Consider the following 60901-nt stretch of genomic DNA (forward strand, 5'->3'; position numbering starts at 1 on the left):
TGATAAGATGAACACCAGCCTTGTTATACTTTCAATTTAAAAAAAAAAAAATTGTTATATATGAAATTTCATCACTTTCGTGATAATGACAAGTGTCTTATACATTGACAAAAAAATTGTTATATTCCACAATCTTCCCACGTACACACAGCAGCCCAAGTGGGGTTTCGTTTACTCCACCATTGCTAACCACTTCGTGACAAAGATATCTAGTTTAGATTAAAATATACATATATATATATATAGTATAAGCGTGCAATTTTAATATAATATTATTTAATAGTGGTTAACTAATTAAAAATTACTATGGAATCAACTTTCAAAGATTTTTCATGTAATTTACCTATCTCAATATATATATTTAGGATATAGGTAATATGGAAAAATTTATTGGTCTTTATATTCTTGAAATGGCTTTCTTTGAAAAAAAATACTATGTTAATTAAATGTTCGGATTCTTTGGAAATTAAAAATACAGTTTTTAGTTTGGTAATAGTGTTTTTAGTCCGGACAATTTTGGTGATGTTTTCTTTCAATCTTGTTGGGATATTATTGGGACGAATGTTTGTAAAGTTGTTCAACAGTTTTTTAAACAAAACTGAGTTCTTCCTAGAATGAATAGTAATGTGGTATCTCTTATTCCTAAGTTTCAGTATACTAATTCCATTAAAGATTACAGGTCAATTGTTGTCACTAATTTCAATTTTAAGATTATTTCCAAAATACTAGCGGATAGGCTTGCAATTGTGGCTGCTATTAACATGCTTTCTAAAAAATAGGGGAGGTTTTTATTGTTAGTTTTGACATGTTTTGGTTTTCATCCCTCATTTGTTGGTTGGATTAGTACAATCTTTCGTTCAGTTATGCTTTCTATCAGGATAAATGGTAGTTTGGTGAGATTTTTTCCTTGTAGTAGAGGCGTCAGACAAGGTGATCCATTATCTCCTTTACTTTTCTGTCATGCAGAGGAAGTTCTAAGTAGAGGTATCTCTAAGCTTATGAATGATAAGAAGTTTCTACATATGGCTAGCCCGCAAGGTTATCTCACTCCCTTTCATATTTTATATGTTGATGACATTTGTTTTCTGTAGGACTAATAATAAGTCTTTTACAAATTTGAGTATTTTTGTTAAAACATATGGTGATTTTTCGGGTCAATATCTTAATAATTCTAAGAGTAGTTTTTTCACCATGGATAATTTTTCAAGATTTGTTACCAAAATTCAACGTCTTCTTTCTTGTAGTCATGGTTGTTTACCTTTTAATTACTTAGGGGTGCCTATCGTTGTTGGTGTTCCAAAGTGTTGATTTCTTCAACCTTTGGCAGATAAAGACAAATTGAAGCTAGCATATTGGAAAAGTAAATCTCTTAACATGATGGGTCGAATTCAATTGGTTAATACGGTGATTATTGATTTTCTAGCTTATAGCTTTCATATGTATAAATGGTATGTTTCGATTCTTAAGCAAGTTGAGCAGTGGTGTAGAAATTTTATTTGGACTGGTGATATTCTGAAAAAAAGGCATAGTCACAGTTAATTGGGCTACGATTTGTTCTCCTCTTGAGAATGGAGGTTTGAAGATTATTAACCTTCATCATAAAAATAATGTGTATCTTCTTAAGCCGGCTTGGAATTTTGCTTATAGCAACAAACCTTGGTTTTTTTTTTTTGCAAGCCAGAGTTCTTAAATCAAAATACAAGCTTAGAATTGTTTATAGATCGTCATCTATTTGGCCTGGAATTAAGCACTTTTATGACACTATTCTTGAATTTACTTATTGGATTGTTGGTACAGGTAATTTCATTAGTTTCTGGAATGATAAATGGTGTTCTACTACTTCTTTAGCAAATATTGTTAGGTTATTTGATGGTGCTAGCATTTTGGATACAATTTCCCAATTTTGGACTAGTTGTGATTGGAATATTCCTTTGTCTTTACAGCAAAGGCCTCACTGTTTTAAACATATCATGGTTAGGTAGGAACAGGATATTCCTAATTGGATTCTAGATGAGTCTGGTCGGTTCACTCTTAAATCGACTAGGAATTGTTTCTTGGATAAAAAAGTTCCCTATGGTTGGGGTAAATTCATGTGGTCTTCATATATTTCGCCTTCCAAAACTCTAGTACTCTAGAAAGCTTTTCATGAGCGGCTTCCTACATATCAGCATATTCAACATAGAGGCTTGCATATATGTTCTATGTGTACGCTTTATGAAAGGCAGAAAGAATCTATTTAACACTTATTTTTTGGGTGTTCTAATGTTTTACGTATTTGGGGTTGAGTTCAGCAGAGTTTTCTTACTTCTCATTTCTCTAAGAAATATGATCTTCTTGCTTTTATTAAGAGTGATGGTAGTCCTTCATTATCTTTATCAGATGACATTAGGGATTAGGATCGACCAAAATTTCAAAAATCCACTATTTGCTATTATTTTTTTTTATTTTTAAGTATTATTTAGGTATTTTAAGGTTTTAGTTCCCATACTTTCACTTGAAAGAAAATTCTGAAATTTTGCATCGTGTTTCTTAGTATAAATTAGATATTTATCAAATCATTATGATTATATTACATTTAAAAAATTATTACTCGTACATTACATTACATAATGTTATGTGTTCTAACATGAAATTTTATTATTCCAGTGTTTGTTTAGTGGGAGTGCAAATGTAAAACAAACTCACTTTGATGCACCTTAAGGTATTTAAAGTATATTTGTTCACTCATTTTAATGTGTCTAATTCATTCATTTAATAGAGGTTGGTTTACTATAAGTACGATTACTATACGCAATGGAATTCATAGAGTTTGGGATCAGGTAATACCTCAATAAAAAAATACTTTAAAATTTAGGATTTAGAATTGCATAAAACTTTTTCATATATTTGTAGAACTTTTTGTGTACTAATTTATTATATGTAGACATTCATATTTAAATTATGATATTACATGCATTATTGTTCTGAAAATTTGATATTTTATGCAAGATTAGAGTATTTTATGTAATAATATATATATATATATATTAAATATAGTTATAACAATAATTTCAATCTAAAACCGTCGTTATAAATATAATATGTATATTTTCATTTATTTAGCACAATAACGACAATTTTTTCATGTGTCATTAATATAGTTTTATAATGACAGCTCTAGAATTATCATTATAAACAACTGATTTATAACGACACCTATAATAACAACGGTTCGATAACCGTCTTTATATGACTTTTTAACGTTGTTAATAAATTGTTCTATACTAGTGATAAATTCAAATTGTAATTTGTAAAAAAATAAAATGTAAAAATATAAAAGAGGGTAGATAAATTTAAAGAAGAAGTCATATACTAATTACAATTTCGATAAACATAAATAAAATAATTATAAATTATAATTTCAAAACATTATTTTATATTTATTACTCTAAAATGTATTTAAATAGTAAATTTTTATTTTAAAGTTGTGTTTTCAAAAAACAACTTATTTATTTTTTTAATTTTTAAATATTACTTTTATTTTTTACACCATTTTGATAAAATAAATAAAAACAGCATACTAACAATCCTAAGAACTTGTGAGTATAAATTGCTGCTTTTATGAACTTTAATGAAACGTTTGACAAGGAAAAGCTGAATAAGAAAAACTTGCAGCTTTGAAAGTCTAAAAGTTTAAATTATTCTAAAAGCAAGGTCTATATGGAAGATGTTCTCCTGCTTCTATAAAAAAATTGCTGCAAAAGCTACAGAATCAGAAGCTTCTGAAAAAGACAAAAATGGTTGGAATTTAAAAGTTCTAAAACTTTCCAACTGTGGCATAAAAACTTCATCTGCTGACTATTTAATTGCATGTAACAATATTTGGTTTGGTTGGTAACACACAAACACAGATAGTGTTAAGTCGACTTATTCATATTATTGAATAGATATTTTAGTATTCTTGTAATATCTACTTTCTCTGCCATTACTTTTTTTAATATTATTCATTTTTATTTTTAAATACAAGTAAAAAATAACTCACTAGGGATGTGTTTGATAAAGAAGAAAGAAACACAGACTTAAAAAGTACTGGTATCATGGAGTAGAAAAACCAAAGAACAGAAAGTGAAGCAGTGGCAGAGACAGACTTCATCAGTTTTCTAAGCTAAGAGACGTATATAACAAGATCTGGTGATATGATAGAAATAAGTTGTTTTAAATCTCCAGTTCCTAAAGTAAACATCTATAAAAATAATTAATATTATTATAATACTATCAAATCATAACCACCACGTCTACCAAATCAACAGAGAATCACTAATTATCAACATTTTATTATTGAAATCAAACACAAATTAATCATAAAAAACAAAACAGTAATAATCATCAACTAAAAAAATAATATAAAAAATAAAAACAAAGTAAAAATAAAAACAAGAACAAATTGAAGCATGCGTTAGAACAATAACTTATGAAAGAGCGAAAAAATCTTACTTCCGTCTGAATGAGAGAATGAGACAACGCACATACTAGTAATAATGTGAGATAACACACGTAATAGTAGTCGTTTGATCGAGTAAACGTAGATGAAGCACGAAAAAAAGAATGAAATATGAGAAAAAGGAACGACAAACGAAACAACGAGAGAAATCTGAGGAAGAAGAACGACAAGCGGAACAACGAGAGTGAAAGCGGAACATAGAGTGAGGGATTGACTTCGAAAAATAAAATTGAAATTGAGAAAGGAAAGTTTGAGACTGTGAATTGAAATTGAAAAAATATTTTTTCTAAATTTAAGTTATGTATAATATTTAAGAATTTTGTTAAGTTAAAGAATATACTAGTTTAAATTTATAAATTATAATATTTATTTAAAAAGTGTTACTGTTTATTTTGTCTACAGTGGCATTTATATAAAAAAAAATTTGCTATAACAATTAAAATTTATGTTTATTTTATTTATAGTAATATTTATGTAAAAAGGTTTATTTACTAATAGTAATTAAAATTGATATATTGTAACATTTTAAATAAATGTAACTATAAAAAATATCACTGTAGATAGAAAATTGTGTAGTGTGAGATGGTGATGTTTTATCATGGAAATGTGTGCATCGTTACAACCCTAATATATAAAGAATAAAATTTAATCAAATTTATAGTTTCGATATTAGTAAGGTTGATAAAATATTTGATATTTTATTAAAGTATAAGCAAACAAAGTTAAGTAATTATGATTACTTACCTACTTTTTAATAGAAAAAGGCTAAAAGAATATTATAAGTATGATCATGTATATAAGTATTGGGGTAAGAATTGTATTTGATTCAAGAATGTTATCGAAGAAGTAATAGTACATAAACGCGCTATACGACGAACGGTGAGTCATTGCATCCAAGCAGCCATGTAAACGCTAAAGTTTAAATAGTTGACTTTATCAAAGAAGAACAACATATTTGACCTCTCATGAGCATACTTTTTTCTTCTTTTACTTTAAATTAGAGTAATTTTTATTAGAAATGAAATTATTATTATTACTAATTAATTAATTTTTCTACTAAATTTAGAAACTAAATAATTGGTAGTTAAAACCTTGCTAATTAGATACCAATTTAGAAACTATTTAACAATAATATAAACTAATTTACAAACCAATTTTTTTTTAGTTTCTAAAATGGTTTTAATCTAGTTACTATTGCAACTAATTATTTTGGTCCCTAAAAATTAGTTTTTATTTCATGATTTTCTTATAGTGTTTTCAAATAGAGACATATTCATTTTTACTATAAAAATATCTTATTATGTATATTTTAATAGGATTTAGCCATCAATTTTGATGGAACAATTGAGAAAAATGTTTCTTTTAACTTGTTTTATCACATTCTAAAATTTGGTGATGTTTGGATAACATGATTTAGGTTCTTAGATTTTGGAGTGGTTTCCGTGCTCAAACTGAAATTTACGCGGAAATAAAGAATTTCAAGTAGGGAAAACTATTTGTGTTTGAATAGAATCTTATGATAGCTGATTTAGATTATAAGTTAACCTGGAAATTGTATTATGCATGTTTAACAATATAGTTAGTTAAATTGAAGTTTCTTGTAAGGTAAGAAAGAATCTAGGATAGGTTTCTTATAGAGTTCTTGGAAGAACTTAAGGAGATGTTGGAGAAGCTAGATGTTTAAGGCTGGTGGGATTACTACAAGAAATTTTAGAATTATCAACGGAAAATTATCAGTAGATACTATTTGTCAATAATTTGATTTTATCCACGAATGTGTACAACCAAAAATTCGTCTGTAATATCCATTGACCATTGAACATCAACCAAAATTCATCGAAAATATTTGTTAGTAACTATCCATAATAATAATATAATCATAACAATCACAATAATTTTCGTAATTTTAATAATTTTTTTATAATTATAATACTAATAATTCTATTTTATATGGATACTTTATAAAATGAAAATATTAATTTAATAATTGCATGTAATAATAATATTAAAAATAATTATAATAATAATTAGAACAATAATATTAGTAATTTTTTTATTAATAATAGTTTAATACAATAATAATACTAATAATTTTTTTATATTAATATATATTAAAATATAAATTTTGATAATAGTAATATTAATAATCTTATTTTATATTAATAATGAAAATATGAATTTAATTCGATGTAACATAATGAAGATAATAATAATAATAATTTCATTTTATATTAATATGTATTAAAATAAAAATATTAATTAAATGATTTAATTAATAGTATTAATAACACTAATATTATTATTTATTATTATTAATAATATTAATAATATTATTAAAATTATTATTAACATTAATAATAATAATAATATTATTATAAATATTATTATTATTAATAAAATTCATATTAATATTATTTGAATAGTTTTAAAAACACTAGACACTTCATTTTCTGGTTCTCATCATTGGAAAAGTTTCAAAATCATTCTAAATATTTGAGAAAAGATTTATAATTGAGAAAAATATTGAGAAATGATAACAAATTTATATTGTAATTTTTAATTATAATATTGTGTAATTTGTTTTTAAGTATGAGTGAAAGTTAAAATTATGAATATAAAATAATAAATAAGAAATGTTTTTGTATTTGTCAGTTTTTTTATTATAAAATATCCAAGTTTTGTTGTAAAAATATATATTTTACAATTTTTTTTAAATATGTTTAATTATAATGGCAAAACTCGTAAAAACTAATCCAAATCCAAGTGTAAAATATCAGGTGAATTGATTCATATGTTATATTAAATTTAAACTGAAGCGAACAGATTTATATTTTGATTTTTTATGTTTGGTTTGAGTGACTATTTAATTAAAAACCAAACTAAATTGTTAACATCCTTACTCTTGTATATAAATAATTGAATTGAAGTTTATTTTTAAACATATGAAAAAGACTAAAGAACATTCTCTTGGAACTTATACATAATTAAACTCATTTCTTGTCAAAGTTATCTTTGATTCAAAAGGAATGCCACATCCAATTAGAAAAATCTTTCAAAATTTACTTCACCTTCCTTTTGAATTTAGTCTTTCATTTGGTCAGATTGTTTTAAATTTTTTATAACTCTAAAAGTTAATTTATCATTATAATTAAATATAATTTTGTTCTTAAAACTCGTAGTCTTATACAAGATTCAATCCTAATTTAAAAACTTACATAAATGTTTATAAAATGAAAGTCTTAAATTTAAAACCCGCGAAAAAAAAAATACTCTTACGAGACGCCTACAAAATGAATATTCATTGGCTAAATTCATATGTACAAAGATTTATTTTCCTCACTTAAAAAAAAATTAATTTAGGAAAACAAAACCAAGAAAATGTTATAAAAAAAGTACATAGTCAATTATATATAATTGGGTCAATTATTTAGTCATCAGAAGCTTCAATGGTTTAGGGTTTAGGGTATATATATATATATATATATATATATATATATATATATATATATATATATATATATATATATATATATATATATATATATATATATAACAATAATGTCGTTTCACCAAAAAAGAAAATTAGTAATATGCAATGTACAATGAACAAGATATGTCATACCATACATATTCCAAACCTTATTTAAAAGTCTGAATTATATAATGCTGGGAATCAAATCCAATAAAAAAAAAACTGTAGTACACTAGTATCGCATACGTATATTTGTATTTTGATACAAAATTAGAGGAAAGTAGTTAGGCCATTAGTTATGCGCGTGGTAGCAACACGGTCAAGTATTAACGCCTCTTCATCGTGTAGAAGAGTATTCAAAAATGATAGGGACACCGTGGACCGTGGTTAGTTAACTCCTCATCACCACTGCATTAACTCATCATCAGGTCTTTAACCTAATTATTAACGCCATGTGGAACCCAGAGAAGTGTCCGACAAAACCTCCTAGTAAAGATCAACGGTTCCAGTTTCACATCGCTACCTAAAATCACTTAACCATGGTTAAGATGGTCAATTACGAAAAAGCCTCCGAAGGAAAAGTTAATGACGAGCGTGAACCACGCGCTAAGGACTATAAGAGAAGCCTCCGAGAGTCGCTGGGTTTGCCGAACCAACTCCTCAAAGGGGACTTGCGAGAAGAAGAAGAGTACGAAAAGTCTCTTTTGCCCTTTCTTTTTCTCTGTCTTTTCTTTCATTGTTTTCTTGTGTTGTTTCTGAATGGCGAGTTCTTCGAGAACAAAATCTAGTGGACCAGTGCTTCGTTCTTCTCTCTCACCTTCTACCAAATTCTGTTCTTATTCGACGTCGAACGCACCGTTTCACTCGCGTTCATCGAGCTTCTTCAACGATCCTCACTCGCACGTGCCGCACCGTTCCACTTCCCCGACGCGTGTCAACGTAATCCGCACGGCGCCATCTCCCTCCGTCCGCTTCGCCCTCGACCGCTCCATCTCCCCGAGCCGGTCCGTGTCGAGCCACGTCATCGTGAAGAAGCACCACCGCCACGTCACGGTTCAGAAGAAAACGTGCATGTGTTCCCCTACCAACCATCCCGGTTCGTTCCGGTGCAGCCTCCACAAGAACAATCACCACCACGCATCGGCCGGTTCGTTCCCCTCAAATCGACTCAACATGCGCCGATCCGCGATGAAGAACTCGCTCGTCAGAATCGGCGGCGTCGAAGGCGAGTGGGTGAAACGCGCTCTCACCGCGCTGATTCGTCCTTCTTCGCATCAACAGAGGAGAAGATCCGCGTTCGAACCGAGACCGAGTCGTCTCTCGATCATGTCCAATTCCGAAGAGGATCTGTGAATTTCTTTTTTCTCTCTCATTACAGGTTTTGAATCGCCGCCGCGCTGGGAAGGATCCTCCTGTTGCGTCGCCGGAAGATTTTTGCGTAGATCTCGAAGAATTGGTTATTGTACATAACATTTGCTATGGAAGGAGAATATTGGACAATTTTGTTTTCAATTAAAACTCAACAAAACAAAAAAACCTAAAAAGAAAAATCAAAGGTTAATAACCTAAATTCACATACTCTGATTTGCAAACTTTCGATTTTCAGAATTCGAATTAAAAAATGGAATTGACGAGTTTGTTATGCTTGCCGATGCCGTTAACGTTCCGTCACTAGTTCTTCACGTTGTGTGGTGGCTTTGTCGCCGCGGTTGCCGTTGACTCTCCGTTATCTTTCGTCCAGTTGCTTTGCGTTTGGTGTAAGGTATTTTCTTTATTTTTAATTTTTAATTTTTTATTATTTATTTAATTGCAAGTTTGGTTGTGCAGCTGTTTGGTGCAGGGGCTTTCATCGTGGAGCCACATTCGTCTTTTTAAAAATATTTAAGAGAAAAGTAGATATTTAAAGAAGACTTTAACAAGAATCTGAAAAGTGGAAAAAAGAAAAAGAAAACCCTAACTATTTTACTAAGCTGAAATTAACCAATAAACATATACTGATTGAATGATACAATAATTTTTTGGAGACAGACAAAGCTAGCTAAGTTGAATATTATTATTATTAAATTATCTTTTTATGAGAAAAAAATAGCTAAGCTGAAAATTCTTTAAGTATGTTCAATTGATGATTTCATGATTTTATTGAATAAATACTTGTTACTTTTTGCAGGATGTTTGTTGAGTTCACATGAAAAGGTACGACGTTATTGAATGGTAGGAAAAAATAACGTGACAGTTCACATGAAAATGCTGCAATATTATTGGATTCTAGAAAACAAAAAAATGATGTGATAGAAAGAGAAGATGACATTTTACCTGCAATTTGCAAAACAGATAGTAGATTAGTTGGAGTAAGATATGAAAGATGGTACTTATGAACACGAAGGACTAAAATGACCTAATTGAGTAAAAGAATTACCAAATTGGGTAAAAAATAATAGTCACCTAATAAGTTGAAATATTTTTTTCCCTAAAAAAAACCTTTTTTAAAAGTTTGTGAAAATCAAATCATTGCTAAAAATAATTACAAAATCTGATCTTTTTTCTTTTCGGCTCAAAATTCGATTATCCGAAAATCAAATGTGGACCTTTTATCATGATACTCCTCGTCTTAAAAATTGTTCGAAATTCGACCTCTCACGTCCAATTTTCACATAAATTTTCTTTACAAAAATATTTTTAAAAGCATATTGATATGAAATTAGTAAATTTAAATGTTAATTAATGATTCAAATTTTAAGAATAAAATGGTAATATCAATCATCAATCAAGAACAAAATATTGTAAATAAATATCACCTCAATACATAAGAGTTTAACATATTACTCCAAATCCCAAAAGAAAAACTTCACCATTTATAGTGACCATTATAAGCATGGAAAACAAGAAAAGAAGATTCAGGATGTTTCTCCTTGACAGTTGTCTTCTATAGAGTTTTTTTTATCTCTAATTATCCTCCTTCTGATGTCTAGGGTTATACCTAACGCTTTCTATTTAACCTAATTAGGCATGAGTTAAGTGACATCTCACTCAAGCGAAATATTGCTTGCTTAAGCGAATTTCATGAGATAAAGCCCAACTTCACTGGAGTGAACTCGGTTAAGCGAGCCTTGGGTGAGTTCTCAATGCTCAAACTTTGTCTTTTCATCTTGCCTTTAACTTGTCCATTCTCCTTTATCCCTTTTATCTGCATCTAACCCTAGATTTCTGAAATTAGCACAAACTTGAGAATAAATCGTTTTTATTCATCTTATAATCCCAAAATATGTAAAAAGGTTCAAATTCCTAAATTAGAGGTTGAATTATAACTTTATTAACAATTAAAGTCCGTAAGTGTCTATCTTTTTGCATGAAATATTATTGAATTATGACACTTATCAATATCTTGTGTCATTCCTTTGAATGTTGTAGTTTTTTGTGTTGATAATGGTGATATATCATTGTACATAAACATGCAAGATGTCTTTGAAATCATCCAGGATAATCAGATGCTAAATATTATAGTCATTCAACTATGGATGATGTAAGTACAATTTAAAATCTTTACATGTTATTTATTGAACTAATGTTTCATGAGATCAACCATTATCATTGATATTTATATTAACAATGTAGGTAGATAAATCAATTAATCATCAACATGAGAAATGTTGATATTTATGGTTTTCTTGAGTCACAATCTATATAAAAGTTTGGGAATAAAAAAATGGAATGTCAAAATTACATTCAACGATGGTTTCATGAATCCCGAAAGAAGATTTACATGACCTAAAGTAAAATTGATTACATTTATATGTTAATTAATTCAAATAACATGACTATAATCAATTGGTTATGTTAGGTCTTATTATTAATTTATGCTTATTTGTCCCATAGATAAGACTGTTGTATGATTTTGTTCATTGCATAAAAAATCAAGTGCAAATATAAAGATTTTGGTACATGGTATGTTTTAATTAAGAAATAATGTTATTATAGTTTATATAATGTATTAATTGTGTATTTCTAATGACATTTCTTTTTAGTTTAATTAATGTATGTAGTGTCAGGGATGGCAATGCGAGTTTGGTTGGTCCGTCTAGCATAGAATATGCAGATTGAATTTACTAGCCCGTCCCGCATAAGGGTTGACCTACATAAGAAATATATTTTTAGAAGACTAATAAAAAATATTTTTTTAAATATAAATTTTGAATAAATTTAATTTTTTTTATTTAGATGTATTAGATAAATGATCTCACAATATTATTCTCACGACACATGCACAATAAGATGTGAGTAAAAATTATGGAATGTGAAATATGAGGTTGCATGAAGAAAATATGGGGTTGCAGAAAAAAAAATTAGATTTTAAGTCACGTAGGTTATGCAGGCCAGCCTGCCCCGCCCCACAGTTGGCCCGTGCAGACTGCGGGTTATGCAGGACAGGCCAACAGGTTGAAATAGGTAGCTTGCCACGGACGATCCATCCCGCTTTGTCATTCCTATGCAGTGTGTTAGATGATCGATCTACTTCATCATCACATAATCTATATCGGGTTTATCCTAAGATACTTAATTCTTGATTGAAACTATTAAATTATAGTTTTTTAGTTTTTCAATAAATTAACTTCGTTCAATTTTATATATTATAGTGCAATAAACAACCAGAAAGTTTTGAACGTGGCTAATATGTCATTCATTGAATGTAAACCATAATTCATTATTGTTGATTGTTGGGAGGAGATATTAGAAGACTTAAAGTATTCCAAAAAAGTTCATTAGAGGTTTCATATGCCATTACGAAGACTAATATTTATTTCTTATTTCAACTTTTTATATATAGCGAGTCATTGGGCACAAACAAAATTGAAGAAATCCATCATAAATGGACAAAATATTTATTTTATATGCATTAGAAGTTAGAACTTGTTATGATTTAGAATTGCATAGTACATAGACATTGCCTTTTCATATTGTTATTTTAACTTTTAGTTTAGTTTTAATTATGTTATGTTTGACTTTATTTTCCTAAGTTTTATTATTACTAAGTTTGAATAAATTTTGTTTGATTATTTTCCGACAAACTAGTCTATATAGGTTTGTTTATAACTGCAGTTTACAATTACAAGTTTGAAAATTAATAAATTGACCAAAAACTCTTTTAAAAAAAATAACATATTACATCAGTTGTAATACTAACTCATGTAAATGTCATATATGTAGCATTAACCCATGTAAAATGTCACATTACATCGATTGCAACATTAACACATGTAAAATGTCTCATATTACATCAATTTCAAGAAAAAATCGATGTAATAGATTTTTTTTGCCTATTTAAAATACTATTTTATATCAATTAATATTTAAATTTGATGCAATATTTGTATTTGTATATTCTACATTAGTTGAGCAACGATGTAAAATGTAATCCACTTTCTATATTATTGACGTCTATTTTGATGAAAGAACCAATATAAAAAAAATCTTCTATAACTAATATAAAATATATCTTTTGTAATAGTGAAAATGTCGTCATTTAGATGATCTACCTGATCACCATCGATTATCCATGAGACAGAGTGTTATGATTTTTAAGTTATTATTCTTCTTGAAGTAAAATTTTATATTAAAGAAGTAACGGTTAAATTATTCATTAAAAAAAATCTTAATGTTATTCGTAAAGAAGTTTAAATATAAATTACTTTATTAAAAAACTTAATTAATAATATTTATATTTATAGTGAATCGAAACTAAAATAGAATATATACACATGTCAACATAATAGGAAAGATAAATAGGAAACAATATAAAAGAAGTGCACCAAGAAAAAAGAAACAGAAATTGAATACTTTGACTTAGTAATTTAATACCCGTTACCAAAACTAACTAAATCGAACATCTCTTTCTAATTTATTTCAATAGGTAACAAACTTAAACCCTAAGTCACTACAATTTTAGAAAACATACAGCAATTTGGTCCAATTTGAAAATCTTCGAAGTTAGAGTAATAGAAGATTCCGGGTGGATCCATTTCGGTTATTGGGCCAGGATTTCAGCCCAACAAGCGGGTAACATTAAATTACCAAACGTCACTTTTTTGTTCTCCGTGTCGGCACCTGGATTCCGCACCTAGTTTATCTGTCCCTTTATTACTTAACCGCGTCTGAGCCTTTCCAAATAAACAAACACGCCGTTACCATGTCTTCCTTTTCCGCCATCAGAACCCGATCCTCACCGTTCATCGCCCAAAGCTTCTCGATCCACCGCTTTCAGATCCGCCACTCCTCTACCTCTCCCTCCGCCTCCTCGATCCTCAACACCCCCGACCCCGACCCCGTCCCGACCGGGTTCGGTCGAACTGCACTTTCGACCGCTCTCGCCGGCTCCAGTGTCCTAGGGCTTCTTCTCTACGGCTTCTACTCTTTTTCGCCCACTAAAGATTTTGATTCAATCGCTTCCTTTGTTGACCGCTCAACGCCAAATTCCGAGGACCAAAACGAACCCCGCTCCTTCTTTCCGAAATTTTCACTCCCTGAAAGTTCCGGTAGCTTGCTACTTGGAGGCAAGTTTCTCTCGCTTTAAGGTTCTCAAAAAATTAAATTAATTAATTAGTTAATGTTTTGAAGCTGAATTGGTGGTTCTGGTTTTGTTAATAATAGTAAAAGTAACAAAATAACGTCGTTTGGTTTTTCGGTGATGCAGATGCGTTCAGGAGAAATGTTTTCTTCAACTATGAGAAGCGCATGAGGTTGCGAAGTCCTCCGGAAAAGGTGAATTTAATGACATTTATGACCTTGCTGTTCTTATTTAATCAAATAAATTTTAACATAATAATCTTTTTCTAAGCGCACTAACTTCTATTCATGTTTTTAATTGTGGTTGATTTTCTATTTTTTTTTTTACTTGAAAAACTTTGTAAATATTGTATGACGAATTTAACTTCTTTAGCTTAAAGTGGGAGAAATTATTACATGTTCCGGGCTACTGTGGTTTTGAGTCTAGATCAATCTCCATGTGATACATAATGGATTCTATTTTATTAAAACTGTCTTGTAAATTAAAAAGAATCTCAGTTGTGTTGTGTAGATATTGGTTGGGATCATAAATACGAGGTGACCCTAGATCACATAATAGTTTTTCCTTAAAAAGTGGCTCAAAAGAAAGGGAGGAGAGATATGGAAGATGTTATAAGTGATGTGATGGTAAAGGAAGATAAAAATTAAGAGAGAATGAGTGTGTATTTATATTTTTTATTTTTTGAAAGAACCTCTTTCACTAAACCTTTTTAAGAATGTAAATTTTTCATTTACTTTTAAAAATCCTGTGGATTATGGCCAAAACATAATCCCAACCAACATCAACTAAAAAATATTATGAACTGATTTTACTTAATTATTAAAATAATTTTTTATATTTGATGACGATTGAAATACTCTATCCAAATAGGAAATTAAAACTCAATTTTTTTTTATTCATCCAAAACATTTAAAAGATGAAATTATTTAACTTAATAGCAATTCAAATTCAGCATAATTGAATCTCTTGGAAATTGTAAAATTCTCTATCCAAACACATGGTTGATTTTTTATCTTTTAGGTAATTAGGAGGAATAATAATAAGATATATGATTACAAAGTTAATGTTACAATTTTTTTTTCAAATGATCACTGTATTGACAATGTCTACTATTATTTTGATTAAGGTTTTTGAGTACTTTGCATCTGATCGTAGTCCAAAAGGAGAAGTACTGATGAAACCAGCAGACCTAATGCGGGCAGTGGTTCCTGTTTTCCCTCCATCTGAATCCCACCTTGTTAGAGATGGATACTTGGGAGGAGAAAGGAGTCCGGGTCATTTACGCTGCCCTCCTTCTGAATTTTTTATGCTTTTTGATGTAAACAATGACGGACTTATATCTTTTAAAGAGTGAGTTGTCTCTCCTCTGTTAATGTTGTGTTCTTTGTTAAGTGTATTCCTTTTGTGATCGGGAAATAGGGTGTTTCTCAATTTATTGTATGCAAGCTGAGCATGTTTGGTTTCACACAAAGTATAATTTTCATGTGTTTTTGTGCAGAGTTTGAAAACATGAAACAAAGTAAAAATGAGGTGATGATTTGGTAATTGTTATTCAAAATATGAAATGAAAAGAGAAAATGTTTTGTCAAACTAAATATGTCCTTTGTTTTCTGCTCTTTCCTTTTTAGTTTACAAAGGTTGTCTAAGGCCTGTTATGCTGTTATGGGAAGGGGGATAGTGTAAAGTGGAAGCAAAGCAGCCTATGTATGAATTCAATTGAGGATGAATCAGTCCTCAAAGGGGCTTGCTGCCACTTTTACTAAGGTTATTTGTCTTATTCTTCTGGTGTTTACTCTCTTTTCATCTATCTGCTCATGCTCTATGTTTGTAAATGTGTCCAACTTCTGTTCTTTTTCTCTGGAGCAGGTATATCTTTTTTGTAACACTACTCAGCATCCCGGAATCAAGTTTTACGGTGGCATTTAAAATGTTTGATGTCAACAATAATGGGTGAGTTTTTATGCTACTCCTTTGACAGTGAATATATTGTGATTCGTTGGTTTACTGTATATTCTGCTCTTTACTCACTCCACCATTATATTAATCAGTCATTTTTTGAGAACATTTCTATTAGATTGTTGCAAACTTGCAATGACATCAATTTCAAGGCTAAACAAAATGTTGCATTATAACTGTAGCCATTTGAATTGGATTTGCAGCCTTGTGGATGCTTGCTTTTCCAGTATTACATCTCTCTTCTGATGACATTGGTTCGTTTTTCCCATTTACAACTTTACAGGGAGATAAATAAGGAAGAGTTCAAGAAGGTGATGTCATTGATGCGATCTCGTCATCGACAGGGTGTTCACCACAGGGATGGACTGCGAACTGGCCTAAAGGTGAATGATTCTGTGGAAGATGGAGGGCTGGTGGAATATTTTTTTGATAAAGATGGAAATGGAGGCCTCCAGCATGATAAATTTGTTAAATTTTTGAGAGACCTGCATGATGAGGTAAATGTCTAGTTGCTTCAGTCGTAGTGTCCTTGTGGGACTTGAAGGATAGCTATCATGATAAAAATGGTTGCTTTGTCAGTTCTGCTCCACTTATTTTTTGATTCCCACCATAAATTTAGTATGTATGTGAGATTATTCTTTTCCATTTTCTGTAAAAGTTTCATATGTGTAGAATCTTTTCTATGGTGACCTCAGAAATGACTATATATGAACGTTAGTTGCAATATTTTACGTAGATTCTGAGACTGGAGTTTGCTCATTATGACTACAAATCACAAGAAACCATATCAGCCAAGGACTTTGCACTCTCCATGGTTGCTTCTGCAGACATCAGTCATCTAAGCAAGTTGCTTAAACGGGTTGATGTATTGAATGATGATCCATGCCTCAAGGATGCACGTATCACATTTGAGGACTTCAAAAGCTTTGCTGAGCTACGAAAAAAATTAGTGCCATTTTCAATGGCTATTTTTAGTTTTGGAGAAGTAAATGGTCTGTTGACAAGAGACGATTTTCAGAGGGCAGCATCACAGGTATGCCATTTTATCTTTAATATTTTGCTCAACATAGTACTAATGCATTGATGGTTACGATGAGCAGACATTTTTGTACAGGATTCGATTCTTATATCCAATCAATGTTGCAATTTTCTTTCTGCTATTAACCTTTTGAGATATAAGATCCGGGTGTTTACTTTAGATTATCGAAGTTGGTGCTTTTCTAATTTTTTTTTCCTTAACCATTTTGTAGATTATATAGCTAGAGTAGCAAATTCTTATGTTGTTTGATTGTTTTAGGTATGCGGCATATCTCTCCCGGACAATGTGGTTGACATTGTTTTCCATGTGTTTGACACAAACCGGGACGGAAACCTAAATTTTGAGGAGTTTACGAGAGTGCTACACAAGCGAGAAAGGGACATGGCACAACCCGTGGGGACAGGAATCATGGGTTGGTTATCATGCTTCTGGAACTGTAGTAATAACAAATCTTCAGGGTTGTTTTCCTGATGTGGAAAAGTTATTCACAAACATTTCAAGTACAGACAAAACAGAATGGACTGGAACCGATGGGGGGAAGTAAATATTGAAAGAAAGTGGTTTTGGTCTGGGACTTGAAGTTTCCCGTAAAAGGCAAGTGTCAAATACAGGTCTTCCTGATATAATCTCACTTTGCAAGTACCCTCAAAGAAAAGGTGGTCACAGAAATATTATCCTTTTGATAGCTCAGACATATCCACCGACTATGCTGCAACTGCTAAATCTATGTGTGCCCTTTACCAAGGTGGTCAACCCCTTGACCCCTGGAACTATTTTGCCATGTATGTACCCCAGTTTTGTAATCTGCGCTCAGCATTCACTATGAATGTCTGAGGTAGTAAATTTACGAATGTCTACAACTGTTCTTATCTGCAGTATATGTTGATGTAACATGGTAATAATGCACGTTACAAAGTGCAGTCAGGTAGATCTTATAGCCTTAAGAAGAACGACAGAACAATTGTATTAAATATATACTACAATGTACTTCTTTCTTTCCACATCTATTGATGCAATGATTAATGCATGCATACCATATTATGAAATAATTAGCTGGTTCATGTTTGGACTAAAATATTTTTCCTACTTTTGTAACCATTCTACACGTCTAAATACGTGATGAAGTATTTGATAGGATGGTGTGGTTTATGCTTAGTGAACACTTTGAATAGCTATAAACAGGCATCCTTGTTTTCTATTTTATTTAATGCATTCTTCTACCATAATATTCTTGTATAATTGATACGTATGATACAGTGAATGAATTTTAAAACAAGTTACAATACATAAACAGTATTAAATTTGCATAAGAATCGTTTGAACTATTGGTAGGATTTAGAATTGGAAGAGAAAAACTAAATTTTAATACTCTATAAAAAATGTAGTCTATAAATGTTTGACTAGGAGATATTGTTGATAAGAAACTGAGTCATATAGTAGTTAATGCATTATATATAGATTCACATATGCTTTGGTTGAAGAATATTAACCTTAATTCGTTCATTTTTATATATGCACTCCTTATTAATAGATATTCATTAAAGAGTTTAAAATAATGTAAATCATACTGCTATTATTTATAACCATGTTATTGTTGCGAATTATTCCATGAACTAATTCATTATTGATAATTAATCTTTATGACCATATTCTAATTATATTTTTGCCTGACTATTTTTAATGAAATTTTCTCTCAATAACAATTTTTTTATCTGCCTAAAGATTCGAATCTGGTTCAAAATTAAGATTTGATAATTGATTTATTGAAATTGATTCATAAATCAAATGAGTTGACCTTGAGTTGAAAATTGAGTTTGTTCAATAAATCAGTTGAATTTAAGTAATTGATAGCTCAATTTATTTGAGCTATATAATTAAATTCACATGATAAAATTATCAATCAGGTTTATTTTTTTACACGAAAAAAATATAAACAGAATAAGTAAAAGTCAAAATTTTAGACCAAATCGAGAGAGTTGAATTAGGTTATATTTGTAAGCTTGAATTGAGTTAAATACAAACTAGAAAAGAGAACTTTTATTGAACTTGAGTTGAGTTATGTCCTTCAGTTTCAGTTCCAAGAGCAAAAGCTTTGTTATTCCCATCTTTTTAGAACCTGTATTTACCTTTTTTTCTTAAATTAAAGAGATGAGAAAAGTGATCGAAAAATGAGAAGTTAAAGTTTTGAGAAAAGTGCGATTAAGAAGTCGTCAAAGGCTGAAACGAGAAAGAAAAAAATTAGCAAGTAAAGGAGGGACCAAAATAAATTACAAATAATGCGAAGGAAAACCAAACACAAATTTTGTGAAGAAGGATGAAACGACGTCGCTTGACTCCTATTTTAGGTGCAAATTTTGAATCACGTCAACCCCACCTTGTCTCACTCCACATGCTTTTGTGCTGTGTGTTTTATTTATTTTCAAATAATAATAATTATAATAATAATAAAAAAGGTGGCACCTTTTGTTTCTTCCTTTCATCCACAAATCCCTCATTGAATCTCTTCTTCCTCCTCCCATCTTTGACTTGAGGCCAAAGAAACCCTAAGCCAAAAGGGGAAGGAAGGAATAAACATCTCCATAACCATAATCATAACCATAATCATAACCGTATAACACACGTAACGTAACATATCTCTTTCACTTCCTCTGTTTTTCAGATTCATTTTCATTTATTGTTATCGTTTGTATTAATTACGACTCATTAATTTAATTTAATTTTTTTTCACGACAATCGATGATTCAGTTACATGGGGAAGCCGGCGGGTAAAAAGAAGGATCTGGAGTTTCCCGCTCCCGCCACCAAGCCCAACGGTCACCACCCGTCAAAATCATGGGAGGAAAAACGCGGGGCGGTGGCGGCGGCGTCGGCTTCGTCGGCGTCGTCGAAGACGTTGGACGAGGACACGGCGATGTTCATAAACATGTCGCAGGAGCTTCGAGAGGAAGGGAACAGGTTGTTTCACAAGAAGGACAACGAGGGAGCGATGCTGAAGTACGAAAAGGCCCTCAAGCTTCTGCCGCGGAACCACATCGACGTGGCGCACCTCCACACCAGCATGGCCATGTGCTACATGCAGCTGGGGCTGGGTGAGTTTCCGCGCGCCATCAGCGAGTGCAACATGGCGCTGCAGGTGTCGCCGCGCTACACGAAGGCGCTGCTGAGGCGGGCCAAGTGCTACGAGGCGCTGAACCGCGTGGACCTGGCGATGCGCGACGTGCGCGTGGTGCTGAATTTGGAGCCCAATAACTCGACGGCGCTGGAGGTTTTGGATAGCCTGAGGGAGACGGTGGAGGAGAAGGGGATTGTGATTGACGAGACGGAGATAGCCCTCGCGGCGCTGCAGCAGCATCCGGAGCCGCCTTCTTCGCGGCTGAGGAAGGTGGTCAGGGAGAAGATCAAGAAGAATAAGAAGGAAATCAAGGGCGAGGATGAGGGAAAAGCGAAAAAGGTTATCGTTGAAGAGAAGGTTAAGGTTGATAATGTTAGAAAAAAGGAGAAAGAGAAATTGGGGAAAGTAGAGAAGGAGAAATTGGAGAAAGTGGAGAAGGGGAAATTGGAGAAAGTGGAGAAGGGGAAATTGGCGAAGGAAGATAAAGGGAAATTGGGGAGGGAAGAGAAAGGGAAATTGGGGAAAGAAGATAAAGGTGGTGTTACTAGGACTGTGAAGTTGATATATGGAGAGGATATTAGATGGGCACAATTGCCTGTGAATTGTGGAATGAGGTTGGTGAGGGATGTGATAAGGGACAGGTTTCCTGGGTTGAAGGGTGTTCTTGTGAAGTATAAGGATAGGGAGGGTGATTTGGTTACTATAACTAGTACTTCTGAATTGAGGCTGGCTGAGACTTGTCATGTTCTTGGGTCGATTCGGCTTTATGTGACGAAGGTTGAGCCGGAAGAGGAGCCATTTTATGATGATGGGGTTGTGGCGGAAGGTGGGAAAGTGGTTGAGAATGGGAATGGGGAAGTGGGGAAGGGGGGGAGTAGTACTGTGGGGAAGGGGGGGAGTAGTACTGTGGAGGATTGGCTTGTGCAGTTTGCTAGGCTGTTTAAGAATCATGTTGGGTTTGATTCTGATGCGTATTTGGATATTCATGGGATTGGGATGAAGTTGTATTCGGAGGCCATGGAGGATTCAGTGACAACCGAGGCTGCTCAGGAGCTGTTTGAGATTGCTGGGGATAGGTTTCAGGAGATGGCGGCTTTGGCTTTGTTCAATTGGGGGAGTGTGCATATGTCAAGGGCTAGGAAGAGGGTGAGTTTTCCGGAGGATGGATCAAGGGATTCTTCGTTTGAGTGTGTTCAAACAGCTTATGAATGGGCTCAGAAGGAGTACATGAAAGCAGAGAAGAGATTTGGAGAAGCTGTGAAGATCAAACCGGATTTTTATGAAGGGCTTCTTGCTTTGGGGCATCAGCAATTTGAGCAAGCAAGGCTGTGCTGGTGTTTATTGGCTGCGAACGAGAAGGATTTAGAAGTCAGACATTCGGATGAGGTTCTGGAGCTCTATAACAGGGCTGAGGACAACATGGAGAAAGGCATGATGATGTGGGAGGAGTTGGAGGAGCGGCGATTGAATGGACTGTCCAAATCGGATAAGTATAAAGAGCAGCTAGAGAAAATAGGGTTGCATGGTATTTTCAGGGATGTTTCTTCTGATGAAGCTGATGAACAGGCTGCAAGGATGAGGTTGCAAATATATCTTTTATGGGGCACTTTGTTGTATGAGCGTTCTGTTGTGGAGTATAAGCTAGGCCTGCCAACATGGGAAGAATGTGTAGAGGTTGCAGTTGAAAAATTTGAACTTGCTGGAGCTTCTACAACTGATATTGGGGTCATGATAAAGAACCATTGTTCTAATGAAACGGCAATGGAAGGTATGAAATGGGAAAATGTGGTCCATAGAGTGTATTTCTCAAATTTCCTTCAGTTTCAAATATTTCTGGGAACTGACAATCCTATTCTCTTAATGGCAGGGTTCAAAATTGATGAGATAGTGCAAGCTTGGAATGAGATGTATGATGGGTGGCAGTTTGATGTCCCATCATTTCGACTTGAGCCGTTGTTCCGTCGGCGTGTTCCAAAACTCCATTACATACTGGAGCAATTTTGAGTTTTCTTCTTGCGTTTGTTATTCTTTATAGGGGCAATATTATTGCTTCTATTTTCTTTATAAGTTTTGGAGGCCTTCTTCTTTCCATTCTAAGACAGGTATGTAAGACCATGCTTCTACTACAGTTTCGTTTGCATGTACCTGGGCTGGCTCGTGAATTATCTTTTCTGTTGTTAGGCTCTCAAAAGTTGAGAGCTTAAAATCTTGATTTCTGTGTTCAGAACACTAATAGGGAGATTGAAGTGCAGCCAAATGCACTAGGCTCCCACACCATGGGTCTAGAGAGGGTAGATTTCAGAAAACTTTTATTTGTAACAAGTTATAGGACTATAGGTGCATATGCCTGGCCTATATAGTAGAAATACTATAATTAATTTAGAAATGATATGTTCATGGAATCAACTAGATGCTCATGTCTTTAGTACTTTCTGAGATGGTTCTGTGACGTGTTTGACGCAACAAGTTATTGTAAGGCTATAGACTAGTGAGGTTGCTTATCATGTTAAATTTTGCATTGATTTTGTGGTGAGATTGAGTAATAGATAAGTCTTGTGTAAACATATTACAATTAAAAGCTTCTGGCCTCTGGGGATATGTAGCAGTCATCCCTACTCAATATTTTGGGGAATGAATGGCCTTTTGCTATGCTGTCCCCATGAGATAAAAATAGACTCTGTCAATAACATGCATAACGAATATACAAAAGAGGTAAAGAAAAAAAAAATAGACAACTGATTTATGTGACAAGGCTTTTGAATTTTTTATGGGGTTGATGAAATTAGATGATTTGAATTCCTAGTACTGGTATGATACATGGTGCTAATAGCATCTGGCTCTTCTGGATGCATGGCTTCTAGACCAGTTTATCCCCTCCCTGGAAGAAACTGTTGCCATTTTGCATTTGCGATATTGTGGGATTAATAGGATAAGTGGATAGACTAACTAGTGACTTTAGAGAACAAATTTGTACTTTATCTTTTCCTTTAGTATGATCAATATTTTCATCCTTAACTTCTAAATGGTCTATTTTTTTGTTCTAATTTTGAATAAAGTATTAAGTTTTTGTCAAATGATGACATCGATATGATTACCCTGACTGAATTATATTGCCCTTTGGTTGCAGGTATTCTTTCTTCACATTGTTAACTTATTGATTGGTGCTACGATTGGATTATTCTTTTGCATTGCAGTTTTGTACGAGGTTGAGATATTTAGGCTAGGAAAAGCCTAGTTATATGGTTTGTGATCTTTTAGAGGGGATGTGTGGTGTGTGTCATTCTTTACAGTTGTGATATATATCAATATATGATTGCTTTTGTTGGTGTGAGGTAGTGAGTGATTTGATTTGATTTGTTGGCTCTGGGGTTTGATGATTATTTTAGTTGTCAAAATGTCATTTGTAACAGTATACAGAGTGTTGTATAGTACATTATGCATTTTTTAATCACATTCTCCTGAGTGAGATATAAGCTGCTCATGCTTGAATCATCAGTCATTCAGATCTTGGTTCTCATGTTTTACATTTCTCTTTTCTTTTCTTGTTTATTTAAGTTTAATAATTTTATTTTATTCATTAAGATTTCATTGATTTAGTTTTACATTAACTTCCCAGGACGAATACAAAACACAAATAACCTAAAATAAAAGTCTTAAAACTTAAGCATATAAATAATCATTATAATCTACATATTTCATTATTTTAATTCTCATATTTTCTTACTTTTTTTTTAATTTTTGTAATATGATATTTTATTCTTTTGATTTTCATTATTAAATAATAATATGATAGAAAAAGTGTTAACACAACACATAACATCATGTATATCTCTGGTCGATGAGTGTGAAAGGAAAGTGAAACAACAGAATATACAATCAAATCAGCATACAATATCCTAACAGACGAAGAAAGGGGAAGGATGACCTATGTATGAGGGGTTTTGGAGGATAAAGACTCAACTATCAACTCACTTGACTGTATGGCGGGTGTTGGAAAACAAAATAAAACTAAGGTAAGTTTGGCGAAGAGAGGGATATCAGTGGAGAATAGCCTATGTAGTATGTGTGGGGAGGAAGAGGAAACAACGTCATATATTTTTTGTGCATGCATGGTAGCTTGGTTGGTATGGGCAAAATGCTATGAATGGGTGGGGTGACATCAATTGCTCATTATGAACCTAAAAGGCACTTCGTCCAATTTAGATTGACTAAGAAAAGTGAAGTCGTCAACAACATATGATTTTATGTATGGATAGCAGTAGTTGGAGAATTGTGGAAACAAAGGAACAAGAAGATTTTTAGGAACTATAGATCATAGTGAAATCTTCACGATGGTTCAGTTGAAGGTTTGGTCGTGAATAATTGCAAAGGTTAGACCAGTATGTGTTTTCTTATTTTGATTGGTGTCTCAAACCACTAGTTTGCACGAGGTCCGTTACTAAAAACTCAAGTTAGTTAAGTGTTTGTTGATGTTCTTGAGGATATGTGAGTGATTTGAGTTTTTGTACAAGGATTAAGGTATCCTTGAAATACCTCAATTATTTATTTTTTTACCGATAAAAAAAATTCATGTAGTCACATAAACGTTTAGCAAAATGATAGTATATGATAAACAATTATATGGATTAAAAAGTTATAGGCCAAAAGTTATAAATAGGGTAAGAAGTGGAAATAAAAAAATCAATAAAATAATAATGAATTAAAAACAATAATAAGGAAAGATAATACCAAATACATTAGTAAGAACAATAATAAAATAAAATAATGAGAGAAAATAATTATGTGATATATAATAATTGTATTTATATCTGCAATATATAATATATAATAGGATTATTCACATAACAAATTGTTTGGTCTACATAATTTTTTTTATAATTTTATCCATGAAAAAATAACACTTAGTTTAATAACTTCAATTTTCTATTTTATCTTTAAAAAAATAATATTTATCAATTTAATAACTTCTTCAAATGATCATTTATAATATTTTTAAAATAATCTATTCTAAGTTATTCCTATTCCTTTTTCTCTATGTTTTGATTAACATATGAACAATCTATTCTAAGTCTAAATTCAATTTTTCATGATTTTATTCAAAATTTTCCATCTTCTTTATATACATTATATTTTTTGTAAATAGGTTAAAAAATTATAGTATAAATTTATAATAATATTGAAAAAAATGTAAATACACATATTTATAATAAAATTAAAAAATACATATACAAAATAATAAGTGAAAGGAGAAAAAATGATTTATCTTATTAGTTCTCTCTATCTTAATTTTAAAATTTTGTTTTAACTAAAAAATATAACAAAACACGCTAAAAGGGTTTAATTTTAAAATTTTGTTATAACTAAAAAAAAACTACCAAATTTATTTTGGTCTCAAGTTTAAAATATGGTACATAATTTATCTCAAAAAAACTTGTTCTAGACTTGCATAGTCGTTGGAAAGAGAAAGAAGAATAAAAACAGCTTAGAACATTGCAATCAGACACTTTGTTGCACAACAAAGTTAAACTATTTGAAAAAGAAACGAATCGTGAAGCGTGTCACACTCACTCTCACTCAATCCTTCAGCCCCTTCCATTCAGTTCTAGGTTTTTTGTGTGTGTGTTTTTTTTTTCACTCAAATCCTCAATCATGGGCACCAAGGTCAGGAGACCCTCCCATGCTGGTTCTTGGTACACCGACAACCGTAAGTCCCTCAAATTATCATTAACGATTCACCAATTTTGAGTTCAATTTCACCTGATCAGGTTCAAATATCGTTTTTTTAATCTTTCAATCGCTGTTTCTCTCGATTCATGCATTTGGGTTGAAGTTTGTTAATAAATTAAACGGTTTGATTGTTTTGAACTACTTCAGGAACAGTTAAAGTTTTCAACTTTCTATTCTTTTGGTTGATTTTTCCTGTTATCAGTTACAGCCTTCTACTCACGTTTATAATTTTAAAATTTCAATTGTTATTGTTTTAAATTTTTCATTTCAGCTAAGCAGCTTTCTGAGGAACTTGATGGGTGGCTGCAATCGTGTGGTTTGGCCAAGTCTCCTGAAGTGCGGGGAGTGATAGCACCGTAAGTGGAAGTGCCCTTTTTTATTTTTTCATTTTGGTTTTTGAGATGAAGTAACAACTCCGATGTGTGCTTGTGGTGCAACTGGAATGTTGTGATGTTAGACATGCAGGTTATTCCTATTCAGGAAGAGCTGCTGCTTATGCCTTTGGAAACATTGATCCATCAAACATGTGGGTTTGTTTCTTGTTTGCTTTTCTTACTGTTCTCACATTCATATGTATCCTATTTCTTGTTTGTGGAAACAGGACTAGCTTCCTTGTTCTTTTGCTTGTGCTGCTATAGTTTCTGCTCACTTATGGATTGTTGTTGTTTTTTCTTTGTATTTTATGGTGGTGTCAGTACACGTGTGTTCCTTCTTGGTCCTTCTCACCACTATTACACTCCAAAGTGTGCACTTTCAACTGCAACTGTCTACAAGACTCCCATTGGTGACCTGCCTATTGATTTGGAAGGTACCTTTATAACTGTATGAAATCTTCAAGGATTTGAATGCGAGAATTTTCTTTTGTGAATGTAGTCTTCTTTGTGTAATATTGACGGGAGGTATTCTATGAATTGAGAAAATGGAAATAAGTAGATGGTAGATTATTTGAATTGATTTGCTGAGAACTGATTCATTTTGTTTGACTTTGATAATGGTCCTTTATTTCCTTGTTTCCCACATTTAACTTTTTGTTTTGCCAGTAACTGAGGAGCTTAAAGCTACAGGGAAATTTGAACTAATGGATATTCGTGTTGATGAAGCTGAGCATAGCATGGAAATGCACCTTCCATATCTTGCTAAAGTGTTTGAAGGGTAAGATTTGTTATATAGATCTTCCTGTTTTGAAACTGTGCAACAGGGACTAAATTCAAATATTTATGCAGGCACCAGGTGAAAATTGTACCCATTTTAGTTGGTGCTGTTAGTGCTGAAAATGAAGCTATGTATGGACAGATTCTTGCCAAATATGTAGATGATCCCAATAACTTCTTCTCTATTTCATCAGACTTTTGTCACTGGGGATCTCGGTATGTACTGTTACATGTTCAACTACCTCTATTTTTAAACATTCAACTACCCTCTTCCCAAAGGGAAAATTTCCATGCTTCATGATTGCTAAGAATCTAGGAATCACATATTTCGGGAATCATAAATATTCTTTGGAATCAATGATTTCCACAATTAGTTTTAATTGAATTTTCCCACTAACATTAATTATTTACCACATTAAATGATTTTACAGCATTAAAACTTTTGCCAATTTGCGACATCCTTCCATGAGAACAGTTTTGTTGGAACAGGTAAAAAATATCAGGGAACAAATTGTTTCCTGGGAATGCTATTTGTTAAATAATAAACCAAACATGGGAAACAAAATTTCTAGTTCTAATTCCTAAGGAACTAAAGACTTTCCTTCTATCAAATATTCCCTTACAGTTGTTTGAGATGTGTTAACAAGAGCACACAAAAACAAACATTAACACTCCAGTAATATTTTCCATGGTCATTTATTTGACAATACTTCTTAGATGATTTACATTGTTCAAATAATATGCTTTGAGTTGATGCCTAACATGAAAGTTTTTTATAAAAAATAAATAATATGCTTCGAGCTTACTACAATCCTACAAAACCAACTTATTTGTTGAAAATTACTCTTGCTTTATGAGAACTACCTAAGCCTTATCTCTAGTGGATGTGTGGGACTAAACACACCCTGCACAATGAAGGTGCTCCAAAGAGGCTGCTGTAATTAACGCAGGCAGGGTGTAACTCCAATGAATCTAGGATAGACTTCATACCATTGATTTTATGACCTAAATCAATTTCACAGAATTGGTTTGTAAGTGGGAATTATCCAAACTTTATAAGAACTACTTAAGCCTTATCCCTAGTTGATGTGGGACTAAAGTACTCAACACACCCCTCACATCCTGCACAATGAAGGTGCTCCATAGAGACCACAATTAAGGCAGGTTATGGGTGATTACAATTAAGGTGACTTTCCAACAAACAAATAGACTCCAGTGTTTTGAATGCTTTACAGTTTTGCTTATTGATCATGGTTATGTATGCTATGGATATCTCTAGTCTCATTAGTTTGAAGCAGATGTAGACTATTGTGCATTTAAAGATCTTTTGTCGTTGATATAACCTTCTGATTGACATTTTGTGTCAGATTCAATTACATGCACTATGACAAGAAGCATGGGCCTATATACAAATCTATTGAGGCCCTAGACAAGATGGGCATGGATATCATAGAAACAGGAGATCCGGATTCGTTCAAAGAATATCTGTTGGAGTATGACAATACAATATGTGGAAGACATCCAATTAGTGTTTTTCTTCATGTAAGTTCCTTATAAATTGTAACCATAATAATACTTCATGAAACTATCTCTTGCCTAAGTTGAGAACCTTGCTATAACTTGAAGTAAATAACAATAATAATATTGTGTCATTGTTGTTATTATAAATCATGTTTTCTTATCAGACCAATATGAAGTTGATTAATCAATTTGAGAACTTCACTCCTTTACCTTTCCAAACAAAAAAAGATGATAAAGATGCAAAAGATCACATGTACAATTGTACTTTGTTGGTTTCTTGAAATCTTGAATGCTCTGTAATACCCTGTACAAGTTTTCCTTAATTGTGTTTTGGTGCTTAAGCTTCTTTTAGTAATTCAATTACCAGTCGCTTGATAATAGATTTTAGCTGGTTGTTCAAAATTTTGGAGAAGTGAGACAAAAACATATAGGTTACATTTTTTTTAATAAAAATGAGAGTGCTAAAGCATCACCATGTTGTTTGTCATATGTTGGCACCACAAACAACATCATTTGTATGCAGCACCTCATAATGTCATATAAAAAAGTGGAAAATACAAAAAAAAAAATATTGGTGGGACCAAACCTGACCCTCTAATCCATAACCTTATAAAAGGACAAATCAAATTTATCCCTGAAAAACTTAGGACAAATGAAGCTAGGAACTTGTGAGGCCAACTAATATATCTAGCTTTCTAAAGTTTCACAATTTTTTTGTCACCAGCCTAAATGAACTATTTGAGTCCATCAATAGGTAAATGTTTGCAGTTAGTATTTTTATTATTGTTGATCTTGGGATTCGGTGAAGCATCACTTATGATTTCACTATTGTACTACTTGAGAATTTGAGAACTAGTTTGAGACATCTTTTGTGAAACTTGAAAGATAAGATTGCAACATCTAGTTTCACTTAACTGGCATTAACTAGTTTCTTCAGCTCCTAGTTTAAAAAAATTATCTGTGTAATGTTTACCAGCATTTCTTGCAACTTTTATAGGGGTACGTTGACATTCACTAAATGTTTGTAAAAAATTGTAGGATGTCTATATCTGGTCTCTTGATCCATATACTTTGTAATTTATAAAATGAAATGAGTTTTTCTGTTTGTTGCTGATCCTCTATTTACTATCAATCTTTTTGCAATTTTATCAGATGCTGAGGAACAGCTCAACAAAGATAAAAATCAAATTTCTTCGCTATGAGCAATCTAGCCAGTGCAAAAGTACCAGGGATAGTAGTGTTAGTTATGCATCTGCAGCAGCAAAAACTGATGAATCGAGCTCCAGTTGAAGGTCTTCATTTATGTGGCATCCAGCAATGTCATTTCATTTAAATCGACTATTATTATTATTTAAGCTTTGAACATTTGGATATTGTGTTCCATGTTTATAGATCATTCTCACTAACATATATGACTTGTCTTTAGCCGGGGAAGTTGTCAAATAATCAAATTCTTTTACACTTTTAGTTGGCGCCCCTCGTGAAGAACATGCTTAGAAAGTTGTTACTATGAACATTCAATTGATCATGTTTTGGTTGCAACTGTCAAATTATTAAATTGCACGGCCAAACATCAGCTTTGTTTTAATGTAGTCTTATCTGCGGTAGTGATGGTTAATACTAGTAGTGCTAGCAGTGGCATTGGATTTATGATGTGGTGTTAGGGGGAGAGCAACTAAACTGCATTTTGTGGTATCAAGTGTCTTTAACATCTTAATTTATATGTATTCATATTAGAAAACCTGAAAGTATTTCATTATGGGATGAGTTCATGGAGTGTGTAAGCCAAATAGTTATTTTGGGAGACAGTTAGAACTGTGTTGACTAGTGTTTAGTGGTAGTTGTTAGGTAATGCTTTGAGGTAAGAAGAACCATTTCTTAGTCGGAAGCACCGTTGTACAGGAATCAATTCCTAATTTTAAAATATTGTGTTTTAACACAGAATAAAGATCCGAGGTAACTAGGAAGATTCATTTTAGTTAAGTGGGTAGAATCATAACATGGCACTGGTTTAAGTGATAAACACTTAGTAAAGGAGTGATAATGAGTAATAAAGGTCTGATAAAAACTTACATTATCAATTAATTAAATATCCCTATTTTATGACTTTTAAAATAGTGATTCTAATCATCAACAAATTTAGCATATACAGGAGCATTTCGATCTGGGGTTCTTAAAGTTGAGGCACATTCTCCCTGCACCCAACACATTCTAACTGGCACCCAATCATTTAATAGTAAAAGACGAATATACCCTTAATGAAATCCTGAAAACTATAATTATGATATGCACCAATGACCTGCACCAACCCTATTCTTCTGTTCTTCCATTCCATTGTGCCTGCCGCAGCCACCGAGCCACCGTAAGCCACCGTGTTGTGCAGCCACCGTGAGCAAGCTTATTGTCCAACCACCGTGAGCGACGTTCTTCTCCATTCTTCTGCACCCACCGTGACCTCCATTATCGCAGGCAGAGCACCAGATTCGAAGGTACATCATGCTTCTAGATATTTTTATCCATAAGTGAGTGAGAGTTGCGGATATTTTTATCCGCAAGTGACTTTTGAGAGGTGCGGATATTTTTATCCGTAAGGGAGTTTGGGGTCCGGATAATTTTATCCGTAAGTTTGTTTTGACTTACGGATATTTTTATCCAGAATATAGTTGGGTCCGGATATTTTTATCCGTAGGCACAACTGTGGCTTTCGGATATTTTTATCCGTAAGTAACAATCAGTTCCGGATATTTTTATCCGTAAGCAACGAGCAGTTTTGGATATTTTTATCCGTAAATGAAGAAGACAAGGGCATTTTAGGATTTTTAAAAGTGTATCGGGTGCCAGTCACAATTGATCAGGTGCAAGAAGCAATTGCCTAAAGTTGATCCATATGTTAAAGGAGTGTTTCTTGTTCTTTAACGTTTTTACAGCTTCTAAGGTGGTAGTACTCTTAGTTTAGGGGTGTTCCTTCTACAAGGAACTTGCAGATGAATTTCTTAACAAAAAATGTTTTTTTGGGTCCAAAATTGATGAAGAAGAGGAAAATTTTGAGATCATCCAACAACCAAAACAAGAAGGGAAAAAAATGTTTTTCACACAAAAGGTTTTTGTGATTTTTGGATAGGTTGTAAGCAGTTTTGTTAAGTAATTGTTACCTGTTTGCTGAGTATCTTAATGTGGATAATTGAAGTGACACGACAATAGTTTATTTGAGATGAAATAACGAAGATTTAATTGTTTTAAGGTAAAATGTTTTTTTTTTCATGCAAAAATTCCAAAAGTTTTTTTAATACTAAAATTTGATTGTTTTAGTATATTACGTGTTCGTCCTATGTTAAAGTCTGTTAATTTTCTGAGATTTTTTTTAAAACATTTTTAGTAATTTTTTATTAAAATTAAAAAGAATTTCTAATAGCTAAAAACCACGACAAAATTTCTAGATATATATTGTACGACCAATTAGTTCATGATTTATTAATTTGATTGGAGATAACAATTATTGTGCGTATAAATCTAAATGAAATTACATTAATAAACAAGTTAAATATCTTTCCATTTGAATCATTTTTTTAAAACTCATTCTTAGTTTGAAAGGTTTTTCAAATGGACTATACGCTCAAAATTGTATATCATTATAAAATTAATTGATGTATTATTTATATAAATCAAAATATATGTAATACATATTTTTTAAAATATACTAAAATATAATCATTTGACCAGTATTATTGTTTAATTTTAGCAAACTTTAAGATAAATAATTATATAAAATTATAATTTAACAGTTGGAGGGACTAACATTCACTTTTTATATAAATTATTATAGTACAAATTACACTTTTATAATTGAATTGTTGACCACATTGAAAATTTTCCATGAAACAGGTCTATAAAAGTCAGATTTATAGCAATGAAATATTCATTGGCATATATAATTTCATCTTAAAGAGAAAAGAGATTTAAAACAGTAACATCCATTACTAGTAATGAAATTTGACTAAGAAGAAGAAGAAATCATAACTATATGAGGTGATTAGATCACAATTAGAAGCAACTACACAGTTTCTTTAAAGATAATCATTCCTATCATTTTCTACTGATACAACATACATAAATAAGTTAATCTTCTCTAACATTTTACCATCAATCAACAATGCATTAGTCTTAACTATTCAACTGAATGCATTTGAATCCCTTAGGTGCCTCAATGATTTTTGATCCAATCACCCCCTGGCTTCTGTGGCTCAAACACATAAACACTGCCATCTGTGAGCCCCACAACAAACTGGTTTGGTTTCTGAGGATGTGCTGCTATGGAAATTGGGTAGATGCTCAAACTGCAACAGATGAACAATATGTAATTTAAATTGAATGGCAATATTTTTAATACTTTGTTAACCTGGGTTTTCATGAATAGTAAAAGTTGTTAATTTTTGTAATGACTATTTAAAAACATATACTTAAGGTGATTTCTAATTAGTTTATAGTTAACTTTTGATTTGGATATATTTATTGTTAAGAAGAGAAAAAAATCCTAATAATTTATCATGTTTATCATTCAATCTACTAATAAAAAAAAAGGGAGAGAATTCAAATAGTTTTTTTTACTATGAAAATATAAGAAATTTAAACTCTAAAATTTAATACCTTGAAATTGGAGGAAGATAAGAAGAGGTACAAATCCTACAACGAATTTCAAAATTTGTAGCATCAAATACTGTCACTGTCCCATCAACAAAAATGGAATACACAATGTGACCATCTGATGAGAAGGTTGCTTGAGAGATAAGCTGTTGAACTTCTGGAACCCACTGTCATGAAGTAAACAACAAATTCAATAAGCTGAGAAAAGAAAATGAAAAAAAAATAAATCACTTTCATGACATGTGAAGGGAAGAAGAGAGAACCTCATTGACACATCTTAGTTCTGTTATTTCATATATTGCAAGATGACCAATATATGCAGCAAGGAATTTCATTTGATCTGGATGAAACTGAATTTGAGTTTCAGATTCTAGCATGTGGTTTTCTTGTATTTGCAACTTTATATCTTTCAGAATTTTCCACTCATTTGTATCCCATAGAATGATCTGTCAGAGAAATCAAAAGGATTGCAAAGCAATTTATATAAAGAAAGAACATAGGCAAAATATGTTTCTATCTCTCAACATATTTAGAAATTCAGTTTTAATCTCTATTAAAATGTAATACATTATTAGTTCCTAAAAACATATTCAACTGTTATAGGAACCAACATCAAACATTTCAAAAAGTTGAATTTTACCTGGGAAAATAATAATAGTTTATTTAGCAAACAAATCATATTACAATCTTACTGGCTAATATAACAATGGTGCTAATTTTCAGTAGTAGTTGTGTTGTGGTTGGCATGATTCATACAAAGAATATTAAATACTAACCTGACCATTTGCATCACCAGATATAAGAATGTTGGAAGTGCTTGAGAAGGCAAGAGTAGTAACTCTTTTGGAGTGACCCTCAAGCCTGTGTAAAACCTGACATAAATGTATGATATGGAAATAGAAACCAGCTTCAATATTCTTTGAAACATGTAATGGAACATATCTTTCTAGAAGAGAGAAAGAGATATACCTGATCATCACGAACATTATACATAATTAAGCTGGAGTCATCAAAGCCAATGCCAAATATATTGTTATCTTCAGGGTAGAAAGCAAGGCATGTTACCATAGGTGGTGGAGACATGATGGTTCTCAGAGTCTGAATTATGCAATGTATGCCATAAATTAAGTTAAATCAGAACAATAACAACATCGTTGTAAGTTACAAAATTGAAAATAATAGCATACAACATGGTACCTAAATGAAAACAAATTATTCTCATTCTAGAATGTGTAAAATGAACTCATGGAGCTAACTTGTTTAAGGCTAATGTTTAGTTTTATGAATGTCTAGATGAAATGAACTCCAACTGCCTAAAACATTGAAATTATAAGCAATGGAGTGAGTTTTTTTAGCCCTATCTGGGGTAGCTTCTGGTTTTAGTTTTGAAAATGAATATTGGTGTAAGTTCTTTTTTGTTTCTACTTTTAAGGAATTTATTTATTTTTATCTAGAATTTTGTATTACCTTATAGGACACCATATTGAACAAAGAGATCATGCCCCCTGATGTTGATATGACATATCCACCCTGTTTTGATAATGCAAAACAGGAAACTGGGTTTGCACTTCTGATCCTTGAAAGGTCATTGATCATAACTTGGAAGCCATCCTTTGGTTGCTGCAATTGAGGGCAAACCTGAGCACTAGCCTACAAAATAATTGCCTCGTTATGAAAAAAACAATTTCCAAAATATTAAACTTAATGGTAAACAAGAACAAATCACAAGAGAGGAAAAGAGAAAATACCTTTCCATCCAAGTTAAAGCCAGTACGTGGCCAGAGCCAAACCAGATGAATACCATTCGATGCCAATGCCAAAATTGAATTTCCCGCATTGTTGTACGCCAGTTTAACAATCTGCTTCATGTACAGTTAGTCAATCATAATTTCTTTGTTCTTGGGAATCTAATTGTCCAGTTACTAGTTATTTTGTATATCACATCTTATAGTTTGCACACACAAAAATGTGGTGTGGTATAAGTTGAATATACAAGCATAGTTTTTATCAATGTTACTAAAAGAATTCTACTGATAGACACATGTTAAGGGGTTAATGGATCATGTCATTGTGTTGTGTTCAAACATTGTTTGAAAACAAATAATCTCAATGATTATTAAAGTCACATACCCTTTTTACTTCAGGATGCTTAGGGAGCTGCAAGAACTGGTACTGAGATGATGTGCCAATATCAAATGCATTCTTTGATTTGTTAAGGGATTCTTCAATTGAAAGCTTGTTCACATCCCCCAAAACTCCATTGCAGTTTCCCTGAAAAAAAATGATGAAATCATAACGAAAGCCACCAGATTTTGCAGTTTCCTTGAAACTGTATTTCTCAAAACCTGTGAGTCTAAGATGTCAACATCTTTGGTGACATTAGACATGCCAACATCAAAAGTGCTTACAGCACAAGGCACCAAAGTTTATGTATATATATAGCTATCAAAATAAAAATCCTTGTCAAATAGTGTAAAAGATGCATTATCAAATACTTTTAACAAAAAAAATACAATTATCTTAGAAAATTTATAAATGATTCCTAAACATGTTAAACTTTTGTTATGAAATTTTTTCAATCACTAAACAATATTGGCTAAAGATTTCATCCAACTAACCTGTTCAGAATCCAAACTTAGCCTTCTACTAGTTGAAAGTTTCCACTCCAAAGCTGATCCTAAGAAAAAAGGCTACATCATAAGGGTGGAGCTGAAATGAAATAGTTAAGTGGCCAAACTAAAATAATAAAAAGTATTTAAAAACCTGGGACTGTGACAACCTATGATAAATAAGCATGCATCAAATTAGTTTCCTGACAAAACTATAAAAGCATATATACCTGAATTCATTAGAGCTGATGCAGAAGGTATGGAATTACTGTCATGATCCCTTAACAGGTCAGGATCTTGATCAGGCTTTTGATGCTTCTGCCATTTCAAGCTAACAAATATGGAACAGTAAATAAATTTCATGTGTGGCTGAAATGCACATCTAGAAATCAAGAGTAGTAGTAGTATAGGGCATGCACAATGTGGTAGAACAACTAAGAAAATGTGCAGTGAAGGAAAATATGAATGCATAGCATATATCAACTTCAAACTAGGATGGTAGAGTGAAACCTTTGACTGAGAAGATAACGTAGTCTGTGAATTTCAGTGTCTGGCAGTTTTAGCTTACCACCTAAAAGAGGATGTTGAATTATAATTTTCTTAATTTCAAATATCAAATTCTTCCTCTCAGAAATTGCATCTCGATATGTTGGTTTAATTTCCCTGTTTTGGAGCAACAAAACAATTTCAAAATAAGCATAAGCATATCAAACATTTCATGATTGAATCACCACACAAATTGAAATCTACCTTATGTTATCAACTATCAAAAGGTGACTAAGGTCTTTGATCAACATCTCATTCCCTTGTGCAAAGATTTTGAGATCCTTCAAGAGAATATCCAAGGCCTTGTAACGATCATTACTACAAAAAATAAAATAAAACAAACCCTTTTAGATAAAAAAAATAAATAAATATACACAGCCAATGTCTTGAAGAACCATGAACAATTCTATAATCATCAAATTTAGTACCACCAAAATTGTTTTTCTCTCACTAATTTGAGGAACACTAAGTATTTTGAAAAAGTGAAAAAACTTGTATGAAGTTCTCCAATCAAAGGTGGAGTATATAATCTATGTAATTAAAAATTCATCAAACAAAAATGTATAATGGAAATAAAACTTCTGTTTTTGTTTTGAAAACAGCACAAAGAGTATCTACTTCTAAGTTTTGTCCTTTTAAAATTTACCTAAAAACCATTCTCATTAATTTCATGTTTTTCTAAGATCATGAGATTAAAAAGCTTACTTGTCCAATGCCTCAAAGTATTTCTGTTTCCTCATTTCAAAGTATATCTTGATTGAGTAGTCATTGTCCTTGACCTTTGTGAACCCTAAAAGATAGTTCTCAGCATCATCCCATTTGCCCTTAAGCACCATGTCCTCAAAATACTTCATGTCAAAGTATAACCCACTTTCACAACCAAGCCTGTGAATGAAAAATCAAAGGAAAAACAACATGACAAAAGAACAATCATACATATACAACGTTAAAAACTAAAGAAAGTCTTCATTTTGTGTGGTGGAAGAGAAAAAAAAACACACATACGTAAGTGCTGTTTCCTTAAAATTTTGGTCATGAAAGTACTTTAAGACCAATAGAGCAAGCTCTTTGTTGAGGTCAAAAGACATGTTGCAACACTATCAAAATGTTTCACTGATCAATATCAAAGTGTGTATGATGTAATGTGTGCTAAGGTATTTATAATTTAATAAATGCAATACTTTCAATTTTGTAACAAATTTTTAATGTTTTATATTAAAAGTATTAAATTTTTTTTACCAGTGTGTATAGAAAGTATTAAATAAGAGATAAATGCATTTAATATCTTCAAACCTTTAAAAAACATTTAATACTTATCATTCAAAGTACTAAATTAGAAAATTTGTAAGACAATATGGTATAAATACTTATAAGAAGGATGTTAATAGAGAATTTAAAATTATAATTCTTTGTATTTAAGAATTTTTTTAGGTGTATAAGAAAGAGGCATAGACATGAGTGATCATCTTATGAGTGTAGACAAGAGAGAAAGAACTGGTTAACTAGACTATTTTTCACAACAATCCTAAATAAAAACTAAAATATGTATTGTAGTAAAATCTTGATTAACTTGGAAAAACGGATTTTTTTTTTCTGAAAGTAATTGATTTTTAATTGAGATAGGATAACACATAAATTATAGTAACATAGTACAAACAATATTTTTAAATTAACATAAACTGTGTAATTATTTTGAGAACAATGATAGGTTGACACCTTTAAGTGACATCCACATTCACTTAACAATCAAATATATTATTATTTTATTTTAAAATTTTATTTATATTAATTTCTATTAGACTGATTATATGTTGACAACCATGCACAAATTATAACTGGAAAGAGAAATAACTCTTTATTGAACTTGAACAATTTTAAAATTATATTGGTCAAATCACAGTTGTAAACTGGTGTATTTCAATTTGCAGTTGTTAAAATAATACTTTCTTTTTTATTGTGAAAACATAATATTTTATTATTAAAAAGTGTTGTAAAATGGAAGTGAGAGAAAAAAATAGTGTCAAATAAACATTTTTCTTGTTTTGAATCTTCAATCAATAAAGATTAGAAAGTTAGGAGAGTATATGATATCTAGTGAGAATATTATTAAACACTAAATGCTAATAAATGATGTTTTAATAATAGATATATATTAAATTTTACTCTCTCCCATTGAAATTATTTTTATTTCATTAATTGTTTATTAAAATACTTATTCATTTATATGTGGGTTGGAATAACAAAAGTTATAAAAAGATCATTAGTTTCTTGAATTATTAATATAATAGATGAAGTTTATATAAAGAGACTAATAGATCAACAACCAATTATCCATCCACTACAAGAAAATCATCAAATTGTAACTAATTTTAGAGACTAAAATAATTAATTACTATTGGACTAAATTAGAGACCATTATAGAGACTAAAAAAATTATTGGTATATAAAGTAGTATCTATTATTAATAAAATTTTATAAAGTAGTTTTTAAATTAGTATTTAACCATTAGCTACCATGGTTTTAACTACTAATATTTTAGATTCTCTTTTTTTTTAAATAAAAGTTTTCATGTTAGGCATCACTATGCAACTTGAGATCTCAGTTAGGCTGACACCTCAAGTAACAACAATCATTTGCCATCATATGAAAAAAGTATTATTAAAAAAAGAAAAAAAATACAAAAATATAGGGAGACTAGACTAAAATCCATATGTTAATAAAAACAATACATAGGTAGACTATACTTATTCATAAAGAATTCTAAGAACAAATTAGATGGAAACCTATTATACCAATGAAAAGATTCTCCATGAATAAATCATAAATTAGCCAACTTATCAGCACATGCATTCCCTTCGTGAAAAATATGGGTAACTCTAAACTTAATTTTCCCACAGTAATTAAGACAAATATTACATCGATTACGAAGCATCCAATGAACATTTGTCATAGCAGTAAACCAGTAAACGTAACACAAACCAAAGCAGAATCACATTTCAACCATACATTAGTAAGCTCCATCTTTTGAGCTTCCTCCATAACATGTATAACCCCATAAAACTCAGCAACCAGAGTAATTTGAACTTCAAAAAACACAGAAAAAGCTCTAATAAATTCTCCCATGATTCTAAATTAGTCTATAAAAAAACTAATTGATTATATATTAATAATTATATATATTGATAATGATTATTTTTAAGGAAGTGTGGAAATAATTAATAACTAATCTTAATTTCCTTTTTAATTGTCCAATTTTTATTCAAATTTTGTTTCTATTTTGTTGTTTGTAAAGTTTAAGATTATATTAATTATCCTTTTACCAATTATCCTTTTACTTTTAAAAGTTTATAAAGAATTAAAATATTTTTCTATGAAACTTTAGTAAAATAAGAGATTGCACTTAACTATATTAATGCAATATTTTATTATAAATAGAAAATATAAGTTATTTTTTTTTAAAAAAGCTCTTTATTATGAAAAGATAACATTCATTATTATGATTTATTGTTTAGATAAACAATGTAAAAATAATAAAGATATTATTAAAATCATAAGAAATTTATTAAAATTATGAAAGTTAATGTTATTATTGATATAAATATAAAGATATATATATATATATATATATATATCACACCTTAAAAATATCATAATAAGAAACAAAGCCAATTATGAAGAGAGGCATTGGTTGAAACATAAAAGTTTGAGATTAAGTTTTCTCTTATTGTCTTTTATGGAAAAAGTTTGTTTGGTAACATTGATCTTTGTAGCAAGTATCTACTGTCATGCATGTAATAAAAATGCATGTAATAAGAAGCAAAAATTTAGTCTAATTTTTAATTTAATATAATTAAGGTATAATTATCTTATTCGTCTTTATATTTAGAATCAATATTCAATTTAATATATTGATTTTAAAAAAATCAATTTGGTCCCTGTGTTTTTTTAAAAGGTACATAATTGGTCATTTTCGTTAAATCTTACTTTACGGCGTCAAGTGTTGCCTATGTGGCAAAGAGAAGTGAGATTTAGTGTTATGTGAGGTGTGAGGTGGAGTGGATTGAGAGATTAGTTTAGTGAAAAATCAATTGGGGTTTAGGCTTTTTTGAATTGCAATTAGGGGTTAGGATTTTTTAATTGCAAGCAGTGAGTTTTTGAATGGCAGGTCAATAATCCTTCCATGAAAGATTTAGAACCAAATTGTACAGATGATTTACATAATTTGGGTGTCATGATAAGGAACATTTGTGCATGATAAAGATCCTAGAATGCTTTCCTAAAATGCGTTTTGGGTTGGTGTGTGAAATGAATGATGGTGCAGGAAGCTAATAATCCATTTGAGTATTGTGTAATTGTGACCACAACGATCCACAAGAGTTTGAGGGGTCCTACGGCGGGTATGATCTTCTACCGAAAGGGACCTAAACCGATGAATAAAGGACAGACTGAGAATGCAATGTATGATTTTGAAGACAAAGTAAGCAAAGCTTGCATGATGAAGCTCGTGTGACGCTGTCTAATTAGCAATTAAAAAAATTATAATTTCTAACTGTAATTTAAAAAATTCTAATCCACCTAATTGATTTTTCACTAAACTAATCTCTCAATCCACACCACTTGACATCCTATGCCTCACAGAACATCCAATTTCACTTCTTTCTGCCACATAAGCTGCGTTTGACACCGTAAGGTGATATTTAACAGAAATGATTAATTTATGTACTTTTTAAAAAAACACAGTGACTAAATTGATTTTTTTTAAAACCAGTATACTAAATTGAATATTGATCCTAAATGTAGAGACAAATAAAGTAATTATATCTATAATTAAAATTAATTAAGTTAGATTCATTTTTTTATTTCTATTATTCTAAATAAACTGAACTACGCCATCTAATTAAAAATATAATTACATTTCTCATTCTTAAATATATCAGAACTGTGCTGTACAAAGTTACAAAGGAGTTTGACCCAATTGTTTAAAATAAAATATATTAAACTGAATATTATTTATTAAACATAAAATCATTATTCAACTCATTAATAATTAATAATATGTACAAATTTACGAACAAGTACCGATAACATGTGGCAGTTCTACATACTCAAAGATAAAGATATGATACGCACGTGTCACGTATAAAAGTTCAAACAATCCAGATCAATGATAATTTAAAAAATATAATGATACTTTTCTTATAAATAATTATTAAATAAAAATTAATTTTAAAAATTAAATAATTAGTTATATATGATTAAATTAAATATTATTTTATAAATTATGAACTTATTGTTATCTAAAATAATTTTAAAATTAATATTTAACTATTTAATTATTTAAATTTAAATTATTAATTATTTTATATTTTAAATTAGTCTTTATTAATTTTTAGATACTAATTTAAAATCTAAAATATTAGTAAATAACTCTTGGAAATACAATTTAAAAATTATTTTATAAATGTTTATTAATAATAGAAACAATTTTATATATTAATAATTTTGTAGTCTAATTTAGTTAATATAATAAAAAAATACTTTTTTTTCTAAATTTAATTAGTATTTATTAATTTGCTTGTTGATAAAAGTTTCATTCTCACCTAAATTTTTATTTTATTTTATTATAATATAATATTTTATTTAAAAAAACGCTTGTTGAATAATTGTTTTTATTGAGTGTCAACTCAATAACTAATTTTTAAAATAAAATGTTATATTATAATAAAATAATAATTTTTAAAATATTAAGTGAATGATATTGGTGTCAAAATATCATATGAATCTTTATTTCTCAATAAGTACATCTTCATTATAATTATAACGTTTAATAATAACTTTTAACTCATACATTTGAATTCAATTTTTTAAAATTATTTTCGTAATACGAATACTCATTACTGCAATTTAATACCATTTTTAATTAATTAGTTTTTATATTAAGTATAACATTTATTATTACAAAAAAAAAATTTAAATTTGATAACTAGAAAATAAAAGTCAAATTTTATAATTAATGACTAATTTTGTAATGGACCACATTAATATTGTTATTATTATTATTATATATTTAAAATATATTATTACAAGAAAATTATTAAATAGTAACTAAATTTAGAGATAAAGAAATAATTAGTCATTATATTGACTAAATTAGATACTATTTTAGAAATTAAAAAATTTTGATATCTAAAATAATTTTTATTATTAATAAAAAAATTTAAAATAGTTTTTAAATTGATTTCTAAATTAGCTACCAAAATTTTAGTTACTAATATTTTAAATTAGTCTCTAAAAGATTAATAGAGACTAATTTATAATACAGAGTAATAATGTAACTAAAACTTTGGTAACTAATGAGTATACCAAAGTGGACTTGAGTTTATCTTTCAAGTGGACTTGAGTTTATCTTTCATAAATGTGTTTTCTTTTTCTTTTATGTTAGGTGTATTGGATGATGTTTGGTAATAAATTGTTCATTAGTATATCTTGGATATGAGTTGGATATATTAAATTTATACAAGTGTTAAAAGAGGCATTCATTTAAATACATGAATATACATTTTGATGGATATAAGATTACATACGAATTTACCCATAGAATATAGTTGGTGGGAAATGTGTGTAAATTTTACCTACGGACTGGTGGTTGTGGGTATTACCTACGGACTGGTGGTCGTGGGTATTATCTACGGACTGGTGGTCGTGGGTATTACCTACGGACTGGTGGTCGTGAGTATTACCTACGGACTGATGGTCGTGGGTATTACCTACGGACTGTTATTACCTATGAACTCATAGTTCGTAGGTAAATTACCGACGTCAGTATTACATACGAACTTTTGTCCGTGGGAAATCCGTGGGTAATGCTGATTTACCTATGGATTTTTGCTGTTACATATGGATTTTGTTCGTAGGTAAATCAATTTTTTTTTTGTAGTGGTAGATACCAATTTAAAACTATTTTTATTTATAATAGAAACTAATTTAGATACCAATAATTTTTTTAATTTATAAAATTGTCTCTAATTTAATCAAATAGTAACTAATTATTTTGGTATCTAAAATTAGTTTCTATTTAAAGTGTATATTTTTTCATTATCGTTTATATAGAAAGGTAATTTTTTTTATGTTATAAAGTGTTTTTTTTTTTCAATCTATTTTAAAAGAATTTATCACATGTGATTATTTATTTCATTGCAAGAATATAGTTGGTGGGAAATGTGTGTAAATTTTACCTACGGACTGGTGGTTGTGGGTATTACCTACGGACTGGTGGTCGTGGGTATTACCTACGGACTGGTGGTCGTGAGTATTACCTACGGACTGATGGTCGTGGGTATTACCTACGGACTGTTATTACCTATGAACTCATAGTTCGTAGGTAAATTACCGACGTCAGTATTACATACGAACTTTTGTCCGTGGGAAATCCGTGGGTAATGCTGATTTACCTATGGATTTTTGCTGTTACATATGGATTTTGTTCGTAGGTAAATCAATTTTTTTTTTGTAGTGGTAGATACCAATTTAAAACTATTTTTATTTATAATAGAAACTAATTTAGATACCAATAATTTTTTTAATTTATAAAATTGTCTCTAATTTAATCAAATAGTAACTAATTATTTTGGTATCTAAAATTAGTTTCTATTTAAAGTGTATATTTTTTCATTATCGTTTATATAGAAAGGTAATTTTTTTTATGTTATAAAGTGTTTTTTTTTTTCAATCTATTTTAAAAGAATTTATCACATGTGATTATTTATTTCATTGCAAGGTTTATTGATTGAAGACTTGTTTATTATAAATTGTGAGAACTTATTTCATTACAATAATGTGATTTGGTTAAAGAAGTATATGAACACTTAAACGTTATATGTATGTGGTTGCTTGATAGTAAAAACTTTCTCCCTTTATTTATAGCAAGTAAATTGATTCTTATAGCAAGAACTTAATCACTTTACTTAAATAACAACTATGTTTACACTTAAATCACAAAAGTTAATTTTGATTGAAGTTAGAAAGTGATGACTAAAAATGAGTGAATGATAGTTTACTTAGAGAGCAAATGTTGTCACTTAAAATGATCAACATATACATTTACGTTCAGATTAGATAAAGATTAGTACATACTGTGTTTATTTCCATTCAAATATATTTATATAATAATATAAATATTTATATTATTATAAATATTTATATTATTATAAATATTTATAAAATAATATTATAAATGTATTTATATAAGAATAAAAAATAAAATAAATTAGTAATGTAAATGTAAAAACTATAAAATGAATAATGATGCAATATTTAAAGTATTAAATAAATTTATGTAATAAAAATATTTGATAATATTAATAAAATAAAAATTAATAATTAATAATAATAATAATAAAATATTTATAATATATAAAAATAAGTATTAATATTTACAATAAAAAAGAATTTATATAATAATAATATAAATTATAAGAATAATATTATTATTTAATTATAATATAAAATTATTTTTCTATATCGAAATTTATTTGAAGTTGAAACAAAGAATTTTAAAAATTATTACATTTCTAAATTTATAAGTGATTTTTTTTATCACAACTTTTCATGTTTCGATTAATGTTAAGTATACCGTATTTTTTTTTAAAATAATTATTTGAATTAAAAATAATGTATACAATTATAATTAACTAAAATATACACAAAAATATTTATTATTTCATTTGTTAATTATTTATAAAGATAAGGATAAATTTGTAAACTTATATTTTTTAAATTTTAAAAAAAATTAAAAATTATCTCACACCCGTCACATCAGTTACAAATTTGAATAAGTTTTTCTCAACAAATCTATTATATATACATTAATCTAAACAACCTCACTTTCTTCACACTTATCAAAATCTATCATATTATCTTGTGAAACTAACTCACATTCCTATAAAAACTTTGACACAACAAACCTACTTACATTGTATGCTTAAAATAATGTTATCAGTACTAGCCAATCATTTCAAAACTAAAGGTACTATAAAACACAAGTTGAGTTGTCAGCTAAACAACTATCAACCTCTATTACAACTTTAGCATGCAATAGAAGATCATCATCCTACTCACAATGGTCTTAAAGAAGTCTATAAATAAAAAAACTTGTCATATAAAGCTAACTAATAAGCACCCCACATATTATCATTAGAACTAATAAGCATGACATTCATCACTTCTTTAAAAGTCCTATTTTTCCTTTTAGCTACTCCATTAGATTCAGGTGAATATGGTGGGTTACTTCATGAATAATACCTTCTTTAACACAATAATCATTAAATAAAACATATTCACCACCTCTATCTGATATAAGTCTTTTAATTTTCTTATTCAATTGATTTTCTACTTCCGCTTTATAAGTTAAGAACATGTCAAATACTTCATGCTTATGTTTAATTAAATATACTTTAGTGTATCTAGAAAAATAATCTATAAACGTTACAAAATAATTTCTACCACTTCTAGACATGGTTTGTTTTAAATCTGCAAGATCAGTATGAATTAAACCAAAAAATTCAGTTTGACGTTCTACAAAATGACATGTTGTTTTATTAGATTCTAAGCATATATCACATTTACTTTAGATTTTACGCATATATCACATTTACTATTTTGTTTGTTATGCATGTTGATTAATCCTAGTCGTTGCAATTTCATAACATACGAATAATTCACATGTCCTAATCTAGCATGCCATGTATCATACGAATAAAAAATATAACACACTCCTTCCTATTTCAGTCTTCAATGATGATGTGGAAAATCAAATCTGATAGTGACATTTGTTTGTGTTTGTACTTCACTTGTTTTTAATTAGTCCAAGATTGCGGAAGTTTTTCGATCAAGGGTTCAAACACAAATTCATCAAGCAAGGCTATGCTTTCAACTTTGATATCTTCAAGCAGTTTGTGGTATTTGTTTATCTGGATTTTTATGTCTTTGTCTTCAATCATCTCCCAGCGGTAGTAGTTTCCAATCACGAACCTTTATGTGACGACATCTTCAGTAGTGTATTTGAGGATAAGAAAATCCCAAATATCTTTTGCTTCCTTGTAAGAGCAATAAGCATCGAACAAATCGTTAGATAATGCACTGAGTAAGGTGTGACGATATACCTTGTTTGTTTGGATCCAAACATCAATTTGTTTAGTAGCCGTGCTTGAGTCAGGTTTCAAAGTCATAAGTGCAAAAGCGACTTCGTACATCTCCAACAGGGTGGACATGCGTTCTTGCCAACATAGAAAATTCTGACCGGTGAAGACTTCAATTTTTGAGACGTCCAGAAATGGTTTCGCAAAAATGGTTTACGTTGTGGAAATAACGATTGATGTTTCCAGAACAAAATTTTTGTTATTGTTCGCATTGTCAACCATAAGTCCTTACGATTGTATAAATAAGGCTTTAAAACACGAAAAAAATAATTTCTCAAGGCGTGAATAATCACTGTTTGTAAAGACTTATCCGCGGTGTATTGCGTAAGTCCCCCAAGATACAACAGGAACTCCTCGAAAATTTTCGAGGATCAGAACTAGCAAGTTAGTCTTAAAAGAGTAAGAACCCAATAAACTCAGAAATATTATAATTTAAAATAAAAGAATAAAAGTGAGGGGGGAAAGAGACGAAGATGAAGAAGAAGAGAAAAGAGGAATGTAAGTGTGAGAGGAGAAAGATGAAGAAGCAATTAAGGGTGTGGTTTTGAAGCGATGTGGTTTTGAAGCGAATGAAACCTCTCTTTATATAGGGAGAAGAATCAACAATTTGTTGCAACTTCCACACTCCCTTGGAAGGAAGACCCATTCTTAAGGGGAAGAGTCAAGGTGAAACCCTAACTTGCAACCCCAAAGGGTTCCATTGATTGTTTTGAAAATCTGTTGCATTTTCACAACCTCTCTTCAACCATCTCTGAAAATCTTTGGAACGGCAACATCTTCGACTACCTCCGAGTTTTCTACCAAGACAATGTCTTAGGTTTGAGATTTTACAATATAGGTATATGCGTTCGATTTTTACAACAAAAACAATATTTGTGTTTTTTAAATTGTTGGGTTATTTGTGACAGAAAATTTTCTGCCGTTTTATGGTAACCATAGAAAACCCAATCGTAGTTTCATTGTGTAGTTTTCAGCATATCAACAAGAATTTTTTTTGCCGATGAAAAAGAAAAAGGCATATCAACAAGAGTTCAGCACTAATTTTTATTTTTTTTAACTTCATGCTTAAACCCAACATAATCATACAAAATGCAACCCCAATGATTAATTGTTAGTTACTAACCACCGTAAAGGTTTCTAGTATCACCAAAGAGATCAGAAAAAAAAAAATATAGTTTCACAAATATTATGAACAACATTCAGTATTTCTTTTAAGTAGTAGCATTTTACTTGTCTCTACAAACATTGCTCCTTTGATAATGGAAAATATTTCTATAAATTATTTCAACCTCAAATTCATCATGTAAGTACTATCACTTTAAAACTTTGGTAATTCTTTCATAACTTCATAAACTATCATTAATCTTAGCTCAGATTTCTTTATTTATTTTACCTTTTGCTGAACAGAATATTGCCTAACAACTAAAATGAAACGCAAATAATCATAAAAAAGGATTGCAGCAAAATTCCAACACAACAAAGTCTACAATTTGTTCGTGGCGGTTCAATACATCAATATTTCGTATATAGGTCTTTCTCTTCAATATTTGGTCATCAAGAATTGTTTTGTATAAACAATAACAGAGAAGAACTCCCGAAATAATCAATTGAGCACCCAATGGTTGAACTTTGTTAATCTGTAGTTATCCTTTCAATTTCGCTGCTAACATCTAAAAGAATGAACATAATCTTCAACTGCTACTGATCTTCAGACAAATTGTATGAGTTCCCACGTAAGAGATGTGCTTGTGATTGTCCAATCAAGCCAAGGAGCATACCTTTTCTGAAAATGGACACGGGAAGTAACAAGACAAGCACTATTATAAAAGGTAAATTTGAGTTGGTGAAAAACAAAAAAAAAAATTATTTGATTATATTTTGATCAAAGACAAGTCAATTTTTCTTTATTCTAAATGAGAAATGCTAGCAACACAGATAACACCTTGATCTTATCGGTTAAAATTTCAACAAATCACAAGGTTGTGGATCTCACGTATTATTTAATAATTCTCTCGTGATTTTGTTGTTTTTAATAAATTTTAATCAATAGTAGATCGTGTGTTAGGAGAAATGTGTTGCACTTTTTTTCTAGATTTCATTTTGTTCAAATATGTTTTCATTTTCAAGCAATTCAAGTTCAAAGAAAACATAGTCAAGAAACCTGGAAGGAAAGACAACCCCTTCTCCAACCGTTCCCCCAGTTAAATGCAAGAAAACAACCACTACAAAACATAAGAACTGGGATTTCACCTTGTCTGACACTACTGCAGCAAAGTCGACTGTCATCAATGTAAGTTGCTTGGATTCCCATCATCCATGATCCCAAAGATGTATCATCAAAGGCATAGGTCTTCAATGACGCACTACAATTTTTTGGGATAGAACAAAGAATATCAGATGGCCACAATTGGTTTATTTTGCGTTTGTAATAATTACAAAAGCATCACCTTAGTTTTACTTTGTTTTCTGTTCTCATGTATTTAATGGTAATAGCAAGATTTTGTGATTATTACTATACAGATACAGATTCATAAAAACAGGAAATGAAGTAAAAAGTAACAACCAGGTGGCCCTTGTGTAATTATTACTGAAAACATATTAACTGAAATTAAAAAGAAAAACAAACGTATAGTAAGTGTCCTTGAGGAGAAGCCATGGAGTTAAAAGCAAAAACCCATAAAGAAAGCTACAAAAATTTCACAAACATATCGACCTTCTAAAGAGCATGATGGATATAAAAGGAGACATTTGTTCCCAGTAGTCTATGTTTATGTTTGTGTCCAAACATCATAAGTTGTTCCTCTCTTAATTAGAAAGACTCGCGTCATAACTATTAGTTATAATGTTAGATCTAGTAATGAGCGTTTGATCTAACTATTAATATTAGAGTCAAAGTCACGAGTTTAATACCTAATAAGACAATTGTTGAATGAGAAATTATTGTGGGTTGCATCAATGATCGTGGTGGATATTAGTTGGGTCAAGTCACAATAGAAGAGTTCAATTCACTGTTGTAAGGTGCATTAATATTCACATAGCAATGACTAAGTCACAATTGAATTATACACTTGGAATGCTATGTCAACCTAACTATTAGTTATAAATTTTGATCTAGCACTAAGTGTTTGATCTAACAATGAGACTCTTGATAAAATTCCACTTCAGCAATTAAATGTCAAGATACCTTTCTCACTCTTATGTGGCTCCTAGGTGTGAAACATAGTGGAATGGTACTTAAATACGTATTGAAGAGTTTCAAAATCTAAAGTTACTTTTGGAATCTCCTAGATATGGTCTAGGACCTTCTTCTCCTCCCTCCTCTCCAACCTTTCTACTCACAACGATCAGGGAAGCTTTTTCATCAAAATGACACCACTTCACTACCTCGATGGCAAGACTACGTCAAAGCCCGAAAGGCAAACTCATCCCCGACTACAAATAATGAGCCTCACGCTTAATTGACATGGCAAAGCCAATGGCTGAGATGGAGCTTCATTTCTCCAACAATGGTCATTGAATCCCCAACATCTACGACAAGAACGACAACAAGGATTCCAAACTCGGTCATCGTTAATGACAAAGGTTCGGTGAGGAAGAGAATGAAGGATGCAATGCTTTCCAAGGGAAAGCCCTTGATCTTGGAGAAGGTTAGGGTGCAAAGTATGGCCATGTTAAAATGAATTGGACAAGGAGGTGGTGTCGTCTCTATCACTCTCACCGTTGCCATCAACTAAAGCTGCGCCAAAGAAGAAGAGTTCAGCGGGGACAACAAAGGAGCAGAAGGGAGTGCAAAGTATTAGCACGATAGAAAGGTTTAATTGTAGGGCGAAGGATTTGTTTGAGATATTGATGGATGAGAATAAGTGGAAGGGTTCCACACAGAATAAAGAGAGGATCAGTAAAGAGGTTGGTGGTGAGTTTAGTATTTTCAACGGATCAGTGACTGGAACTAATTTGGGTTGCAGGAGGGTAAGTTGATTGGGCAGAAGTGGAGGTTTGGAAGCTGGAACTAAATTTTAAATTAACTTTCTAATTTCAAATAACTACAAAAAACCTTCATTTTATGACTCTACTAAACTAGGCATGAAGAGTTGGCACATAGGAGTGAGATATTTTTTTCCTTGCTAATTCATCCATTTAACTACTATTAACGGTCCTCTAACAGAGGAACTACAGTGTCGAGGAAAATATTATTCAAAGACCCATTAACAGGAAAATTATTAAGGGACCTGTAAGTCACGCCTCAATCTTTCATGGATTAACTTGAATATTTACTCGTGTGTTAATAGAAGGAAAGGTATAGAAATGGAATTATTAACCTTCAGTGGTGTTAATCAGAGGACACGTATTGCAGACTTTTGAAAATAAACCAGCTAAAACATAGATAAAATTAAAAGTAATTAACTACATTTAGTATTTGTTTTGATTCAGCCAGAAAAATTGAAAGTCAAAAAATAAGTACATACAGTACATCTTTGCCAATAGAACTTTTTAGTGTCTAGTGTAATTCTATGAACGCATAAATATAAAAAGAAAATTTGGTAGCTTTTTTAGCTAAAATGCCAGCTAAGGAACATGCTTCTGTACAACAATCAATTAACATCCAAAGCCTCCTCTTTATCAACTTCCCAAATAAGGGTATCAGAGGCCGTGCTTTGCCAGCCTAAATGCTGAATTAAGGCACCCATACCAGAATCAAAGCTGTCTACTTCAGTTTCTAAGGTCCCTAGTGCATACACATGACATTGAGAACTAACCTGTTTATATTAATGTATTGTGCCAAATTCTTTGAAATTATAACAAGTGAACCACCTGCATGTCGGAAATACCTAAAGAAAAAATAAATAAATTGTGATTAATTTTATGCTACCAAAATTAAAACAGTTCAATATGGAGATCAAAACAACTGAAAAGTTATTAACAGCGCACTAGTGAAATAAAGATTTTGTAACACATAATTATCATAACGGCTAACATTTAGATAATATATTAGTTAAGGGGCATTTGACAGATCAAAGAAGTCTACCTTCTGAAATATCTAAAGTACACTTGGCAACTAGTGATAGAAAAGCAACCTTTGTAAAATTAGCAGAATACATAGATCTACATCTACTAAGATATAATTTATCATCGATCGCATGGCAACTAGTTTTACAGTGATAAAGAAGGTAAAGAAATCTAATGTAAAAGAGATAAAAATTAAAAAAACTAAAATACTGTCCTATCCATTTGAATAAGAGTGAATGTCAAAAAAATTAATAAGAATTGATACAAACAATCCATTAGATTCTAGATGGCTTTTGGCATTACATCCAGTTTTTCACATCACTACTAATGACATGTTTGTAAGAAACAATTAAAGCAAAGACCATAAAATTCCACAAATTAATGGTTATAACTTATAACATATACACTGGCAATCATCAATTGCATATCAGATCACAGTTTCAATTATTTAACAATATGTGATTGAAATAGTTTATATAATTAATCATCACAAGTCATTTGTTTCAACAATCCAACATTTGCCAAAGAGATAAAAACATATGTATAAGTTTAATATGCCTAAGTCAAATAATTGTTCCCTAAATGTTTGGTAGCATTAATGTTATGGTGTCATATATTGTGAAGATCACTCACCTGCCCATTCAAGGATACGAGAAAAAAAATAATAAAATGATTTCAATTTTCAAGAAAATAAAACTGAAGATCATTTCAGTATAAATAAAATAAATCATCAAATCTTCTAGTGCAAAAGGTACCTATTACTTACGATTTTTCATCCCCAAATTTCCACCAATCAGGTTCATACCATGGCTTTCCGCTGAAAAATGCTCAAAATAAGATGCCTATTAGTTGAATACAAAAACTCAACCACAGAATTCAACTTGTGACAATTTATTGAAAAATATAATATTCAATTTTGATGCACAAGAAAATAACAAGCAATAAATATTATTGCGGGTAGACAAAGTAAATAGATAAAAAATTGAAGCCGACTGAGTTATTAGAAATTAACATAAAAGCGAAAAGGCATTCACATCTGATGGCTAATTCTAACTTTCAGATAAATACACTGCTACAATAGTCAACATAAAATAGATAATAATAATAATAATAAAGAAGTTTTAAAACAAGTTCTATTAAAAAAACATGGACAATGTCAATCAGCTTTTAGCATGCTCTGAACCATCTATACCAAATAACACAGTCCAACATATCTACAAATCAATTATCATAGACAGATATACAATCACAATAAAGTCAGATAAAGAAAGTACTCTTCTGATATAACATCTCCTGACTTCATGCATCCAATATATGCCCCATCCTGGCCACGGCGATGCTCAAGAAGTTCAATTAAACCCTCTGCCAGCCAGTGAACCGAGTTAGGAATGTCTCAGTTTCACATCTAGGAAATCATAGGTTTTCAACAAAATGTTCTAAATAAGAATATAGATATGAAATCTTTACCCAGATCAATATCAATGTTGTCATCAACTTTCACATAAAAGTCAGCATCCCAGTTCTGAACTGCAGTACTAAAGAAAGTTTTTACCTTTTTAGGCAACTCTTCTTGAGCTTCCTCGTGACCTTCCTGATATAATCAAAAGGTCAAGATATACACGTATTATCAAGGTTCAATTAAAAGGAAGCATGTTCAAATGAGCATTGATATCAATATATGTTAAATAAACAGAATAAATAAGCACAATGGTCAATAATTTTACCAACCCCTGGCCTTAATAGTTTGTTGAACCAAAAATGCAGTTTTTTCTCGGCACGTGCATATTTTTTGACGTTACCAAGGCAAAAATATATTTAAGAAAACACTAAACTTTGAATATTAGGAAAATATTATCATAGTGCAATTACTTGTACAGTGAATTCGAATATATATAGCTTAATTAAATGCATATTTAATAAGCATACCACATTATAGCCTTATATCTTAAGCTTAACCATGAACGTGAAACTTACTGAAATAAGCTAAGAAAAAGAGGTTAAAGAAAGGTTACGAGCTACTTTTATAAGCTCAAATAAGCATTGTATGAACTCTTCCAATTGCACCCATAAAATCAAAATCACAATGCATTTATATAATAAACCAAATTTAAGATAATTACGTACTTCCTGTTCACTCACATTATCCAAGGTAAAAGATTAAACCGATTCAAATTAGAATAGAACAAATATCTTGCTTACTAGAATCAGGAAATCCTTTGTTGAGCGATTTTCCTCGTCAATATTGCGATCTAAGCTATCACCACGATTAGCACTGTCAATTACAAAGTATTAGCTCATATGGAACCCTGGATATTTTTATCATGGAGTACTGGATTAGAGAAATAAAGAAGATTAAAAAGAATTATAGCTTAAAAGGAAATCATGTGTACTATAATAATTAATAAGGATAAGTAAGTGGAGAAACCTCCGACCAATAACAAATCGAATGACTACTCCTCTTTCTTCAAGTTTTTTCAAGGCATCACCTGTCAGAAAAGTGAAGATAAGATGTTAATGACAATATAATTGAACCAAGAGGTAACCAACCATCTTCAAAAATATCAACTGTTTACATTCTCATAATTCAGAAAGTGTATGCAATATATCAAATTTGTTACGTGAGTTACCAAACCAAAAGGATTATGAAAATGTTAATGGTTACAAGCACAACACATGTACCCTAAATATGAACCAAAAATTATCTAGCCTTTTAACACTAAGTATGTGATGAACCATAGTTTTAACATTTTTCTACAGTAAAATTAGTCTTTGGAATACAAAGGTAGGAAACTAGAAATTCTAAAATCATGAAAATAGCAATAAACCATCAATGTATAGATCGAAACAAATCCTCAAAAAACTTTGAAAGAACAAACTAAATTAATAAAATAGACTAAAGAAAGCAATGTCCAAATCAAATCCAAATTCAAACTGAGAGGGTCAAAATCTCGAATGAAAATAAAAATAAAAATGCTTCATCAACCAAATATCACGATCACTATCTTCTACAAAAACAAACAAAGAAAACTCAAAATTCGCATCACAACCAATGAACTCGATACCAGTAAAGACAAAGCAAAAGAGCACACAACCTTATGTCAATTGGCACCAAATGTTAGAGATCCCACATTAACTAAAGATAAGACCAATTTATCATATATAAATGGGGGCAATCCTCACCTTGCAAGCCGATTTTGTAGGGTTGAGTTAGGTTTTAAATCTACTTTAGTATCAGAACCTATCCTGGTAAGGTTTATTGAGCCTATTGTGTCACCCGCTATTGGAACATTATCTAACTAGCCACAAATATTTAGTCCCACATATGAGATGTATATGCCTCGACGTGAGGGGAGTGTGTTGGAGATCCAACATGAGATAAAGTCAATTTATTCTATATGAGTAAGGGCAATTCTCATCTTACAAGTTGGTTATGTGAGAATGAGTTAGACTTAAACTCACTTCTTAATACCAGATCCCTCGGAGAGAATCACTTCCTACAAAGACCACTTTGCCTCTACCTTACCCTACTCACCTGCTAACTTAGCATATTCTCACACCTCCTTCATACAAAAATTCATTGAAATGACTCAAGCGCAAATTATTGAATTTTTTAAGACCAAAATCAGAAACAGACCTCTGGGCATCCAAGACCCCCTGAAAACATTTCTCTTCAACCGACTTCCAAATCCAGTATACACTCCAATAACAGCAAGAAGCCTACGATCAGAAGAGCCACTTTTCTGGCCCTGCCCCTTCAGGTACCCTTGGCTCTTAGCCAATGTCAATTCCATCTCAGCTTCCACAATCCTCCTCTCCAGATCCCTATAAAGAAACACACACACACACACACAAATTAATTCCAATTCCACGATCCATCCACACCAATATCACCCACACAAAACATCATTGAAAGAACAAAACTAAAATTTAAAAAAAAGAAATAGAAAGAACAATTTACCTGCACCCTAGAACCATTAATTTATCTTCCACTGTAAGAACCTTAGGCCTCTAGTAACCACAAATAAAAAAACAAGGCAACTAAGTTTGTAGACTATAAATTAATTATTATAATATAAAACAATAATAATACAAGAGCAAAATTCAAAATTCAAAAGAAAAAAAACCTGAGCCGAATTCTTCTTTAGAAGACTGGCAAGTAAATTTCGGTTCTCTGCATCTTGCCATAACCTAACAATTCCAAGAACAACTATCACGCACAGCTGTGCTTAATTAATCCATATCAGTAAAATCTTTAGCTCATAAAAAAAAACGAGCAATGGAGCAAAACCGTTACGTTCGAACCAAAGAGCATAATCGCGTTTTGAATCACAAATCAACAGCAGCGTAACTACGCGACAAGATTAACTCGATGGATCCAAAAGCGATTCGGAGAAACGATTCGAAAAAAAAAAGGAGAATTAATTAATGAAGCGCGTGAGCGCGTACGTACCTGCCAGCGACGTAAAGCCAGGCGACGCAAGAGAAGAAGGCCATGACGAGGGAGGATTTGGAGGTCGGAACGGGCTTCGATCTCCCTCCACCACCGCGCTTCGTCGTCGGTAACGTGTCCATCTCCGACCAACGCTCGCGAATCGTGGTGATGCAAACAATCGCAGTTCGCAACTCGATCACTGCTCAATCACAGTGATAACAGACAAGGACTCTGTGTTTTCAATTCAACGTTTTCATTTCTTCTTCAATTCTAATTTGCAACTGATAAATAACTGATAAATATATAAATTTACATAACTATGTTATTTTCACTGCTACTGAGTTTTACTTTTGCTTACTTCCAATTTAAAGTTACAATTTCCAGATTTTAAACTTCTTTTTTTATTTCTTATGTAAAACGCACTTTCTACTTTCATTCGTAGTCATTTGTATAAAGAGGAGGGGCTGTTTGGCAAGCTGCTATCTAGAATGACTTATTTTAGTAAACTTTACCTACAAAAAATATTACTTCTATCATCTTTATTTTAGACGCGATTTTTAAATAATTATTATTATAAAAATATATCACATGTAACGATTTTTAATGACATTGGACTTTAAAATATGGAATTTAAAATTTTAGCCCTAGAGTATCCTACCACTTTAATGACATTGGACTTTGTAGGTTTTCTTAACTCTTATTTTGTCTCACTATGCCAAATTTCTTTGTACTAAATAAATGAAGTATAATTACTTTTATACGTTGTAGTAAACTTTTGAAAATGTTATTTTTTGAAATTATAAGAATTTTAAAATAAATTATAAAAACAGCTATAAATTTTAATATTTTTAAATTTATTGTAAAAAAACTTAAATAAAACTTGATTACTTAAATATTAATAGCATAATAAAATATTTTTTTGAGAATTAATTAGTAAAAATAAATCATATTATAGAAATTTAATTATTAATATTTCATGTAATCAATTTTTTAATATAATTATTTTTTTGCAACATTTTTAATATAATTGTGTGTATAGATTATTGGTAAGACAAATATGACATATCTTAATGTCACCATGTTTAAAGTATCAAAAGAATATGTTAGTTGGGAAAAGGTCATAAAATTCATTGTATGGAGTTAAGATTATGTTAATACACGAGTCTTTGTGTTTGAGAAGTCATAATTTGGTACATTACAGAATGAAAGGCAAGGATGATGGTAGAGTGTAAGAAAGTTACCAAATAAAAGAATATCTGGATAGTTTAAAATAATGTATTGGTCTAGGATATTCATATGTCAAACTTGGAACTACTTGATACCTACCCAACATTGAGAAGGTTAGTTACAAAGTATATCTTTGTGGACTGATAAATGGTTGATATTCTCGAAAAAAATAATTATAATTGTAATAATATTTTTAATGAGAAATATTTAACTAGTTAATCACTTTCTAAGTAACTTTTGATATTAAGAAGAAGTGGAATATGAATTCATATGTTAATAAAGTGAGGTTGAATTTCATGGTTGTAAGTCAAATCATAAGCTCCATTGTCTACATTCTATGTTAAGTTTATTAAGATTAATATTTAATGCTTATAAAAACTTCACTTCTTTTCATGTTTTTCTTTCATATGTATCTTGTACAAGTAGAAGAAGCAGAATCCGTTCAATAAAAATTTTTCATGAAAGATTTTTGGAGATCTTCTATGAAATCATGACTTATGAAAAATTTAGAATAATTAAAATATATAAATACCTCTTTATTATGATTTAGAATAAAATTATATATTATGAATAATTAAAAAATTTTAAAATATTGACATACATTTATATTTATAAGATTATGATGAATTTATATAGTCGTCTGGCATGGTAGAAGATAAATCATACTCATAACGTTTATTCTCTTTATTTATTTATTTATTTATTATTATTCTCTACTAAATATAAGATACTTTAGAACACATAAATATTGAAATTTAAATTTATAGCTCTAAATTTGAAGTTATTAAAAGTTTTGTCATTAATTAAAAATGTATGGATTAATTAAATTAAAACACTAATGTTTAAGAGAATATAAAAACATATATTATAAAAAATATATTAAAAAGTTTAAAAGAAAAAGTGAAGCAAATATTTTGCAACATCTGAAAGTGATGGTGGAACTGAAATGACAATGGTAGTAGTACCTTCCTAAAACAGGTTCACTTACAAATAGAAATGGCACCTGGCAGAGACAGAGAAGCTTTGCTTCTACCTTAAGTTCTACAATGATACAAATTATTTATCAATCATATATTCATATTTATTGCTAAATTTGGGTGTTATGAGTATTTTCAATGTATAAAATAATAACAAAAAATATATAAATATAATACACTCAACAAAATACTACAATTTTGTTTGAATAAATCAAGTTCAATTACAACTTTTTCATAATTATTTGAAGTAGATAAGTATCACCTCAGAATTAACTTCTGTAAGGACTTGTTCTATAAAGTTTAAAGAGAAAGTTTAAGTTAAACGTAAAATGAATATTTTTTTGCTTTTTATATATCTAGAATATTTTACTTTTAAACTTTTAAAATTTGTTACTTTTCTCTAGTTTTTTAAAATCGTTTCTTATATTTTTATTTTATCAGAAAAAAAATATTATAATGTGATATGTTATAGAATATGATACAAATAAATTTTATTTTTTGTATGTATTTTTAAGATATTTGATAATCTCTTTGCATGGATGAGTTAAGACTTTCCTAACTTTTTTAAGTTTTGAAGTAATTTTTTTGAGGAGTTCAGGAAATAAGGTAACAGAAGCTAACACTATTATTTAGTTTGGACAAAAAAATTACAATTGCGAGACTATCACTATGATAAGATAAAACCATAAAATAGCTACTTGTGATTTTGTAATTTATTTGACTTCTTTTTTTTATATAGAAAATAGACTTAAAGAGGCATAAGAAATTATTATTAATTTACATATAAAATAATCCATAATTTATGAATTTATATTTTTTTATATTAATGTTTAATTCTTGATTGATTATTGGTATTGTTGTTTTTACTTCTAACTTTTTGTGACACATTGAGAATCTTAAATCTGACCGAGAAGTATTTTTAGGGTTCGGACCTAAACATCAATATTCAACATATTTGAGTGCTAGAGATAGACTTGAAATGTTAATTGTCATTAATGTATGATTGTGATTCCTAAGTTGTTTTTTTATAAGTATGTAAAAGATCGATATTAAGAAATTTTTTACGGACATCAATTTCAATAAAAGAACTTAATATTGACATGCTAATCAAAATATATGAGAGTGACAGATTAAACATAATTCCTATTTTTTCAACTTGAAACAACTAATTATTTGTCTGTTTTCTTATTGATCATTGTCAGCACACTCAATTTTTTTTTTTATTGTTATGTTCTATATTTAGCGATTATTGTACTTGATAATTCACTGTTCTTTGTGAGATTGATAATCTTCCTTAGGGACAATTATTACTTCTGAAAAAGTGTGGTGCACTTGCTGTAAAAAAGTCATCATACAACGCTATCATCTCACCTTTTCCAGAAAAAGTTGTTTACGTAAAGTAGCTTTCAACACATCCTTCAAGGGATCTTGATGTTCACAAAATATTGTGTGATCCTCTTGAAAGAATGAAGAAGCAAAAATTTTATACAAGCATAAAATAAGCATTTATGTGTTTGACATGTATCATGAAATACTTAAGGCTTGCGCCTGTTAGACAAAGTATGTTTATCGTTTGTCAAAGCTAAAGCTTATTAGACGAATAACATAAGCAAGTTGCTTGCGTTTATTCAACTATACTACTTGTGTTTATTAAGAAAAATGAAACACTTGCATTTGATAGGATTTAATGCTCATAAATATATATGTTTTTATTTAGTTTAAAATTAAGAAAAATAAAAGAAAGATTGAGAACTTACATTATGTTTGGAACGTGGGATGTTCTCGTTAGGTTTGGGTGATTTGCGTGAAAATGGAAGGATGTAAAGGAGAGGGGCAAGAAAGAAACACCTCCTTTAAAATGAGAAGAAAATCATGAAAAGTAGGACATGAGATGCTGGATTTACACATTTATTCATGAGATTATAGATAATGTACGTGCATGGTTGATAATTGCCATTACTATTGGCCTCATCAAGCTTTGAAGCATTCATGGTATAGTGGTTGAAAATTGGTTATAGTCGATTAGGTGATTGTGAATAGTCTGTTAGACCCCGTGACATAGTCGATTATGGGCACTTTGTAAACTATGAAATTTGTTGGACGTATCTCAACCAAGTCAAGAGCAAGTCATGGTTATGTATTTGACTTAAAGAGCATGCATGATTAATGTATGTTAGTTTAATATGCTCTTTCATAATGTAGATGCATAGTTTTTTGTGATGTTTGACTTATTTTTTGACTTGCATGAA

At 30.6% G+C, this 60901-nt stretch overlaps 6 protein-coding genes and 1 pseudogene across 11 annotated transcripts; 5 read left to right on the top strand and 2 right to left on the bottom strand.

Moving 5' to 3' along the window:
- Window positions 1-8585: 8585 nt before the first annotated feature.
- Window positions 8586-9452, top strand: LOC137813306 (uncharacterized). Its single transcript, XM_090299146.1, has one exon. The coding sequence runs from the start codon at window positions 8712-8714 to the stop codon at window positions 9303-9305; it is 594 nt and encodes a 197-aa protein (XP_090155272.1). The 5' UTR covers window positions 8586-8711; the 3' UTR covers window positions 9306-9452.
- LOC137813305 (calcium uptake protein, mitochondrial) lies at window positions 8586-18509 on the top strand. Of its 4 annotated transcripts, XM_068615436.2 has the most exons (10): window positions 8586-9508; window positions 9628-9714; window positions 10120-10145; window positions 10957-11063; window positions 14638-14705; window positions 15638-15861; window positions 16378-16461; window positions 16751-16964; window positions 17204-17500; window positions 17765-18509. In XM_068615436.2, exons 3-10 carry the CDS (start codon window positions 10138-10140, stop codon window positions 17975-17977), a joined length of 1215 nt encoding a protein of 404 aa, XP_068471537.1. In that variant the 5' UTR covers window positions 8586-9508; window positions 9628-9714; window positions 10120-10137; the 3' UTR covers window positions 17978-18509. The 4 variants fall into 4 exon arrangements, with proteins under 4 accessions (XP_068471537.1, XP_068471535.2, XP_068471539.1 ...); XM_068615434.2 differs by lacking the exons at window positions 8586-9508; window positions 9628-9714; window positions 10120-10145; window positions 10957-11063 and adding an exon at window positions 13257-14497; XM_068615438.2 differs by lacking the exons at window positions 8586-9508; window positions 9628-9714; window positions 10120-10145; window positions 10957-11063 and adding an exon at window positions 14038-14518.
- Window positions 18510-19958: 1449 nt separating this feature from the next.
- LOC137813307 (protein PHOX1-like) lies at window positions 19959-24117 on the top strand. 2 transcript variants are annotated; one of them, XM_090299153.1, is made up of 4 exons: window positions 19959-20126; window positions 20252-22386; window positions 22486-22720; window positions 23746-24117. In XM_090299153.1, exons 2-3 carry the CDS (start codon window positions 20256-20258, stop codon window positions 22620-22622), a joined length of 2268 nt encoding a protein of 755 aa, XP_090155279.1. In that variant the 5' UTR covers window positions 19959-20126; window positions 20252-20255; the 3' UTR covers window positions 22623-22720; window positions 23746-24117. The 2 variants fall into 2 exon arrangements, with proteins under 2 accessions (XP_090155279.1, XP_090155281.1); XM_090299155.1 differs by having other exon boundaries at window positions 19985-20131.
- A 1934-nt stretch (window positions 24118-26051) lies between these two features.
- LOC137813304 (AmmeMemoRadiSam system protein B) lies at window positions 26052-30484 on the top strand. The gene is made up of 8 exons (XM_068615433.2): window positions 26052-26322; window positions 26617-26701; window positions 26803-26871; window positions 27041-27153; window positions 27386-27497; window positions 27569-27712; window positions 28864-29038; window positions 30170-30484. The coding sequence occupies exons 1-8, from the start codon at window positions 26268-26270 to the stop codon at window positions 30305-30307; spliced, it is 891 nt and encodes a 296-aa protein (XP_068471534.1). The 5' UTR covers window positions 26052-26267; the 3' UTR covers window positions 30308-30484.
- A 2509-nt stretch (window positions 30485-32993) lies between these two features.
- On the bottom strand, window positions 32994-37738 carry LOC137815367 (topless-related protein 1). Its single transcript, XM_068618510.2, has 13 exons — window positions 37519-37738; window positions 37018-37131; window positions 36778-36930; window positions 36498-36598; window positions 36277-36335; window positions 35789-35929; window positions 35407-35517; window positions 35126-35308; window positions 34628-34756; window positions 34435-34530; window positions 33922-34104; window positions 33662-33825; window positions 32994-33351 (listed from the first exon to the last, which is right to left on the bottom strand). The coding sequence occupies exons 1-13, from the start codon at window positions 37665-37667 to the stop codon at window positions 33219-33221; spliced, it is 1716 nt and encodes a 571-aa protein (XP_068474611.2). The 5' UTR covers window positions 37668-37738; the 3' UTR covers window positions 32994-33218.
- Window positions 37739-48448: 10710 nt separating this feature from the next.
- Window positions 48449-56830, bottom strand: LOC137813308 (hydroxyproline O-galactosyltransferase HPGT2). 2 transcript variants are annotated; one of them, XR_016518884.1, is made up of 12 exons: window positions 56467-56730; window positions 56141-56204; window positions 55975-56024; window positions 55651-55838; window positions 54442-54502; window positions 54216-54288; window positions 53484-53603; window positions 53291-53378; window positions 52783-52833; window positions 51767-51838; window positions 49260-49372; window positions 48449-48792 (listed from the first exon to the last, which is right to left on the bottom strand). XR_016518884.1 is itself a non-coding variant. In XM_068615440.1 (12 exons), exons 1-12 carry the CDS (start codon window positions 56586-56588, stop codon window positions 48770-48772), a joined length of 1029 nt encoding a protein of 342 aa, XP_068471541.1. In that variant the 5' UTR covers window positions 56589-56830; the 3' UTR covers window positions 48449-48769. The 2 variants fall into 2 exon arrangements, 1 of the variants encoding a protein (XP_068471541.1); XM_068615440.1 differs by having other exon boundaries at window positions 53484-53607; window positions 56467-56830.
- On the top strand, window positions 50207-51022 carry LOC137815326 (uncharacterized; annotated as a pseudogene).
- Window positions 56831-60901: the final 4071 nt, after the last annotated feature.

Source organism: Phaseolus vulgaris, chromosome 1 (assembly GCF_051622355.1).
Source record: "Phaseolus vulgaris cultivar YP4 chromosome 1, ASM5162235v1, whole genome shotgun sequence".
NCBI lineage: Eukaryota > Viridiplantae > Streptophyta > Magnoliopsida > Fabales > Fabaceae > Phaseolus > Phaseolus vulgaris.

What these genes read in the sequence shown, in the direction of transcription:
- LOC137813306 (XM_090299146.1), top strand. Translation starts at nt 8,712, where the DNA reads ATGGCGAGTTCTTCGAGAACAAAATCTAGTGGACCAGTGCTTCGTTCT.
- LOC137813305 (XM_068615434.2), top strand. Translation starts at nt 14,134, where the DNA reads ATGTCTTCCTTTTCCGCCATCAGAACCCGATCCTCACCGTTCATCGCC. An exon ending in TTTGATGTCAACAATAATGG is followed by an intron (nt 16,462 to 16,750) that starts GTGAGTTTTTAT and finishes ACAACTTTACAG; the next exon opens with GGAGATAAATAAGGAAGAGT. An exon ending in TGAGAGACCTGCATGATGAG is followed by an intron (nt 16,965 to 17,203) that starts GTAAATGTCTAG and finishes TATTTTACGTAG; the next exon opens with ATTCTGAGACTGGAGTTTGC.
- LOC137813307 (XM_090299153.1), top strand. Translation starts at nt 20,256, where the DNA reads ATGGGGAAGCCGGCGGGTAAAAAGAAGGATCTGGAGTTTCCCGCTCCC. An exon ending in TAATGAAACGGCAATGGAAG is followed by an intron (nt 22,387 to 22,485) that starts GTATGAAATGGG and finishes TCTTAATGGCAG; the next exon opens with GGTTCAAAATTGATGAGATA.
- LOC137813304 (XM_068615433.2), top strand. Translation starts at nt 26,268, where the DNA reads ATGGGCACCAAGGTCAGGAGACCCTCCCATGCTGGTTCTTGGTACACC. An exon ending in CTTGCTAAAGTGTTTGAAGG is followed by an intron (nt 27,498 to 27,568) that starts GTAAGATTTGTT and finishes ATATTTATGCAG; the next exon opens with GCACCAGGTGAAAATTGTAC. An exon ending in TTTTGTCACTGGGGATCTCG is followed by an intron (nt 27,713 to 28,863) that starts GTATGTACTGTT and finishes ATTTTGTGTCAG; the next exon opens with ATTCAATTACATGCACTATG.
- LOC137815367 (XM_068618510.2), bottom strand. Translation starts at nt 37,667, where the DNA reads ATGAAGTATTTTGAGGACATGGTGCTTAAGGGCAAATGGGATGATGCT. An exon ending in AACTAAGATGTGTCAATGAG is followed by an intron (nt 33,826 to 33,921) that starts GTTCTCTCTTCT and finishes ACTTCATGACAG; the next exon opens with TGGGTTCCAGAAGTTCAACA. An exon ending in TATCTTCCTCCAATTTCAAG is followed by an intron (nt 33,352 to 33,661) that starts GTATTAAATTTT and finishes CATCTGTTGCAG; the next exon opens with TTTGAGCATCTACCCAATTT.
- LOC137813308 (XM_068615440.1), bottom strand. Translation starts at nt 56,588, where the DNA reads ATGGACACGTTACCGACGACGAAGCGCGGTGGTGGAGGGAGATCGAAG. An exon ending in GGGGTCTTGGATGCCCAGAG is followed by an intron (nt 54,503 to 55,650) that starts GTCTGTTTCTGA and finishes CTTTTCTGACAG; the next exon opens with GTGATGCCTTGAAAAAACTT. An exon ending in CAATACATTAATATAAACAG is followed by an intron (nt 49,373 to 51,766) that starts GTTAGTTCTCAA and finishes AAAAAATTGTAG; the next exon opens with TGCGTCATTGAAGACCTATG.